General features: G+C 38.9%; 2 protein-coding genes across 2 annotated transcripts in view; both read right to left on the reverse strand.

The window, feature by feature from the left end:
- Window positions 1–10766: 10766 nt before the first annotated feature.
- Window positions 10767–36703, reverse strand: wnt10a (wingless-type MMTV integration site family, member 10a). Its single transcript, XM_063888630.1, has 4 exons — window positions 36274–36703; window positions 34375–34640; window positions 27925–28298; window positions 10767–12962 (listed from the first exon to the last, which is right to left on the reverse strand). Exons 1-4 carry the CDS (start codon window positions 36342–36344, stop codon window positions 12414–12416), a joined length of 1260 nt encoding a protein of 419 aa, XP_063744700.1. The 5' UTR covers window positions 36345–36703; the 3' UTR covers window positions 10767–12413.
- Window positions 36704–50443: 13740 nt separating this feature from the next.
- The window catches only part of wnt6b (wingless-type MMTV integration site family, member 6b), a 24777-nt gene continuing 3131 nt past the window's right edge, over window positions 50444–72089 (reverse strand). The window contains exons 2-4 of the mRNA XM_063888184.1: window positions 63430–63650; window positions 54984–55288; window positions 50444–53551 (exon numbers count right to left, since the gene is read on the reverse strand). Of these exons, the coding sequence (XP_063744254.1) occupies window positions 53090–53551; window positions 54984–55288; window positions 63430–63650 (988 nt within the window). The 3' untranslated portion in view covers window positions 50444–53089. The remainder of the gene's footprint in view (window positions 53552–54983; window positions 55289–63429; window positions 63651–72089) is intronic.

Genomic DNA, 72089 nt, shown 5'->3' on the forward strand with positions numbered 1-72089 from the left:
AGCGAAAAGGGAAAGTGATAGTAAGCATTTTTTCTACTAAGCCATATCAGTAAGATACAAAACCAGTTTATTACTAAGTGTAAATCAAATCATAGCAAAGAGATTGGGCTTTATAGTTATTTGGGACTCCAACGGTAGTTTCTTGCTTTGGACAGTAGCTTAGCCAGACTGCTAGTTGTCTCCACGTTGCTAATAATATGTAAGTAATAGACCTACCAAATAAACAGCGAGAACATAACTGGGCAGAACCAACATTACGATGACTTGGAAACCTTAAGGGGTAAAAGTATAAATGTTTTCTGTTTCCGCTTCAGCTTCTAGCTGCATTTAAGTTAAACTGGAACATCATTCACAGGTGTAGGTGGTGGGGGTTGTTGGTGTGGTGGTGACATGAAACAGAAGTAGTGAGGTCCAGACACACCTGTATGAAACAGAAGGTGAAAGTTTTTGGCTACATTCCTTTCACTCTTCCCTTTAGTTAAACACATGGAATGTACTGTATGCTGTATGTATGCAAACTAGTGTGTGTGTGTGTGTGTGTGTGTGTGTGTGTGTGTGTGTGTGTGTGTGTGTGTGTGTGTGTGTGTGTGTGTGTGTGTGTGTATGTGTGTGTGTGTGTGTGTGTGTGTGTGTGTGTGTGTGTGTGTGTGTGTGTGTGTGTGTGTGTGTGTGTGTGTGTGTGTGTGTGTGTGTGTGTGTGTGTGTGTGTGTGTTTTAAGCAGTTACATTTGGAGGATCAGACATGTACTGCACATTGCAGCTAAGAGATTGTGTCTGTTTTTGATGCAAATCAAAGTGCTAGCAAAAGTAAGTTTATTTAAATGAAAAGTTAGAAAAATATTGCAAATAAAAATGTCCTTGTGCATTTGGGAAATTCCATGATCGACTGCATCACATAGGTTGTAAGTGAGACAATATGCAGTATACACATTGTCTTGAGTAAGTACATCCAGTGTCTGTGTGAGAGAGACCACGACAAACCTAAAGGGTACAGTAAGCACAAGTAAATAAAATAATGCCAGAGGATCCAGTCTCTTCCCGGCATAACAGCCCACGTTGTACCACAGTCTGACAGGGTTGCCCTGCGGGATCATGGGAGAGAAAAAGGAGGGCTGGACAGGAGGGATCAGAGGAGGGAAGAATGTTCGGAATGAAGGGTGAGCTCAGCCGGCAGGTCTGTGCAGAGACAGCATGCGCAGTGAACTCTATGTAAGGTACTAGAAATGGCCTAAGGACACATCTTTGCCTCTGCACAAGGAACTTGCTACTGATTAACCCACATGTAATCAACTTTTACCCCCTGTATATGCCTGTCTCCATATAGAAGAAGAATCATTAGTCTGTTCTTCCAATTGTACAAATACTGCCTCCATCTTAAAAAATTCTCACAAACCTCAGTGCTGGTTTTAGTGCTAAAAAGTATGGCGAACTGGAGGAAGCCAAAGATTATCAAGCCCAAATATTCTTAAAATTTGTTGTGAATACAGCACCTGATATTTACCAACTATCAAGACTAGAAAAAACGTTTCAAGTTCTTATCAACGCTATGTATACTGCTGTGAACGGTTTTTGTCATGGCTATGTTTAACGCCATGATGACAAAGATTTTGATCTGCATTGCAAAGGACACTTGGAATTCCTCTGCTGTGTTGAATCAAACTGGTGCAAATCTGCACCATAATGTCTTAATGGCTGACCTGAAAGCAATCAGTTGGTATGATGGTGTTCATCTGAATGATAGCCTTACCCTTATTCGAAATTTGAGCCGGTGAAAATGAAAGTTTTCAATATGCTGAAATTATGGAAGGACCCACATGTATTTGTATTGTTTATAATGTCATGATAAAGGTATTCAGGGATTGATTTGCAAAAGCAGCTAATTTCCTGAAGTTATACATTACAAAAATGCAATTAATGCTGGATCAGCCAATCATGCAGGACCACCAACAGTTCCACTGAGTAGCTTTAACTCCTCTGTTGATCTTTTTGGAGTTCCTCTAATTTCCTTCGATGCACTACAGGTCACAGGAGAATATGTAAGGCCTGCCTTCAAACGAAAAATCAAGTCATTTGGCTAACCACTAGTTTTCAGATCTGTCTGTGGAACCATACACACCCTTTATCTGAGGCTTAAAGTCTGGTCCGCAGGAAGACAGTGGGCTGCAGTCTATCATGGGTCAGTAGAAGGTAGGAGGTGGAAAGGAGAAGGGCCATAAAAACATGCCTCTGAAAACCTTAAGATTAAAGGGTACCACTGCTTGTCCCTCATTGCGATATTAATGCAGAATTTAGTAATTATAGCGTCTCAGATGTTTTCAAGGCTTGGTTAATGATGAAGCAATTTAACTTGTTTGGGGCAGATAACTGATCAAAGCAGGAAACCAGCCAGGGTAGTAAAAGGGGAAGGAAGGCTGAGGTCCATCAACTACAGTATAAGCAAAAAAAGAGAAAAAAATAACGAAGGAGAGAAAGATATATGAAAGAGACATGCAAGAATTGTTTAAAAGTATGATTAGTAAAGGTTGAGCTACCTAAATCAAAAGCAAACAATCTGGGCATAAAGCCACATATAAACAGTTTGCCATTGCATCCCCTAGCTTAAAAGGCCAGTTCGTAGATAGTATTTACTGCGACGTATTGACAGAAATGTATTATACTATATATTTAATTTATTATATTTTTTACAAGTGTATACTCACCTGAAACAAAAAATAGCCATGTTTTCGTTAGCTGCCAATGACCCTATCATCCGATTAATGGGTAATGTATGAGTTTGCAGTTAGTAATAATCATCAAGAAAAGATTAGCATTAACTAAGACATGTATATTGTCTAGCTGTCAACAGTGGGTGGATAGAAGGCGCTTGGTCCTGCTGAGTCACAGTTTTTCTAAAACGTCAGCGATTCCCAATGGACAAACGTGAATAGCCTGAGATTAATACAAGTACGTCAATTCAGCCCTTTCATAAAAAATATAAAGAAAGAAAATGCAGCAGAAACATAAATAAAAAGTAAAAGGATGTTGATAAAGATATCCATGTGGGCTGTATTACTCTCACTATATGATCTGGGTGATGATAAAGGGTTTCCAGCAAATCAAAACAATACATGACAGATGGAAACAAGAATGCAGACATAAAAGACCAAACATTAATTAATTAAGTGGGCAACATTCCTGTATTTGAGGTCAATAAATAAGATATCAGCCCTCCCCAGATGTGTTCTAAATTCAGGCCAGTCCTCTGAGGTAAAAAGAACAAATCAACACTTTGTGAAATCTGTCTATTTTCTTTGTTGATGAAGTAAGATGAGAAGATAACAAAATAAGCCTAGCAGCACCTCTAAAGCTAACCAATTATCATATTGTATATCATTTTTTAATCTGGACAGAAAAACATGTCCAACTATTCTTTTGAGATGTGACTAAATGGAAAATACTTTTGGTAGAAGTATAGTTTGCAATAATGTTATTGCATTTTAACTACAACTAATGTTGATGGCAATCTAAGCGATATGTTTCTATGATCATGTCAATTCAATTATTCATGAACTTCTTCATTGGATTATCAATGGAAAGCTTGGCACCAGACTTTTTTTTTTTGCTAGCTACATACAAATGTTTGAAATGCTGAAAGAGTCTTTATACTTTTCTGTATTTGTATTTTTTTATATATACGATATGAAACTTCAAAATGTATTGCCAAAGTGCTGTCCAATTCCATATCCGCATTTACCCAAGTATGTCCCAAATACCTGGGACATTTGGCTGTCTTCTACCTGGTTAAGCTCAAAGTGCAGTTCTAGATGAATCAGTGAAGCCGAAGGTTTCTCCTGGGGAAAACCCCTGGACCAAAGGGGTTGGCCTTCTTCCATATATAGCTGTTCTTGTGAGGAAATGGTTAACCCTCTGATCAATATTTTAGGAAATTGCTCCTTGTGTCACTCTCCATCTCCCAAGATGAAAGGGTTGTGATTGCAATATGTGTGTGTATGACGCTTGAGTTAAAGTGAATAAGTCAGCAGGCCCATACCATTTCTTCCCACCATCTCATTCCCTGTCAGGCTTCAAGAAAGTGGAACTCAAATCCAGTGGAGCAAGTGTGAGCTTAGGTCGAGTGGAACATGTTGCAAATGGTGTTAAAAGCATGTACTCGTTGGCCTCAGCACTCAATAAATAATGAGAGAAGGCCCACAAAAAATGATCCCTGTTTCCTCTTCGATCCTTCCCTGGTGGAAGAGGGCATGAATTAGTAACGCAGATCAAACTGCAGTGTTAGCGCAGATCAAGTATTTGTAAAGAAGCTGAAAGGACTATTATACAAGAGAGCTCCTATGAGATAATGTGGATGTGCCTAGATGTTCCTTGTTCCTGTCACATTGAATTTTAATTTGGAGTGGAGCAATTTTACGAAGTATAAGAATGATGAATAAATAATCAAACCACAAGACCTATCTTTAGATAGGAGATGTCTTTCGAAAAGGTTTTTAAAAAGCTGTTTTATATAAAGTTTAGAGTGAATGATCTTAAAACGGTAAAAAGTAACACCATAAAGTCATCTGTATTTTGAAGAATTGGTTATCAAATAACTGGATAGCAGATATAGTAACTTCAAACAAGCTCATAGGTTCGTTCTGCTTCAGCTAATTGGATTAAACTGTCCAATTGTGTGGTCCTCTCTGATCTAAGTCCATGTATGCTGATGTGGTATGTCTAAAATGACAGTAAGGGATTCCAATGCTTCTAAACTTGTCTGTAACGTGCCATCCCAGCAATCTTTACTGAATTTGTAATGACAATTACAAGTCAATAGCAATCTCCCACTATTACTGAACAGCACTCTGGCAGCTCGGTCAGAATATCTTTCTTGAAAGATTTTGGTGATCCACCAACTGACAGCTATATGGAAAAAATACAGAACCTAGAAACAACCAAGTTGTGCAACCCATTTGCATGATGATACAAATCGTAACCCAGCGCAGAACATCCACAGAGCACTATTAAAAACACTGAATTCATTCATTACGTGTACATCAATGGCCAGCTGGTTTCAAAGGAAAGATTAGTCACACATTCAAGTTGTCTATAAATTAATACAATCTGATCATACAGGAAGTACTGCTTTTGTTTAATTTTGCATGACTTGCTATTTACATGTGGTATGTGCCCACAGCATATGCAGATTACTGTTACAATTCAGTATTCAATGTTTCTCTTCCTGTGTTTACTTGTAAGGACTGGTTCCTCACATTAGTTCTTGTCAATCCACCCTTGAGGGAAAAAAGGCAAAGAGAACTGTTATTCTCGATCACGCTTGTAGCAGCTAGGTTGACTCCTTTTTTCAACTTCCCACATGTCTTTCTATCAATCTGTGCACTGCCTTGCCAACTCTCTGTCTCTGTATGTGTTTTATAGTTGTTGTCTTTTTTAATCCAATTTTCTATTTGCATCTTTATGATATAACTAGCAAACCAACCTGTGTTTTGCCATGTTCCTCAAACAAAGTGTTGTATGAATTGAAATCGTCCCGAAAGCACATTTGTTGTGGTTTTTTGCTTTCCCCATACATTTCCAGCAATACAAGCGATCAATATTCTACCACAAGTTTATTTTTTGTTTCTTATTTGGGATGAGTTTGGAAGAGATAAGTTTAATTGTCACTTTTATCTCAGCTCTCACATCTGCTGTGCACTCAACAAAAGTGATGATTGCATCTGTTAGCTTGCTAGCTAGCAAGTAACTTTAGATTTTGCAGCAGCAAATCAATATAAACTGCTCAATTAAGTTCCTAAAGTTTATTTTCGACAACAGTACAGCGGTATTTTTACTCAATTGTGTCAAAAACCCACATTTATAACACTTAATCTGTATGGTGCTGCTTTTAATGGAGCAAATGCAATTGGGGCTAGCGGCGCTACTTCCTCGACGTATCCAAGATGGTGATTGTTGAGGGTGAGAAGGGTCCAGCATTCAACACTCAGCTTTTAATCATTATGAGCAGCCGCGGCTCGCCCATAGAGGGTGCTGGGGCGCTGACCTCCCGCCGACCTGCCTGCATGTTTTCATTATTATTATTATTTTAATTACATTTTTAAAATGTAATATATATAAATATTTTTTTTATAATCTTTCTCATTTTGAAAACTAATCTGTGTTAATTACTTGCTAATAATGATTTTATTTTAGAATGTGTTTAGAACTCTCCAGAATGATATTTGCATTCACTTTCACGTTCAACGTTTATCATTTTGGTAGCCAATAGGCTGTCTTCCCTGGACTCCAGTTCGCTCAGCACTACCAGTGCCGGAATTTAAGCCAATGGTTCCCCGGTTTCTACGCAAAAAAGTACATATTTTGCCAATCAGCGTCGTCAAATTTTATGGTTTGGGGGCTCTGAAAATATCGCCCGTAGTACCAAGATTAGAGCAGTGCACCACTGCACATTACGGACATTTACCTCAGAGAGGAGCAGCATGGTTATGTGGAGTAGCACTAATGTAGTTCAGCTAGCCCCAAATTCAGTTAAATCTCTACACCTGTATAAGATAAGATAAGATAAGATAAGATAGTGCAGGTTCAGGTCAAAGTTATTGTGCAAAAGTGCAAGAGTGAAGGCTTTATTTGCAGTCCGGGTTATTGTCAGTGAGTCACATGGTTAACCCCTTGTTGTGCAGCCTGATGGCTACAGGCACGAAGGAGTTTCCCTGGCGCTTAGTGCTGTGCCGAGGTGGGATGAGTCTGTGGCTGAACATACTCCTCATCTTCACTAGCTCTGCATGGAGGGGGTGGGAGGGGTTATCCAGGATACTGTCCAGTTTCCTCCTCATCCTCCCCTCAGCCACCTCCTCCAGATTGTCCAGTTTAACTCCAACAACAGAGCTTACCTTCCTCACGAGCTTTTTCAGCCTGTCAGCATCCCTTTTGTTGGTGTTTCCCCCCCAGCCCACCATGGCAAAGAAGAGCACACCGGCCACCACAGACTGGTAGAATGTCTGCAGCAACCTCGTGCACACGTTGAGGGACCTGAGCCTCCTCAGGCAGAATAGCTTGCTCTGTCCCTTTCTGAAGAGAGCATCAGTGTTGTTACTCCAGTCCAGTTTATTGTATCCCTTCGAAAGAAGAACATTAGCGGAAAAAATAATTTTAAAATAATTTGGGCCAGAGAATACAAAATAAGCTTTGCGAGAGGTTGGTCTGATCGAAAGGCTTGACTAAGTAGCTGCGGGTACGCCAATGCAATCTTTTGCTTCCCTTGCTTACTTTTTAAAACAAGTGCTTGTGATAGTTTGTGGACATAGACAGGGGTGACATACCTGAAACATATGTCAGAACGCATTAAGAAACATGAGCGGGCAAGAGTGCATATAGACAACTGTGTGAAGCTAGCCATGCTAGGCCGAATTAGCATAGCCACACAGCTAGACCAGACCAGAATGCAGGAAATCACATCTACGAATATTGTAGATGGGGCCGTTAAACAGCTCCACCTACAATATTTTTCACCAGTCACCACTGATTATGAGTGCACTGTCTGTGTGATGGGTAACTACGCAAGTGATCTTAACCTAAGTATGGAAGTTACATAACAAATAGATCAAAGTTTAACTGTGGTTTTATATGGGACACAAACAGCGGTATTCCGCAAACACGTTTAAATTAGGATCTTAAGGTTTGAACCCCAAGACGGACTACTGAACTGTTCGTGTACTATCTTTGTGTCCCATGTTTAACCTCAAGAATGACCTCCGTATCACTAGGCATACACTCAATCTGACCCTATCCTTAAAACATGCACAAATGCCCATACATAACAGGAGGTATGAGGAACTTGAGGTATGCTCTCTCCTGCTATCTCTTGCACACATATTTTACATACATGCCCGGAAGTTACAAAATCACTGATTACAGCTTGCACACTGTGGTCTTCTTGCTTGTAGGAATATGCAAAAATTATGACTTTAATTAGTTTGTTTGAGGGAAATGGAGTAATTAAATCATACTTTACTAGTAATCTCGGAAAACAACAATATCAATTAAGCAATTGGGGTTAGGATTAATGAATATACCTGTTGACAGTTTTGCAATGCGGTGCCAAAGAAGCATACCTGTCAATGTCCTTTGAAAACCTTTTTTATTAAAGTTTAACAGCTGGGAGAAACCGATGAATTGAAAAGCTACATTTCAATTTACAGATGTTGATTTACAGGGAATTGCATTGATTTGACAAGCCATTTTGCTATGCACGGTAAAGACGCACATGTCACAACTTGTTATTTACAAGCATAGTGAGTGTCCATTTAGGCGTCATTGCATAACAACCTGACCCTGGCCTTGAAAAACATTAAAATGTGTCTTACATGTGATGCAGACCTGCTAGTTCATGCTAAGGGATCATAACATAATAAATCTCGTTCACCAGCATAATGTTGTTTCAGCTCAAATCTGCAGTCACTTTGGGACCTGCTCTCTATCAAAATAACAGCCACTGTTCAAATAAACTCAACACACAAGTTTGGGCCTGCTGTTCCTTCCACTGGCAGGAGCTATTCTCATGAAGATTAATGTTTGTTTTCTTCTATCGAGTAATCTGATATTAAACAAGTATTTATCATGGATTATCATTTCTGTCCAGGTTTCGGAATAGTGACATGATCATTTGGCATTTGTTTCTTTCCTTGCAAGATGAAATCATTAACCGCAGAAAAAAAGAAGGGTTTGTTTTTGATTGAAGTTTGCACAACAACTTTTATGCCCCATTATATGCTTTTTGGGGTTTTCCATTTCCTTCAGTGTGTTATATAGCATTTTGTGCATGTAAAGGATTTGCAAAGGCTAAAATCCCTACTTTCATGCCAAGAGAACCCCCCGCCACCACCACCACTTCAAATGCCTCGATTGCACTCCTTTGTTTACTTCCGGAACATAGTGACATCACTACATAGCAATAAGGGTTGTATTGGCTGGTACACATTAAACGTGACAGCCTAACAGGCGGGACATCTCTTAGCGGTTGGCCAATCACAACAGAGCCAACCACCTAACCAATCAGAGCAGACTTGGTCTTTGTTTCAAACAGAGGGTGAAAAGAGATGCTGCAGCACAGGCAATGTGAGAAAAATAAAGCAATTTCTGAACATTAAAGCAAATAAACATATCACACAAGAGGCATGGAGAATATAGCATAATTAATCCTCTTTAAAAGATCACGTGATTTGTCAGCCTTTGAAGCCTGTATCTCAGCCGGTTTCTCAACCTTGACATGAGGTTGTTGTCAATAACATTATACAGGCGCGCATGCACACACCGTGTCACCTAAATGCATGTGTCCACGAAAAGAAACACACTTGCTTGCATAAACAAACACACACGCAATAGTGTTGTCACCCACGGGAACATATCCACACATAAACTATTCATGCACATAGAGAGGGAGATGAAAAACATGTTCACTTAAATCAATGCACTAAAAGATGCACTATGCATGCGAAAGTCAACATACAGACGGTGCACCAGGGAGGAGAGGTGGGAGCGCCAGGCGAAACTTTTTTTTTTTTCTCCCTGAATGCGAGCAGTATGTTTGGATAAGAATAGAACCCCATGTCTCTGAAATAGCACCTTTTTACTGCACATCTGTTTATTTTGAAAGTGTATCTCTTGCATTCTTACACTTGACTTGGTGACTTCATCACTTCCCTCCGGGCACAAAATATATATATATGAGTCAGGATGCTCAACAGGATTTCTCTCTGCACGCAAGCAGCAACTGGTAAGGGAGGGTCTTCACTCGACCACAGACTTGTGGTCTTATCTGGTTTGAGTGTTGAGATCTTCCTAACACAACATTCAGACTATGTATTCAAAAGTAATCACTGTACTCACTCTTAATTAGAATATGAAGTCCAAGTGCTCCAATGATAGGTCTGTATTAGTTGATGTTTCAGTCAGTGTGGAAAGAATAAACCTTCTGCACACTTCTTTCACACCAGATTTGACATTTTATTGCATATTTTTCTGTCAAAGACCTTTTAAAGCATTAGAAACTGTTGTTACCAGACAAATCCTCCTAGTGTTTACATTATACCCAAATACAGTATATCCTTCAAATAAAAAGTCAACCTGTTGACATATCTTGAATAAAGGATCGGTTTTCCTCCCTTGACATTTTTTTGCATCCAACTTGTGTTGAAAGGTAATAAAAGTAATACAAATAGCTGTATATTGTCTGCTGTTGCTTTGGAGGAACTTTCAGCATTCTTAAAAAAGACAAACTGAGATTACCCTGATTATGTCATTGGATTTTTCTTGTTTCTTCATGTATTGGTGAAGATGTTTGTTAATTTTCCTCTGATTTGGCTTATGTGTGTTTTTAGCTTACATTTTTGGAACAGTGCAGCATGTTTCTCCAAATGTGTGCTTTTTTTTGCCATTGTAGCACATTCACAGACTGTAGAAACAACAAGACAGTCATTCTTCAAAGATATCCATTGTTACACCATTCCATACCTGTATCTAATGCTTAGGTTGGTTCTTTACGACAACTTTTCCTGATTCCTTTACAGCTAAAGTATTTGCTAATAAACGCCTGATATAATGAAGCTGTTATACTTTAACCTAGATAAACTAATGATCATTAATCCAATTCAGATGGAAACTTGAAGAAACACCTTTAAAGTAACCCTTACATTCTGTAGCATATTAAATTAGGGATTAATCATCATTAGTATGCTGATTTGTGACAAAATAAACACAAAACGGTTCTCTTACCAAATACACTGCTCTTGTGTATTTTATTATTCATCACATTAAAGCCCCTCAATATTATGGTCTTTATTGTCTTACAAATATTAAGTTATCCACAAAAATAAAATAACTTAGATAATAGCGATATTAAAACATAAAAATACATACATACATACTTTACACTTATGACATGAAAAAATGCATATTGCTGATATCTCCCAGAGTTTTCCTGGACACAGTTCTGTATGTGCAAACTACTCATGAAAATCAAAATAACACTGGAAATACAATTCCAGATTTTCTTTTTTTTACCCATCTGCTTTCAACACAGAAACACATTTGCTAAAATAAATTACACTGCCTGATAAGGAGCCTCACTCAAATACATTTAAAGAGACATTCATATCAACTTTGCTGTAAATATACTTTAAAAAGTTAACATGATAGTTTCTATTTTTGCACACATGGAAGAAGTGTGAAGAAGGTGAGTGTGGATATATCACAAGAAGCTTACAGTGTCGCACGCAGTAAATTGCATCACAAAACAGGAAACACTGATCGATGGCAGCTCAGGATGTTTATAGTGTTAGTAACCGAAGCCTGTTCACTTGCGCTCAGTTTCCCGAGGCACTTTACATTTATTGATGGTATTTGTGCAACATTATTCAATTTTATTTACAATTCTGTTCATATCATGCTGAAAATGAAAACTGCACTTAAATGAAGTTTTACTGTGCACTGTGTACTCACAGTCCTCTTACACACCACACACAACACATGGAACATTTTGGACAATCTGTGCTCTGAGTTAGGGTGGCTAACCTTAGCGTGTACAGGGCTAGTGCTCTATTGTAGCTGATTTGTAGTCTTTTGGTTGAATTTAGCTTCATTGTTGCTGTAATTGCTCCTTTAACTTATATAGTCCAGTCTTTTTTGGGGATTTGTGTGAACGTATCGTGGGTGTTATCACCATTAGCATGGTTACACATTATGCGTACAACATACTAAAATTGACATTTACATTAACATATCAGAGGAGCAAGAAAGTCTCCTGCTGTTATTTTTGGTGAAAATGTGATAGTTGTTAAAAACATTGATACTTCTGAACTGCCCTTGAACAAGGCACTAAATCCTTAAGTGCTCTGGGTGTGTTTTGGGCTGTGTCAAATCCTGTGAATGTGAATCCTGATGTGGGAAAAGGTCTTTATTTGTCTCAGACTTTCCATACTGCTGGTGCTATATAGAAATAGTATTTTATTTTTTGCATGCAATTTACTGCTTATTCTCAACTTCCTATTTGCACACCTGGATCTCATGCAGCTGGTATGTCAATCATCATCAGCCCAGATTTCTTAGCTTTCAGATTACTATCTGATAAAACTACGTTCCTTTGTCTCAAGAGGAAGGCAGTGAACATCCAAACTCTCCAAGTTGTGGCAGCTTTAGACATAATTTGCATATGCACGCTCTTTACCATCATGCACATCTATCTCTCTGCTTGATCAAGTGCTTAACACAAAGATCTCCCGCTTCTGGAAAACAGCAGTCCATCGCAAAAAGGTACGGGGCAAATATATAACAGTCATACACCCCTTTCAAATGAATATCCTTGGTTTTAAAAAAGTATATTTTTCTTTGTTTTCTTTATTGTGTACAGTCTTTTAGTGTGTGTTTCTTCATTTACAGACACTGACCCACTCTGTTATCCTGCACTCTTCGCACACCACATAGCAGCACCAGTGGAACTTGCAGTTGCAGCGTTCGCTCCGCGTCTGCTGCAGGATGTTGTGGCCTCTCCCACAGCACAGACTCTCACAGTTGTCCATGTCGGGGCTGGTCTTGTTGCAAATCCGGCCCTGCGTGCCTGTCGAGTCTGATCCTAGGTCCCTCTCACAGAAATCCGGCGACTTTTCGAAGTAGACCAGTTCGTTGACGTTCGGCCGCCGTCGATGATGGTGGTTATGGTGGTTGTTCTGATGATGGTGATGGTGGTGGTGGTTGTGATGGTTATGGTGATTGTGGTGGTTGTTGTTGTTGTGGTTGGAGTGGTCCAGTTGTCCGGTGTTTCGGTTGTGAGCTTTGATGAGGGTGGCGAGTTGGAAGCGCTCTTTGAGGATGGAGCCCACCACCCGGAACTCCGGGGTGACCTGCCAGCAGGTCTTTAGCTGGCAGCTCCCTGACGTCCCGTGGCACTTGCATTTCCTTCTCATGTGGTCAAGCACCACCTGGGAAAAACACAGATGGAGACAGACACAAAGAGAGAGTGGGATGGAGGGAGGAAGTGAGAGGAGGTGGAGGGGGGGAGGAAGAAATTGAGATGGATTAATGACTTTCTTGATTACTGGCTACATTTTAGGTTTAATGTACACAGGTACAGACTGCATGTCATATGGCAAAATAGATTTTTTGGGAATCAAAATGTGTTTGTTATTTCTTCTAAGTAGATCACTCTTCCACCGTATAGTGTGTGACAGATAGTGCCCTGAAGGAATATTGGTCCCGCATTTTACAAGCCAGGTGGTCTGACTCTGAGCCTGTTGTCAAACATACTGATATCAAATAACTCATACGGATACAGTCTTTACCCAAACAGACAGTAAAGTCATTATTCATAACTTGGCTTTAGGTAATGACTCCACGCAGGACAAACATACATGTAACTGCACATTAGATAATTATATTTAATAGTTTAATGTTCGCCAATGGAACTACTTAAATCTTATAAAAGGTTTTTAAGCACTGAAATAATGTTTCTGATGTCTGTTGAATATCTACATGTAAAAACAAGAATAAACACAAATGAGAGATTCACAATTGTATAATTGCGTTAGAGCATGATACTGCAACACTGCAAGACCTACCCAACTATTTCAGAAGCACACAAACACACACACACACACACACACACACACACACACACACACACACACACACACACACACACACACACACACACACACACACACACACACACACACACACACACACACACACACACACACACACACACACACACACACACACACACACACACACCAGATAAGTATATCCCACACAGCATAAATCTTGTCCATCCCAATATTATTCCCTGAAGGCTATGTGCATGTATCCAAGTGTGTGTGCGTGCTTAAATCAGTCATCACCTGCTCTAAACTTTAAGATCCAATTACCCAACAGGAACACCAGGCCACCCACCGTACTGACAGATGCTGCTGCTGTTGCCGCCCCTATCAACACACACACACACACACACACACACACACACACACACACACACACACACACACACACACACACACACACACACACACACACACACACACACATGCTGGACACTTGCACAGTTCAACACATTCCACACATGTGCTAGCAATAATGCTAATCTCAACACATACCCGCAGACACAAAACATGGCTGTCACCCACAACCCACTTAGTGTCCTCCAATGGAGATTAAGGCAAGGCTAAAAAGTAATTTAAAAAGACAAGTAGAGGAATTTATTGTTTGTATGTCTGGTATTTTGCTTTGCTTTAAAACATACACATCTTCCAAGTAGAGTATCACACGGATAATTGTGCAAAAATGTGTATTTTGTGACTCTTCTATGTCGTGTTAAGGTGCTTCAATGTTCAAAAAGTGCTTATTTTTTTCTCATACTGCCTGTGCTGCAGTACCTCTTTGCATCCTCTTTTCAGCCAAATTTGGTTAACTGGCTGTCTCTGTTGTGATTGGTCAACTCCTTAGAGATGTCCCGCCACTTACCCTTATGACAGCCAATGGAAGTACAAGTGTAACATAGTGATGTCATTATGTTACAAAAGTAAACAAAGGAGTCCAATCAAGTTGTTTGAGGCAGAAGGGGATTGTGTGGGAGGAAAACTTCCTCTTTGCAGATCATTTACATGCACAAAAACAATAAGCATACAATGGCCCCTTTAAGAAATTGCACATATCCAGTATCTCATCAATTAAAGAAGCAAATATAGGAATGCAGTTTATAAACAGTAAAATATAGAGATGGGAGAGATCTGAGATTTTTCTTGTATGTATTTCGTGGGTCAATCCAAAGCCCGAAAAATCTGATACATTAATTGACATTTTTCCTTTGTTGGATTAGGGTAAGGGTTGGGGTTATGTCAGAGGGAGTTGACATTTTTTTGACGACTTGGTTTGCATGCTGTAAAAAAAATTCTTGTATCTTTACTCTGGAGCTTGAATGAGCGGAATTGTGGATAAGAAACTGAAATACTGATCAATAAAGCTTGACTCATCTGTTCACTCATCTGGAATGAACAAAGAATGAAAAAAGGGTAACAAAAGAAAAACACAGTTGTTTGACACAAAGCTAAAGTTAGTAGGTTCTGGTGATCGGTCACCATCCAAAAAGTAGTATGCTATCAATAAAATAGAATAATAATGAAGTAAATTAACATACGTTTGTGTAACTATCACTTGTCAAATCCACCAAGTGTTAATAGAAAATGTAACGTTAGTTACAGTGTTGCATAACATTTGAATGTTTTTAATGGTTACAACAACTAAACAAATTAACACAAAATCTGTTCATTCTTTTCCTGCATGTTTTGTCCACTTGTCAAGGTAACATAAAGTGAGTAAGAAGTATGCATTTTGGATAAACACGGCTCTACTGTTAATTAGAGTGTTGAAAACAAGGTTTAAGGAAGCTGTGATCTGGTGAGGAGAGGCTGTAAGACTTTATAGTAAACAACATTATAATAGCTCAAACAGCACTTGCACTGAGTTCAGATTGCAACGTTCGGTTCAGTTTTTACATCAGGGGAAAGGCAACCCCAGAATCACAAACGTGCTGGCCTTAAACACACAGCAAGGTCTGTAATCATAAAACTCTCCAACCCACTTAAACCTTAAAGGGACAAACTGACCCAGGAGTCATAATTGCATCCACATTGCTGCTGTTTGAAGGTACATTCACAGCAGGATCGGGGCTTCAAAGGACGGTAAACAACTAAAACGCTGAAAAGTGTTAAGCCTAATGACATTTTGTCATATTACTTAAGGAGGGGGTCGGGGGATAAAAAAGCCTAATTGTTTTTTCAGCATGAATCATCAATTCTGAGCCAAATGCTTCTTTAACTAAAATCGTGATGTTTAAATGAGACAGCATGTCTTGACCATTCACAATACCCCTACGCCTAATATTGTTTGACCATGTTGGCAACCATAACTTTGTAATTATCCTAATGTCGAATCAATGTATACATAGCTGTATAAAAAAATCATCAACATGTTTGTTTTGGGCTTTTTTGTTACCGAGAGCGTTAAATCTAATCTAAACTGCTTACTTGGCTCACTAATATCCTACAGTAGAAACAGAATTCTTGGCTACATTTGCAAAGGAGTGCAATAAATGGGGCTACAATTTATGTTAAAAAGTATTACTATAAATGGATTATTCAGCTTCATAGGAATTTGATTTGTTCTGTCAGAAAACACCAGTTATGGTGAGGGTCATGGTGTTTACAACATGTTACTTAATTAAAGTCCAAGTTGTTACCATTGGTAAGGCCAGCAATGGTTTGATTATAACGTTCATTACATAAATTCAATGTAAAATGATAAAAAACATGTTTGTTTTTTTAACACATATAGCTTAACAAAGTATTAGGAACAATACTGTAATTTGTGGCCATGGAGCACACTATTCACTTAATAAATTCCTTGGAAATGCAGGCTATGTTAAAGAAAAAAACGTGTAACTATAAATGGATAACTCAGCTTCCAATGAGCTTGATTTATTCTCTCAAAGTCGGTGAGGGTTAGGAGGTTTACAAAATGTGAGTCAGCTAAAGTCCAACCTGTTACCGTTGATAAAGCAAGCAATTGAAAAATTAAAAAGTGCTATACATTACCTCAATATAAATCAGTAACGAACACACTTTTGAACATATTAATCCTAACAAAGTAAAGCAGTTGGTCATGGTTTACATTCAATTTGGGAAGGTTGAATGGTGTTTCAGGACTGTTTGTAGACAGTTCTGGGACAATGGTGGAATCTTCATATAATGCCCTTCCTGAAAATCAGACACACCTGGTGAAGATCTGCCCTCTACTGAGTGCAGTTTAGAGATAGAGATTTATTTTACATCAAAGGAATAGCATCTGTCAGTTCTGTTTCAGGGTGGATTTATCCGCATGGTGCACACCCTGTTCTCTTACTGCGCACAGCTTAATAAAAGTTTTGCCAGCTTCCTAAAACCCCAACAAAAGAAAATCACTCCGGGTGACAAGAACGATGGGGAAATGTCAAATAGTCTTTTCACGTGTAGTCGAAAGGCAAAGAGGTTCAATCCAAACTGTTAATGGGAGATATATGGAATCTGCTCATGCTATATTAAAAGTGGTCTGTCAGTATGACATGGGGAGTGCTGATCCATCTTACAAAAGAGAACACTGGGGAACACAGGTACATTTTGTACGAGAGGAGAAAGAAACAAAACAAACGAAGACCTAGTTTTACCTTATCTAAATTCTGTTACATTTTAAATGTAATTTTAAAGTATCTGGCAAAGTAAAAGAGTAACATATTTACCAATTTAGGTGCAGGTAATCTTTTGTCTTCCAATAACTAGGTAACAATTCAAACAATGAGCTCACATCATTCCCTTGTTGACTTTTGGAAGTCAGTGTGGGTTTAGGGATATTTTAGTCTTTATTGATCCAAAAAAATGAACTTCATTTCTCTCCCTGGTTATTAATGCTCAGATAATAGGTTTAAGATTGTGTGGTTTCTTCCTGTTTCTTCTCATCAACACCTAGGGCTATGTTGGGTGTCTGTCTCTTTGTCTGTGTTTACAATTCTAACTTGGCTACTATACTAAATTGATGCAGTGATTTATTGTTGCCCTGTTGTAATTAGCCCTGAGGTCTCTTAGGGTCGGTGGAGGAGGAACTGGGTGAATGAGGTAAAGAGGGGTGTAGTGTAAATGTGCAGGTTAAGGGGGGTGGGGGGGAGATAGGAGATAGGAAGGGTTACAGTAGGGGGAGATGGTTTTGGGATTATCTGTTGATATCAAAACTTGATGTGTGTGTGTGTGTGTGTGTGTGTGTGTGTGTGTGTGTGTGTGTGTGTGTGTGTGTGTGTGTGTGTGTGTGTGTGTGTGTGTGTGTGTGTGTGTGTGTGTGTGTGTGTGTGTGTGTGTGTGTGTGTGTGTGTGTGTGTGTGTGTGTGTGTGTGTGTGTGCATTTTAGAATCATCAGTCTAGCTGACATTGTTTTGAGGCTCAGTCATCATGTCCTGCTGCTATTAGCTATAGATTAGATTGTAATCAGCAATCCAATCCAACCTCTCATCAGCTGTGATTATTTTGACAATGTTCAAATATGGTACACCTAACAAAGCTTGAATCACTTTATTTAAGCTATCGAAAGCTTATTTGGTGACAAATTAACTGTTATCTGTGGTGCATGTTAATGTGAACGGTGATGGCCTGAAGCCTTGATTGAGAAAATACAATAGGATACCGTGTTAAGCAAAGAAAATAACTCCTGTTATATGTAGATAACGACAGCGGCCAAAGTTCAACAAACGTTTGCATTATTATAATAGATGAGACTATTAAAAAGTAGAAGATTACTTGAATAGGGCAGACTTTCACAATAATTTTAAAATAATATGCATCACGCCAAATTGTAAAGAGATCTTTCATGGCCCGTGATACAACCTACCATTAAAAATAAAAAATGTCATTTCTGGGAATGAAAACCTGCTAATACGTGCTCCTCCATTGCTTACACATTGGCTTACATTGCACTTACAATGAGCGGGGTAATTGCTTCAAAGTCATTGGCGGACCACAGTTAGAAAACAAACATCTGGCAAGTTTTAATTGGCTTAGAGAGTAAGACAGAGGCGTCTATAAAACAACCCCAGACAGAGATCAAATACAACATGTTGGTGGCAGATTAGGACTGCAGGCTACATGCTACAGTAGACTGGGGAAAAGTACAGCGTAATGGAGTTGAGCACTGCAGACTACCATGCAATGAAGGAGTGGACAAAGTAAATTAAAGATCAGAGCTGGTGTCTGGACTCAGTACCGCAATCTGATGCTTTTGCTTAACTTGGAAGCAAAAAGCAGGCAGAATCTAAAGCCAGAAAACAAAGGCAGAGAAAGAACATTCACCATTGGACTAAAAATGTTCTGTTGATAAAAAAGTACACGTGTCAACGATCAGTTTTGAAACAGGTTGCTCATGTTCCCTATGGCAATAGATAATAATTATAGCAACCCTTTTTCTAGAACATACAAACTTAATGAGCCTACTTTTCCCTTTCACAACATGCATGTGCCTGCTGCAGCCCTAATACTTAAGACTACAATCCTGCAGTATGCCAAAGATGAAAGTGTTACCACACTCCTTTTAGACCTGATTTGTCATATAGTCCTGATTTTGTCATCAAGCTGAATATAAAGAGTTAGTTGACTCAACTCTGACTCATTGGTAATGAATAAGCAGGATATAATTTACAGCATAGATTATTTTTAGAGGGAAAAGTCCTGCTTGACACACATAACACATTACACATTACACATTCTCTGATGGAGACAAGCAACTGAAATTGAACAATTGCTGTCTATTCTTGTCACAACTTTAATGACGATTCCACACCAGAAATAGTCATATTTGCCAAATTTGTGATCAAACATCTATCTGTTTGTCTATGGATTACCAAACAACTACAGGCCTGATTTTATAAAACTTGGTGGAATGGTGTTAACATTGTTGTTAATTACAAGAAAGGGCATTGCCTTTGGATAAGATCGGATTTATTGGACTAAAGGTTTAGTATAAAATGCTTTAATTTCATCTTGATTCTATTACAAATTAAATATCAAAACTTTCAATACAAGACTGTAACAATCTATTGCTTTATTCCTAGCAAACAAGCTGCGCAGACCTGAACCAATAGGCATAAATGTGTATTTTATTCCCTGTTCTGTTAGGCACAATGAACTTAATCATTGGCCAATCCCTGTGTCATCACCACTAACCGCTTTTGGGAAAATCCTAATCTAATTTCTGTGTCCTATAATCGACCCTTCTCGTTGATAAACAACAGACTAGACTGCATGCTGCCTTGCGTTTGTCAGTTCAAAGACAATCTACTAAACGACCTTTAAAGCCAAGCAGAAAGCCAAGGCGATATCAAAGCACACAAACAAATCCCACAGCAGCACATTAAGCCCAGACATCACTTTAAACAAATCAAACGCCTCACTTCAAAAGAACAGTTAAGCGTACACAGACAAATGCAGACGCACACATGCAAACACAATGATATGCAATTACTGAGAAAAGCATTTCTACAGTTTACAGTGAGAACTACATTAGAGTGTGTTTGTGTGTACTTGTCTGTGCAGTATTTACTCACTGTTAATTGCACACAATGTCCACAGTTCTTATTTAGAGACTAATAAAATGTTATTAGCAGCGTAAGCACTTCCACCTGCTGAGCTTTTACTATCAAACCTTTGCCTCTGTGTATATTTACGTGTGTAAGTAAAGTAGAGGAGGGAACATATGCACATGCATGTGTGTGTGCATTTGTTGGTGTATGTGGTGGGTCAGATCAAACGCTCCGCCGCTGTACTGTCAGGACTGAGGAATGCTCTGCACACCACTGATGATATGAAATGGCCTCTGAGGAGCACAGGACTAACCCCGCACTAATGTTGCTATTTTCGATCAAACACACTTTACTTTTCCGTGGGTTCTGAGTCAATGAATTAACGTGAATAGGCCCTGCAGAGCAGTTTGTCATTGCTCAAAGGTTAAATCAGGCATGAAAGGATCCTATGAGTCCCACTATTGCTGGTTTGGATCAAGCTTGAAGGGGTGCTAGTCTAGATGTGTTACCCCAGACAAGGAGGTTATGTTTTTGGCTTGGTTTGTGTGTCTGTTTGTCTCATTGTCTGTCAGCAGTTATCCAGGAAAGAAACGACTTGCACGATTTCCCTGAAACCCTCTACACACAGAGTTTAAGCTTCTTCCTTCGGGCTGGAGGCCAGTTGTCCCAAAGCAGTATAAAAACAGCTATATGCCAGCAGTCATTGTGCAAATTAACAAGTTATTTCAGTGTCACACAGATACTATGGAAGCAATGCCTATTTATTAATGTAATGTTTATTAATAATTCACTTTGCGGATTGCTCATGTTTGTACTAGTGGTTTCAGTATCAGAATCAGAATACCTTATTAGTCCGACAGAGGGGAAATTTAAATTGTTACAGTAAAGAGACAAAGACTTTCTAATATCACTTGTTTAATGTTTTTAAATTTGACAGAGCAGGGGGTACTTCTTTTAGAGATGTGCCTGTTGTCTGTGTTGCTTTAGAATGTGTGTCATAATGGATCCCCTTTTCTTTTATCTGCAAACCATATCTACCTACAGTTACAAATAAATAACCTGAACCTGAAATGAACCAGTCATTCTTAAAAACAAACAAAGAAATGCTAACTCCTAGGCATGTTTTCATGTGATAAATATTAAATATACAATTTTTTATAAACATTTATTTTTTCTACCAGTAATATTCCAATATAGATTTTACTGTAGTCAAATTCGCAGCTAGCTAACCCCTATCATCATATACAACTGCTCTTTACCGTTTGTTGGTTGTAGTAGGTAGCATAGCAACATCATAGTAAATGATGGATGTTTGTGTTTTGATGTCAGTCCCTAAAACATTTGAGTACATTTCCCAAAGAGCAAGGTGTTTGTGTAATGCCTCTGTTTTAACAAAAGGTGGTATGGGTAGAGGCCAACTGTCACTTTTGAGTGATCCAATCAGAGCTGAGGGATTTAATTGTAATCCTTCTTACAACTTAATGCCCTCAATATGCACCTCCACTCATATACTGGTTCTATTGAAATGATCAAGAGTTTAAAATACCTAAAGATAGATACCTAAAAAACATGCCATCAATATCCTTGTGATTTCAAGAGTCAGGGCAAGGGTTTTACAAAGTTTCCAATAATCGAACCACAGGTTGAATCCATTGTTTACATGGGAAGGGGGTCAAAATAAGTTGAAATGCATAGTTTCCTTCCTGAAATGGGGGATACAACCTTTTATTACTTCCCTTAAGTCAGGCCCTGATGGTAAATTGTAATTATCACGTTTAACGCTTGCCAGTAACATAACAGACTGTTGCATAGCCAGCATTGTCACCACCTGCCTAATGAACAGACATGATTGAACAGAAACTCTGTATGGCTCTAAGCTGTGCAACATGAACACAGGAAAGCATGTCAGGGGTATGTTTTGAGGTGTGCTCTTCAACTAGGTTTACCACCTAGTAAGGCTTTTAAAACCCCTTTTATAAACTACTGAACAGAAGTGTAATCTGGTTCACTGCAACAACACAATGGAGGGCTGAACTGTGCATCTTCAGTTTAAAAAAATGCATAATTAGGACTTCCTGTCATTGAATTAATATATCCATATTCATCTGAAAAAAAATGTGTTGAATAGAAATAATGTTATCACCCTCGTCAAGCAACTTTCACATTAAGTAGAGCCATGAATATTAACTTAGAAAAAACACAACATACTTACAACTTTAACCCTGGAGGATATTTGTCTTACAATATTTGAAACGTTTACATCTATTTTCAGTACTTACTTACTTATTTTGTACTATTTCCTTTCAATAAGTAACTTAACGTTTGTATTACATTACATGTCTGACATCATATGTATATTGACCTTCCCTCCGCATTGACTTCTTGTGCCTCCTTAGTGTACAGTATTATTTCTGTAATCAGCCCTGCTGGAGAGAAGTTAGAGGAGGCAGAGCAGGAGAGGGGGAAAAGGGGAGGGAAGGAAGGGCGAATCTCTTTCTACTTTCCGCCCCGTTGTTTGAAGTCTAAAATCTTTTGCAGAGTTTTAAACATCTGTTTCCAAACTGCCAGCAGCCACTAATTAGGGCTAAAAACAAGACGGAACGTCGTGAGAACCCTGGGGTGGGCATGAGGCGACATGCACACCCCGCTGAAAAACCACCGCATTCCTCTTCCTAAAGACTACTTCTCTCAGAGGGGGGGTAGGGGTGTGTGGTGGGGAGGAGTGGGGTGGAGAGAGTTGAGTCGGCGGTAGTGGCGGGTCGGTGGGGAGGAAAGAGATACGGGAAGGGTAGGCATTATTTTGAGGCCCCACCTGTCAGTGTTTTCTGTTTGATTCTAGGGGCCGTATGAATGTGTGTGTGTGTGTGTGTGTGTGTGTGTGTGTGTGTGTGTATGTGTGTTTGTTTCAAGGTCTTGGAAGGGCTTTGTTGCGGCTTTCTATACCCTTGAAGTCATCAAGGTGCAAGGTATTTTACGGTTTAACAGCTCTTCGATGACTCACACAGTTTGTTCAGTCTCTCCCTTCTTTTCTCTGTCTTCCAGTACCTGCTCTTTTTTCTCTTCTCTCTTTCTCCATAGCCAGGAATAGCCTCTGTACATTACATTCATTTAATTGCTAATCTCCAGCCATTAGTTAGCTATAACAAGCAACCAACCCAACCCTAAACCTAACAAGTCAATCAGGCCCCTCTAAGCATCTCTATTGACATTGAACTGAAAGCTCATATTGTCCCCAATTTAATGTTTCATTTTCAGTGAAATACATAGATTAAGCTATTTTTTTTTTTATTTCACAGCGTAGTTGAGAAGTTCTCAACACATTTTTACCATTTATTCCCCCTTCTGTGCAACACAAATGTAAAAGATCTAACTCAAAACTGAAAGGTCTTCAGCTTTGAACTTTGATTAAAAAAGTCACCACGGATTGTGAAGACTGTGTGAATTTTTTTTTAAATGTCAGTAGCATTGGGCGTCATTTATTGCTCGCTGGATGATACTGGAATCTTTTCCAAAAAAGCAAGGTACAGCCTCTTTGATGTTGATGACTTTGAGTCAAAGTTTCATTTGTTTGATTGATGCCTCCGCTCGCTCACCTGGAAATTCGCAGCTTGGCACTCAGCAAAACTCAATTTATTGTGAGTAATCTGAAAGCCAACATTTAGTTTTTAAATAACAGTCCGGAAAAATCTAACTGTAAATTAAATTGTGCCAGTTTCAGTTTGTTTTCTTTGAGTTACTATTTGTGTTTTTTAAAGTCTGAAGGATGTGATTACATATTCAGATTGTAAAAGATGTTCCTCAGGGCATTTGGATTTCTTTGATAAACTTATTGGTGAAATATGATGGACATTTGTCTAAATGTATTTGAATAATTTACTTTATAAACTTGGCCTTTAGATTACACATTGCCTTTGAGATATGGCTCCCATAAAACACCATATTAGCATCTTAATTATTGAAATTCATAACACATCCCACTCACTAATGCATTTTTTATCATGCCATTAAACTGCTATAAAAGAAATGAACCAGTAGCTTTATTTCAACTCTACAATTTAAGAAGTATTTCTGTCATTAAAGAAAAAAATGCAGTGATGTCTTTATTTGTAAGCTTTGGCAAACCACGTTTCTATAATAGTCATATATCTCATCTAATTGATGTTATGCCTATTGTATAATTTAAAAAAAAAGGCTTTTAAATGCTTGACTATTAGGCTAAATGTTGTGTGTCATCATACCTTAGTTAAAACATAGTATTAAAAGTTAGCGGTCAACTTAATATTTACATTTTTTTACATTTTAGAGACTCAATTTCACACCAACTCTCAATAACAGTGGGCTTCGTTTGTCTTGCTTAAGGGCCTTTGGACAGGATACACTGCTGCAAACTAACATGAAAGATACAGCAGGATTAGACCTGTTTTGAAAATGGGACCAAATACAAGTCTGCCATCCATAGGGCTTCAAGCATGCAGACTCCAGAGTAGGCAGAGTAAAGAGAACATACATGAGGCCAAAATGTGACTCTGCCTGTCACCAAAGAAAGACAAATTATTTTTACCTTGGATCATCAACCCTTTACTACCCATTACTACTCATGTCATATTGGCCGCCGCCAAATGTTTATTCTTCCAAGTCAGCACTGACTGGAACTTATGTCACCAGTTCTACCTCTTTGACTGTTTCTTCCAGTACAGCTATTGCAGGGAAACCAGCTGTTGTTGAGTTTGTCTGACGCACTGCACATTTGTGTTTTGTCTGCATAATCAAGGAAACCAGAAGTAAACTGATGGAGAGATACAGGCCCAAATTACTCAGGAGGAAATAGGGGAACAATGAGCGATTTACGGTCGCTTCATGTCTCTGTTCCACCACAGTACTGAGTGTTGTCAAGGGTTATCACTGTCATTTACATCTCTTGACTTCCACTGCCTCAGGCAAAAACCCTGTAGGAGCGTGTTGTCGTAGGGATATTCGGTCCTTAAATAGTTAAAGTGGTTAATTACTTCAGTAAATTAGATTTAGATTAGTTGTTAAACCTAAAATTAATTGTTTGGCTTGGTCAAAAATAAAAGTAAAACCAGAGCAACAATGATGCCAAATATGGTTATTGATTATGTCATAGCATGTCTTAGTTACAATATATTGATTACTACAAGAGAACTATTTGTATTGGTATAAGTGAGAAAAAGAGTTTTCTTGGCCTGAAAGACACATTTAAAGATAAAAAATCTCAGCATTGAGAACCGTAACTTTTTTTAGACATCATGACTGAGCTCACACTATAATAAGCTGACACGACCACCATGATATCAAACAAAGTTACTCCAAACTGGCAGCTTCCCTGAGCTGTCAAAAAGAGATTGGTTAATCTTTTAATGCTTTGTAAAAGTCCTTACAAATGAAAGAAACTAAATATTGGAGTTTTCCTGAAGTAACAACAAGATGAAGGCATGAAACAACCAATCAAAAAAGTGAAAGCACAAGCTAGGGTAAATTTGTACAGGCCTTGTAGCTCCCAAACTGGTAGGTTATGTAACTTTGCAACTATGCAAAATAACAAAATAAAGCCATGAAAATAATCATTTGCTGATTTCTTCTTTTGACTTTAACAGCATCAAGTATTTGAGAATTTCTTTTGAAATATCACTCAATCATTACAATAACTTTAAATTATGCATAAAGTTACCTCAGACATCGGTATTGGGTAATGCAATCTTCAAAGGCGTATATTTATGCAATTCCTAATACTTAAAAGAACATTGATATTTGGAATTCCCATTGTGGCCACATTAACAAACAGGCTCAGTTACCTCCCTTTGGTTTACACTGAGAAAGGGTAAAAGGGCAAAGAAGATGGGAGCTATGCAAGATGATTAGTTGAACTCAAAGTTCATAATGATATATACCCCCCTGTATATCATGCAACCTATCAATGTTCTTCTTTGCGTATTAAAACTAAACAAAACTCCTGTGGTGTGAACTTTGGGAGTTTAGCCTTTGAAGACCATTTATGCATAAAAACCTATATAACACTTCACATGAAAGTAAAAAACCAAACAGCATAATAGGTCCATGAAGGTTTAAATATATACAGTTTTTCTATATAAAAACACTAATTTCGCTGCCTTTGTGGTGCCACAAATGGTGTTGGATTGGGACCTCTAGTAGTAGTTATGGCATGTTTCGACAGGACACAACTGTAGTTGTGATAAGGTCTAATTCCTGTTTGAAACATATTTCATCAAATTTGTTCCAATAAATATAAAATGTTATAATGAAAGTCCAATTTGGTTGATTGAAATTATTTTCAAAGAACGTATTCACTGTTATTATTCTTGCAGGTCTTGAACTGGCGAGTAAAAACACACACACACACACACACACACACACACACACACACACACACACACACACACACACACACACACACACACACACACACACACACACACACACACACACACACACACACACACACACATACAGTCTCTGCTAGCAGAAATAAACAGTAATGTAATAATAAGACAAGCTAATGTTGACCTAACAACAAAATCAGATTGTGTTGTACTCCGTAGCGTTATCATTGGCCCGGTAGCACTCGGCCCACCCATTCTCCACCTGTTTTATTGGGTAATGTGTTTTGTTATATAAATCATATCTAAGTGTAATATTTACACTGATAGCAGAGGGAGATAATGTCCCAAACTGTGTTTTCCTTCACAGGTGTGTAGAGACATAGAGCACTGCTGGCTGTGAGTGAACGTTTAACTAGGACAAATATTAACCTCTTCCGTATTTCATTTGTGGTTATATATTGTTAATAACAGTGTATTCCTTTTGCACTTACAGCTTCTGTTTTCTTCTAAATCGTCTCAAATACAGAAGCACAGGCCTGACATTAGTTACGTATGGGTCAAGCTCAAAAAAACACTTGAGCCTGCCTTTCCCAAAATGCAGCTGGAAAGACTATTTCTTTAGACCTTCCCTCACTGAAAAATGCAAAATGTCTTAAAGGGTTCCTAATATGCTTATTTCAGGTTTCATATTTGCACTTTGTTGTTCTGTGCCAAGTTTAGATGCTTTAATGTTTAAAGAGTGCTTTATTTTGCTCATACTGCCTGTGCTGCAGCATGTATCTATACCCCTCTGTCTGAAACATTCTACCCGGATCAATTAGTCAGCCGGCTTATTTATGATTAAGCCTAGACATGCACCGCCACCGCCTATCACGTACAATGTGTTAGAGCACTAGTCAATAACAGCGCAAGGGTTACAAAGTGATGTCACGCTGTCGCTGAAGTAAACAAAGAAGTCCAATCAAGGCTTTGTGTGGGAGAAACTCCCTCTTAAGGGAACTTTGGGATTTTAGACTTTGCATGCCATTTAAAGGGAAACCTGCATAACACACTACAGGAAAGGGAAACCCCTTTAAAAGTCTCCAAGTTGTCTTAAAAAGCGTGCAAAGCTCAAAACCCAAGTTGAGAAAACCTTATTTATAAACGTTAATTTTGAACATTAGAAAACTAGTTTAGAGCTACAAAACATGGCACTGGCTTAGTGGCTTTCTTTGAGCCATGTTAACTGGACATCATGTGTACAATTGCTGGAGTGCCCCTTCAATATGAAGGAAAAAGCCACAAATTGCCAAGTTAATGATCTCAAGGTGATTAAATGCCATTCGACATGCTATCTGGAGTAATGAAATCCCAGCACAATATTTAAATGTACGATTTCGGCCATTGATGAACAGAGAACATGGAGAACACATACACTTAAACACCCTCATTCCTCACCTGTCTCCCAACTCTGTTATTATGCAGCCTCATCCGGGCGTGGATGTCCCTGTAGGTTTCACGAGCATCCAAGAAGTCCCTGGAGAACTTCTCACCGAACTCCACGTCTGGGCTGCAGCCGCCCCACTCCCAGGAGTCCTGGGGTCCAGGGAGGTCGGCAGGGAAGTGCTCCATTACCCCGTGGACCATACCCTTTCCCCGGTTGATGGCCTCCTGTTGCAAACGGTGCAGTTTAATGCGAAAAGCCTCCTGGTCACCACGTCGCTTCTCATCACAGCTGCAGGCCTTCAGTTTACCCATTGAGCAAGCATTTGCCACTGCGTGCACCACGCCTGCCGCTGCGATGGCATACGCAAAGGCACTCTCCCTGAATCCTGCAGTAAAAAGACAGGACAGTTTCTCTGTTATATAGCCTAAATTGGAATTATAACATTTCACAAACTGTCACAATCAGGAAACAAAGATTGGGAAATAAAGCACTGTTGTTTAAAAAGACATCTCATAACACACAGTTTTGAAGCTCAGTCAAAGACGTGTTTTCAGTAAAAATGGCCAAGAGGAAGATGGAGTTTAAACTCTCTAAACTGACACTCTACTTCACTTGGAAAGAAAAGTCGCTGAAAGCTGACACGTGTCAAAATTCAGCAATGTGACATGTTTTGTTTAAGAAGAGGCTAGAGAGGCCCTTTTACGAAAATAAAAGATCAATTTAATTTTAAGTGCCAACAAATGTCCAATAACCTGCAGGCAGAACATACCAGTGTGCATGTGTCATTTACCTGTCAGGTGGAATGAAAGGATTAGGAGAATGGAGGATATTTGAATGCAGACCCAATTCAGATTACTATGACTTGTTTACAAGTTTAGTTGGGCTATAATTTTTAAGGCGGTTGTGGCGATGTCCATAGGGACTTGGATGGGAAACAGAAGTTCACCAGTTCAGGTTCCCGAAAAACCAAGTGCTACTGAAATGTCCCTGAGCAGGGCACCGTTCCCTTCACTGCTCCCTGGGCCCTGTACATAATGGCAGCCCACTGCTCCTCACACTAGGATGGGTCAAATGTGGAATGTATATTTCCCCTCTAAGGGTATATTCTAAAACAGTATGAGGAACAGTAACACAATGTTTACATTACCCTCATTAAAGTTTTGCTGCGAAGCTGCGTGATACAAATTTAAGATGCCAAATGATTTTCTGATCCCTAAAACTCAGTTTTGTACTTGCTCTATTTGGATAAAGATACACAAAACAGTTTATTCACACGTTACATGCCAAGACTCATAAAAACATCTGGGACAATAACGATTAAGTGTTCGAAAAAACACTTGCGTACTTCGTCCCTGTGGGCCATGTGAACATGAACAGACCCCCACCACTCCCATCAGAGCACTCTCAGAGGACTCCCACACTGAGCAGGGCTGTGTCTCCTTCTTTTTATACAGGACATTTGGCAATACCTTCCTCATACTGCTCAATTATGGGAAAAAAAAACTATTATCAGGAGTATTTTGGTCTCAAATAAATAAGTTAATGAATTATACATAATAATTAGAAATAAAATAAACAAATACAATTAGAAAACAATCAAGTGTTTGTGCATTGCATGTTTTCAACATTTTGTAAATTATATTAAGCATCGATAACTCAGTTAAAATGAGCCAAGTCAGACCAATGTTAAGTAAAGTGGTGCGCCTTTACTCAAGACAACATTAGATCATCATTACCATTACATCCTCATTATCTTGTTTCCATATTACTTATTTCCCAGCCTTACCATTTCTGCCAATCTTTTATCCAATTATCAGTTTTTGACAGTTTTCGATTCATGCTAATAAAGGTCAAACTTTTACTGTACTTTCATATATCTAGGTTAGATTGTGCTGATTAGGCCACACCAGAGCTTGTTGCCTTGTTATCACTTCCTATTGGCTTAAAGGACGTTGTGTGCATGTAATCTCTCTACAGGATTTGCCTTTATACCTAAACACATCATTTTCTCGATTCAATAGCTACTTACACGCGGCACATGTAATGAGGAAAACTCAGCCATGTTGATCTTCATTTACACAATTGCACTGGCAATATACAGTACAAATACATCCACATTAGCGCTGTCAGCGTAGATTTATTTCTGGGACAAAAAATAATCCATTTTAATTTGTGGAATCCTTGAATATTGAAAGAGGAAGTGATAGCGCTTGCTCGTACCCTCTACAGCGTTTTTAGTTGGATCACAGCCGACTGTTTCTGAGCATGGTGCCGTCAGGTTCTATAAAAGCAGTCCCTCTTGCAGTCACTTACTGGTGCAGAGAACAGTGAAGATTAAAATGAAAACTTGTAAAGAAAACATGAAAAGAAACCACTTAGGAGTTTATAGCACGCTGCTTGAAGGGGAAATGATTCAGGCTGCTTGTTGCTGTTGAATAAAAGGCTATTAACTGGAACTGCCCTGTTTGATGTTACTTCCTTATTTGTATATTTAAGTAATCTTCATGTTATTTAGTTGTTTTGTATGACACATATGCTGTCATTCTGGACTTTTGTTTACTTGACACTGAACACATAACAAGGCGAAGGCAGTGCAATTACCAGTAATTGAGAAATTAATCCATTAGGCAGTGACAAGTCTGTGGTTCTCCCATGCAACCATACTGCTTTTTTAAAAGTATTTCCAAGTCAATGTGCAGAAATAAAAAACCCAAAACACAACTTTTGTATGGCCAATTGTCTCTAGATCATCTGGAAGGGAAAAACCTTGCCGGGTTGTCTGTCAAAAAAACATTAACCTTAAACAGGCCTTAAAAAAGCCCCCCTCTAAGGCATCCACTGCATTGTTTTAATGCAGGGCTGTTTTATTGCAAGGCTGTTTTCAGTCCGACCAAATGAGCCGACCAGACGCAAGTTGATTTTTCGGGAGTTTTAATTCCAACAAGCTGCCGACATTGCCCAGAGTGTGTCAAAATGCTCAAACCCTTACCCTCAAAACTGCATTACACAGTTTAGTATGAACACATAACATGGGCATATCAACAGTTTTAGGTTGATATGACGACTTGCTAGCAAGTTGCTTATGAACACATCTAGCAGATATAGAGCAACATTACAGTTAACATTGAATCATATGACATCATAAAAAATCTTAAACAATGGTTAGGAGAACTTACCAAAAGTTACTTTGAATGCTTTTACGAATTCTTCTACAAATGTCAAATAACATCAGTGGTAATCATGCTTGTGCAGGAAAATATCATGGTATAGGTTAGAATAACTATCAAGTTATTTAAGTAAAGAACTTAAATACCAAAAAATGCACGTTGACTTGTGGTCTTTACGAACACAAGCAGGAGTCTCCTGTGTGGAATTCCATTGTTTTGATTGATACATCTACCCTGATGTCCACCCTAGACCTTGTACAGTTGGTCTTTATTGCGTCACCTGTCCTGGCTTATGATTTAATGTTTTATATATACGTTATAGCACATTACTTTTCGTCTGTACATTAAACAGAAAGAAAAGTTAATTAGAAAAGGTTGCATATTTATATGCGCCTGATGAATGCAAGTCTGATAATCATTCATCTTGTTTGCTCTGTTTTGGTCTCCACCATGTCTTGATGGAAATATATGGCTCTTTAAAATGTGGATGCTCCACTATTTTCACAAACTTCACTTTTTCTGCAGTTTGGTGCAGAATATTTGCACCAAGATAATATATCACAGCAAATGTTCTGAAAATAGTTTAAATTCAACACCTGGAAACATGACAGCGATGAGACTCAACCAAAACATTAAAAATGATAGTCCAAAAAAACCAAACGATGACCTTAAAGACTGAAAGAAACTTTGTAAATCCGTTTAACACACAAACATAATAATATTTTTTTGCTCTTTATTCATAAAACTATTCTGATCAAAATGAACAAATATTTTAGAAGCTATAAAATTCAACATGTAATTTAGGTCAATTATGAATTTGGTTATAGACCAGAAAAAAATCAATAATAATAAGACCCTCACACACAAGGTAGCGGGGAGTAAAAGGGATTGCACTTAGGCATATCCTTAGACATAGAAAGCCTGTTTTAGCTCTTGGCCTGTTTTAAGCCAGGCTCTGCAAAGCAAGCCCCCGGTAGACCAGGAGCAAATCAATCTAACAAATAATTTACCAGCTGCGACACGCCCGGCTGAACTGATGGCAAAGGAAGTGACAAAATGAATTAAAGTTTCAAAGGAAACTGTCACTTTGTGTTACAGAAACCAACTAAACTGGTTTATGCCTTTGCCGCCGAGAGTTGGGAAAGTGCTGAGAGCAAATTCACAAGCACTTGCACTGGCAAGGGAAGTAAAAGCATTAGGAGCAGCCCAGTGAGGTGGGACACAGACACAGTGACAGAGAAAGAGAGGGAGATTCTCCTATTTCTGTCTATCCATGTCTTGCCTAACATCCTCTTTAGCCTAGTTTTTGATGCAAGCTAAACGGGGCCCATAAAAATTATCCAAATCCATCAGCAGAGAGATACGTGGCAGAGCCAGAGAGGATCAAAGCAGCGCTGATGTAGTAAAATAAGACACCAAACAAACATAGCAAAGCAGAGCCCCTGATATGCAACTCTAAAACTTTGTAGATTTGAGAAATCTCTGCATGAATATTTAAAATGGCATATTCCAAATAAGTATTTCATTTGTATCTAGCTCTAGTAGAATGGCTTTGTGTAAACATGGATTAAATGGCTAAAACCGGATATTATTTATAAAGCAAAAATACCAGTTAGGTATACATAAGCCTTGTGTGAGACTTGATGCTTTACTTTTCTATAGGCAGTTATATTGAAAATGTTTGTTAATCTCCACAATTCCACTTAATCCACATCTTTAAATCTGTCTCAATGAAAGCGCCTCCCTGATGCAGTAGCTGCACGCAACGATAACTGCGGCACGCTAACTTGTATCCATTTTTTAGCTTCTGTGGAGCTTCTGTGAACGTATCAACATGTAACAGATGAATCATCCAATTTTAAGAGGTTGTTTATGTCAGTGGTTTGGAGTTTCTGCACCCGAGGCAAACCAGGGATTCCAGAGAACCAGCAACTGCCTCTTCTAATAATGACAAACAGCCCATCATTGAGTCAGTGAGGAGTGAAAGTATGACCAGAGGTGTGTTAGTATACACAGTAGTTAATAGTTTTTTGTTTTTTTCTAAGATCCACAGAGGCAACAAGGTGTGAAGTCCTCAGTAAGGGTTGAAAAATGTGTGTCATATTGCATACAGCATGGAGAACCTCAATTATAGCAACACCCCTCCGGGAAAGATCTGACACATTTAATCAGGTGTTTGTGTTATGACGGGGGAATTCCATCAACAATTCAACAATACAGGCTTGGATAAAAGTCTTAAATACATTCAATACTTAAATGACAAATAGGTATTGTCATACACAAGCCAATACACTTCAATGCAAACGGAGCACTTTGATGTGCTTGAAATAATTTACTTCTCAACCAGTAAAGCCTCAACAGTCAATTGACGATAGATTCAGATGCAATTGGCATACTTATCGATTAATAATTCAGCTTCTAAGCACTTTGTTCTTTCCGATATGGTATAATTGCAAACTCATCTTAGAACATGAACTACCAACCACACTGGTCATCTATCCAGGCGCTGTCATTAAGAAACTGATGCCTCTTCGAGTCAATAACCTGGGATGAGTCTATCTAAAGGGCTTCTCAACTCCAAAGATCCTCTTTCATCCTTTGTGGCTTAGTTGCAAAGCTTCTAGCTCTACAAACCATCAGAGAAAACTGATCTGCATGAGGTCTGATAATCTTTAGGTGACTAAATGCTTTTGAAGTTACCTGCTCTTTTGTCCAGGCTATTAGGAGACACAGCGAGGGTTAGAAATATAAGTCTGCTTGTTACTAGAGGAAAAACTAACCACTTGGAGACTTTGCACCTGTAAGATAACATTCAAGAATGTCATCGTATGTGTGAAGGTAAACTATCCCAAACCAAGTGAATGTGTTAGGAGAACAATATTACATCAACGCTTGATTCGGACATGTTTCTTTGTGGCAACTACTCTTTCTAAGCCTTTCCTTTCAAGGTTTTGTATCAAAGTGTGTTTGAGGATGAAACCACAGCCTGTTTGAAGACCAAAACCTTTGAACTCCATGCTTGTACTTCCTTATTTTATTTCAGGTGTTTTGTGGTGACATCTCACCTCTGTAAACTACACCTCAAGGAGTCTTGTAAGAGATTCAAAATACCTTGTAAGGATTCTCTTAAGAGACTCTTATATTTTGATCAACTTTGAATAAACGTATTTGTGCTTTGACCACTATTTTTAATTCAAGACATCCAAAGTGCTTTCACAAAAAATCTATTCAATTAAAATTGTACAATAGGGTTAGGGTTGGCCGGTCGCTATGGTATTGTGATGGGAAACTGACCTCTTTTAAAGACTATGCTGTCGTAGGGTATTTTGTTCCTCGTCTCCAGGCTGGAGCAGTTCCAGCGGTGCCCTCTGAACTGGTGCTGGCACTCATGGATGGCAATCTGGATTCCCTGGATTGCTGAAGCAGTCACGTCTGGGTTGCGCATGCACACCTCCAGCTGGCGCCGCGTCAAACCCGGCAGCGTGAGACACACGGTGTTGGCATTCAGGATCGGGTCGATGTTGGGGAGCTTCAGGCCCAAGATTTCATTGGAGTCTACCCTGCATGGACCACATAGGTCAGGTTATTGACAGAGACGGAAACTCATAAATCTTTTGTCACTCACAAAAGTTCAATTAGAGTTCTGAAAAATGTTTGTTGGGTGCCACAACAGTGTTCAGTTCCCACAGTATAAAACATATCCTGACAAGTTGATCCAGTGTTGTACAAAAGCCACAATAATACACATACTGTGGGTCGATAGTTGCTAAACAGTTACCACATGCTTGTGGTTTAAAAGAGAAATGTGCACTATTTATTTGCTTTTAATTTTCAGCGTAATAATGCAAAGTGGTGCTCAATATGATAGATATTTAAGGCAATTGATTATGATATCAATAAATGTATTTGATCAAATGACATAGCCAAATATGACAAATAACTAATGTGCGGCTTTTTAAATCTGTAAAACCCTTCGTCCCTGGAAACATGTGGGTTAATACTATTTAAACCAATGTGCTAAAGCCTTCTACAAAGACATTCTGTTTCAGTTCGATTTTGTGTTTCACATTCGGTTTACTGATCTTCAATTTGATGCAATGTAATCGTTGTAAAGTGGGTAAGCTGAGGGGAGCAGAATTGACTTACTTACATATTAACTGTAGGCATGAATCAATTGTTCTAGAAAACGTTTTAGACACACAGTCACTTTTCACCTCAGTAAATCAGTTAGCATGTAAATCCAATGACTTTTCTCGCTGCAAGGTGTGTCCCTGTCTGCTGCCTCTGTTGCAGATCAATCATGTGAACAACAGTAATTCAACTGACAGCGGTCAAAGCCCTTTTTCTACTTCACAGAGAAACACTAACAGCAATAAGCAGGAAAACACATGCTGCACTGATGATGGAGCCGAGAGGTGCACAGTTTTTTCTTTCCAGTATAATTTCAAGTAAAACACAGGTTGTATGTCACACTGTGTGTATTACCAGACACACGAGTGAGGAGCATGTACTGTATGGCTGTGGGCAGACATACGCAACATCTCTATGCACTCTGACATGTACACAGGAATACCCAGGTGGAGGGAGGAGGGAACAGTAACACTCACAGACACTAATACAGCTGCAGAAACTTTACTTTCCTTAGCTTCCATCAACATGTAACATCTGCAGGTTTTTCTTGTGCACACATTTTTAAACAAACAAAAAAAAGTTGACTTCCTGAATAAAATAAAAAAATAGCTTTAACTGTCACCACATTCTAAAATAAAACATGCCGTGACACAAAATGATCTTATGCATATATTAAGGTGGCATTGCACGTACTGTAATACCAGTTTTTGTTGCTACCTGTTGTGTTTCCTGCTTTGACAGTAGACCTGTTTCAACAGATGTCTTTCCAAAGGGCAACTTTTTATTGATTGGCAACATTGTTTGGGAATGATGCATGGCAAGTACTAATTTGCAAAAGATTTTAAACGTTTTTTAAACGTTTAAAGGTTTCATTCTTTAATTTTTTTGTTCAATCCATCCTTTTAAGTTATCCTAAATTAGCTTTAAAGCAGAATTGTTTTAATAAAAAAAATGATGAGCAAAAATCAAAGTTTCATGTAATAAAAAACTGTTTTAGTTCATTTAACCAACATATGATACATTTTCCAAGTGGGATTTAACTGCATATTAAACTCAACTCACCTTTTATCCAAAAGACAGATAACCACCAAGACGCATGTTATTCTGAGGACCGAGTGTTCCATTTTGTGCATTGTAATTGTGGAAAAAAGTTACAAAAATAAAGAGACAAGAGTTTAAAGTCCAGTATTCCGCTTTAAAGTTTAAGGGAGCACTAAAGACAGGAAGGAGGTCAGCTCAGGTCCGGATAAACGTTGGCTCTGGACTTGACAGCTCCGACGACGTCCAGATGTGGCAGCCAGCGGCGCGATACTCATTCACAAAAAAAAAAGTTTCATCCACCTCTACTGAATGGAGGACGTTGCTAAAAGTTTGAGGAAAAGTCAGAGTTATCGCTCTCATACACATCCGTATACATCCCGGTGTTTTTTCCGATGTGTTTGCATTGGTATAACATCCGATGAGAGACGGCAGGAGCAGATAGGCGCACTGAATGAAGTCTGCCTGACTAGTGATGTTTCGGTGCACTCCGATAGTCCTAAACTACTGCACTTAGCGCTTCGCCTGCCCACTTTTTTTTGCGTCACCCAGGGAGAAGAGCAACGCCGAGGGAGGTCAAGTGCCTCGTTAAAGCAGGATAGAGATCCTTTTATATAAGGAAAGCAGAAACGCTTAGCCTGCGCCCTGTGTGTGTGAGGAAGAACATTTTCAGTCACTGGAGGAACGATGCTGAGGACGAGGAAGGTGGTGGACGACATACAGAGTAGTCTATTGCAAAAGTGAACTTCTGATGAGCAAACCAGGAGGATTTCTATGGAGAAGGGCAGGGGTCTGCCACCTGTACTACTATAAAAAGAGCCATTTTGCCCCTTTTAAAGTTTTAAATATATAAAAACTAGTTTGTTACATCTGTGAAGTTATAGATTGACTAGAAAGAAAAATTGTTGAAATTCTGTTGCTATTTCTACCTGTTTTAACACAAAAAGCTACAAATGATGTGTGCTTGTTCTGGAAATGTCTTTCAATATAAACATGTTGTGTTATTTGCTAATTTGCTAAAACAGGAAAAAGGAATCTATGCAGGCAGAATAAAACTCTCTATTTCATTTGTGATCTTTCATTTTTGGGGATTTGCTTGGTTTTCCAAGGCTAAGAAAAAGAGATAGAAGGATGTGACGTATATATTAGCTGACAAAATATTAATATTACTTCTGAGTCTCACTATCACCTCAAGCTCCGAAATAAAAGGCTTTCCCTTTCAATGAACTGTCCACTGTGCAACAAAAATAAAAGTAGCTGTTGCTTAGTGTGGCTCAAGAGCCGCGGGTTGCCCTTGATGTAAGGGAATAAAGGAGTATGATAAGAATGATCATGAAGGTGATTCTAAGTTGTTAGACTTGAAAGTTGAAGCCCATAGAAAAAAATCTTTTGAACAGAAAATGTGGAGATGTATGATGATTAGATGATGAGAACTTTAGATAATTCTTATCCTTAAATCACACCATGATTTCTTTTGAGACAGTGAATGGTAGGATCCATGTACATTGCCACACCTTTTCTGTATCCAGCAATCACAAAAAGACATGTTGGAAATGTAAGTGCTTACTTTTAAAAGTACTTAAATTATTTATTTTATTAAGATAATTGTTTTTAGGGTCAAGAATCAGCAATAGACGCTGGCACATCCTCACTTTAAATCCCCAGTTTGGGTCATGTTCCATAAGTTTCCTATAATGCAACAGCATATTTTCAGTACAGCCTCCCTGCCTGGTTATTTTCTCAGTCCCTTTTTCCAGAGTTATACAGAGGACTGTTTTCACAGGCTCCTAACAATGACAATAGGCTAAACTGATGGGATGGAAAATCAGTGGAATTGTCCTTTAATAACGGACATGTGTTCAAAAGCAATGATATTTGGTAGTGGGTTTGCAAAATTCCAATTATCTCAATGTAAATCCATCTTGTGAGTATTAAAAAGCATGAAATAAATGAGGGCTTGTTAAAAATTGTCGACTGAAGTTCACGTTGCGCTCTAACCTTGCCTGCGTGTCACAGCCTTTAATCTTTCAATTTAAATGGCTACAAAGTATAACAGAAAGCTCCCTTGTTGACGAGGACCACATGATATCACTCATCTCATTGCTTTATGAGTAGCCTAGAATAAAGATTCAGAAACCACTAATAAAAAGGTTTTCCCCAACCATTGGAGGGAAGCAAGCATTCTGCCAGCGTGGAGTCACCAAAGTAGTAAAACACTACACAAGTTTAGCATTCAGACACAATTAGGTTGCCACACACAAATGTTGGGAACAATCCCACATCAATTTTCTCTTTGGGGGATTTATCACCTGATCCGGAGGAGTTTGGCAATGACGGAAGCTTTGTTCTTAACTATTTCAAGGCTTGTTAGACTTAGTGGTTTTTGTGACTTTGGTTCTACAGCAGGATGTGTCGCACGCTGTCATCATGATTTTTCTGCCTCGCTCGCTCTCATCATGACTTACAGTTAAATTACTTTCTGAATCACAGCTTCTTGACTCATACAAACTCCATTGTATCCACTTGGAGAATCAAAAAAAGGGGACCTTTTATCTCTATTGTGATCTGGTGAGGCAGCCCTATAAAGGAAATCCTGATCATGTTTAATAGGTGGTACTTTTTATTGACTGTCTGGGTTGTATGGAAGCTTATAACTGACAGAAAAAAAACAAAAAAAACCATGAACAATATAGTTGGGATAAAAACTAAAATCCTGATTTTTTAAAACAATATTAAACATTAGTTTTTAAATAAGATAGATAAAAAATATTTAAATGAAAGCAATATGATGTAACTTTAATGTACCTCCTCACAGGTCGGATCCATAAGCAGTGAAACTTCAGGTCAAAGTGTTTGTTTTGCTGCAACAGCCTTATCTGGTGAACAGTAGATTAACGATTAACGTTGCTTATATTAGAAAACGCTATACCACAGCTAGGCATTGTTTTTTTTGTTTTTAACTGACATCAGTGTGATGAATCTTTTAAACCATATTTGTCACTTAAGTGAAGTGATCTGTATGTATTTGTGTTCAAAACAGGTCAAGACTAATTTTTGCTCAACAGCTGCTGCTGTGGCAACAAGATTAGTTAAATGGCCGCTATGAATGGCAAGTTTGCTAGCATGAGTAAATATTAGCTATCAGTCTTTACAAAATACAAGAAACTATTTATAAAAATTGTGTTTTCAACATACTTTTGAATGTCTTTTGAATCTATTGTTGTTGTTTTTTTTTAGATTTACAAAAACAATAACATAGGAGAGTTAGTCAAAATTAACAAGCATCAAGTAAAAATGACTTTTCCCATCAATATTATCTTCCTATCATTTTGTCTTTCATTTTCTTTGCAAATGTGTGCTGGATGCTCTTTTAATGGAAGTCAGTGATGTTCATTTTGTGTTCGGATCAGATGTCACTTCAAATTAATAACAGACCATTGACTCAATATGGATCAAGCAAAGGTCATTGGAAACTAAAAGCTCCTCCTGCTTTTTATTTAAACATCACAACTCTCCTAATTTGTCAGCAAAGATGAGTTTGGGGCCTTACTGTACTGTAAGGCCCCAACAGGCAACAGCTCTTTTTAAACACGTTACATATATATGCTGTGAACGTTTTAAACATTATTCATAATGGAAAGGATATTGTGCACACACACTCATGCAGATATATAATACATGACTCCCACATCTGGTCAGGAGTCCTCTGCCAAGGAGTTGCCGTCCATGCGTCCTTTTGTGTGTATTTCCTTTTCTCTCTCCCTGACACACACACACACACGCACACACACACACACACACACACACACACACACACACACACACACACACACACACACACACACACACACACACACACACACATACACACACACACACACACACACACACACACACCTTTAATTGTTTCCCACTCTTCACCGGAGAGTATGTTCCTGTTCAGTAACATTCATTAAAAATGATATGGGAAACATTTCACTGCTAGTCCCACTTCAACTCGACCGGTGGCTAGAGACATAAAGACTTTATTTTTATCAAATGCTCATGCCAGGTTCATTTCATAGTTCCTCCTTTTTTGTGCCTGAACATTTTAGTTTTAACATGATGTTCATGTATCCCTTGAAAACATTAATTCTTTTTTTATCTTCCAGTGCTCACTCTCACTCACTCTGCTGCATGAAATATGAACCTGCCGAACATTTAATTCAATAATAAAGGAAAACATAGAGGTTTCCCAACAGCGCTGTGTTTTTTTTTTTAGGAGTTGCAGTGTCTGGTTCAATTGAAACTTTATTGTCCTGCAGGGAGAGACACGGCGGAGCTAAGTTTTCACAGTCTGGTGGCGAGTGCCATGTAAACACATTAGGTCATACAGTATTTATGAATATATAGTTTCTGGTCTTGTGCAATCATACTGTTAGCTGTGGCAGTGTCACGCAAAAGTAGTGATTTACTTACTGACTGGTAAAACATGGAAACATAAGATTTTATCTTTATGTTACAGTCAGACAAATCCGATGACTTCATGTTGGGCTTGAGGCTTGAATACAGTAAGTGTTGAGACTGGATTCATCACGTGGCTTCTGCCTCAGGCTCAACAAAAAAATGTCTCATACCGAGACAGTGGTCACTTCTTTTCCAGTGATTCTCCTCTGTAATAAATACATCAAAAAATAATCGTATTAAACATATTTGAACATCAAGGCCTTTTCCACCCAAATAGTTTTTAATTTTCATAGCTACACATTTGGAGTTAATGTCCACTATACGGTAATGCCTTGACGTATTATGCCACCATTTAGCAAAAAAATGCAGTTAAAGGGGATATTGCAAAACAATTAACACTTTCTATCCAAATTGAACCAATAGTGTGACAATATTGACAGAAGTTAGATAAGAAGATCCATACCACTCTGTTTTCAGTATGTTATATATGAAGCTACTGTATCAACAGTGTTCAGTGTGTTTAGCATAAAGATAGTAAGGGGAAATAAATGGGCTAACTTCACTTTTTTTGTACAGATTAAACAATCAAGATAAAAACATATTCAATAATAGGGCTCGCGGATGGTGCAGACCTCCTGCAAGGCTGTATCCATTAGGGAAAGATAATTAGTGTTGCCGCCCGATGATTCAGATCTGCTCCAAAATGTTATAAATTGTTCCTGGCACAATCTCAAGCTTCCACAACGTCATGAAAATTGGGCCAGTAGTTTTCTTTTAAACTGCTTACCAACAAACTAACAAACCATGCCTCAAATAGGTAAGACATTGAGCTTTGCCAGCTATATACGCCTGTTTTCAAACATTTGCTAAAACAGACAACTTGTCAGGTGGCTATAGTTTAATGCTCAAATACAAATATAAGAGTGTTAACTAACTTTGAACTTGACTCTTGGCAAAAAGTGTAAATGCCAAACTATTGGCTGCTGTGGCTCAGGGGGAAATGGTGTCTACCAATCGGAGGGTGAGGAGTTTGATCCCCAGCCCCTGCAATCACTATTTTGAAATGTCCTTGAAGAAGATACTAAAAGATGCCCTATTGTGCTTTTGGGGGTTTCCCTAACTAACCCCTAGTGTGTTGTATAGGTTTTAGTGCATGTGAATGACCTGCAAAGGCTTAAATCCCAAAATTGCCAGAGGACACACCCACCCTGCCTGAAACGCCTCAAATTGACTCTGCTGTTTCCTTGTGGCTAGCGCTTCAACACATCGTGTGCGATATGCTAAGGGTCACGAGATTTCCGACACATCGGCTAACCAATCAGAGCAGACTGGGCAAAAACAGTGGGTGATAAGAGATGCTGCAGCACAGGCAGTATGTAATGTAATATCAAGCAGCCATTATATTTACTATTTTAACTACAAAGTTCAAGTGCATTTCTGCTTTCGCGCTTGGAAGAAATCCATGGTTATTTTGGCGGTATTACCCATGTCACTATTGTAAACTGAAAGGTGATATAAATGGTGATGAAGTATATTACTGCCATTTCCACTGTAAAGAGCTCCTATTGTGCTTTTACTTTGGTGCATTTTACACAGTGCGGTGTCGTGCATTCATTCGTTTGGAGCATCCCCCCACTTTACAGCCTGGAACTTTTTAAGATTGACTTCATTGTTGCAGAAATAGCAAAGCAGGTTGCATGGTTACCATGTCATGCATGCACACGGCGATGAATAACCTAAACCAAAGTTACTGTCACCAAGGGATCTGGTACATCCCAAATTAAGTAGAAGGTTCTCTGTCAGGATTTATGAACAAAGGTCAGGAATAATTACAACATATAGCAATTTAAAGATAGTTTTGGCTTTTTCGCTAAATCCCTCGTCTTCCATCTCTGGCTAGCGTTGGCCTTTCTCGACCTCTTTTTTCCCCACATAGACTATGACACTGTGCAGTATATTAACTGACAGAAGTTATGTTTGTCACACCGTTGCTCTCTGTGTTTCTCCGACAAGGGAGTTCAAGAGAAGTGCATGTTTCTTGGAGAGTTCTTTGGACCAGGCTAAAGAAAATGAGCAAAGCAGAGGAGAGAGCGGCGGACCAGAGGTTAGTCAATTACAAGGCTCAACTCTAGTAACAAACTTCTAACACAAAATCTTGGATCGGTGTGTGTGTGTGTGTGTGTGTGTGTGTGTGTGTGTGTGTGTGTGTGTGTGTGTGTGTGTGTGTGTGTGTGTGTGTGTGTGTGTGTGTGTGTGTGTGTGTGTGTGTGTGTGTGTGTGTGTGTGTGTGTGTTTACGTAGAAGAAAATAGAGCAGTTTGCACAAGGTTGTCAATAACCACAGGTGTGTGTCTGTTTTTTCGAGCAAATCTTTTGGGATTTTCTGTGAAATGTGGAGAGCAGGCAGGGCAAGATAAAACAGTGCAAAGGAAGGGACAGCTGTGCAATAACACCAGAGGCAACTGAGACAAATGACAGGGCTTCAAGTTATACAATCAGTATTCCAGATCAATGGTGCTGTGATTGAAGTGTTTGAGAAAGAGAAAGTTCAAAACAAAAATGAAAGCATGTTTTCTCTCCATTTCCTGTAGTGTTGGAGAAAAGCTAAGTACATTTACTCAGTTTTTTAGTATTTGTACTTTACATGTGTTTTTAAATGTTATGCTACTTCATGCTATTACTACACTACATTTAGTGTATGAGTAAATAAGTATGTATTGTACTTTTCAGTCACTTCATGAATTGCAAAAGATAAGTTTAAATTATTAATGCAAACAGTAAATCAAATAATGAATTTTGACCTAATATTATGGATCAATATAGATGGAAGTATTAAAGGTCATTAAAGTTAGCTTCACCTTTATTAGCTGCTAAATTTGAATTGTCTTTACATTAATGGTTCAATAATTATACAAATCCTGTGATCAAATATTTGAGTTATGAGTAATTTAATTTTGGTAATTTAAATATATTTTGATGGTAATACTTTTATGCTTTTACTTGGGTAAAATTTAAAATGCCAGACTTTTATTTTGTAACAGACTATTCTATCCTGTTGTATCACTTATTTGAATTAAAGAGGCCATTTACGAAAAGGGGCTTTTAACGGTTTTCCTTTGTGTTATATAGGTTTTTGTGCATGAAAATGGTCTGCTAAGGCTAAAACGTTCTCTCTAGAGGGAGTTTCTCTCCCACACACTCGGCCTCCTTACAGAAACACCTCCATTGTAGTCCTTTGTTTACTTCTGTGACATAATGATAACGTCACTATGTAACCACACGTTTCTATTGGCTAGCACTCCAACACATTGTACATGATAGGTGGGACATCTCTAAGCGGATGACCAATCACAACAGAGGGCTCTTGTTTCAGACAGAGGGTGAAAAGAGGTGCTGCAGCACAGGCAGTATGACCTAAATAGAGCACTTTTTGAACATTAAAGCATGTAAAGATGTCACAGTAGAGGCATTAAATAAAAAAATATTAACCTGAAAATGAGCAAAGTAGCACATGTTGAAGTAAAATATCTTAGTACTTCTTCCACCTCTGTACTTGGGACGCTTCGGCTAGAGCAACAATATTACACTTTTTGGAATCTTTGACAGGGGGACATTTTAATGGATCTCTTCCCTATGTTTGGCATATACTATTCTCTTATTTACAATCTTAATAATCTACAAACCACACTCTTGTGCCTGGGTTCTTCTAGGTTTGTTGTACCTTCCAGTGCCAGTAACACATGCAGGGTATTAGAGCAGTCACGTAGATGTTTCTTGCTGTTGTATCTGTGTTGCAATCCCCATGCCGAAACCCCAGTGTGGTTATTATCAATTAACCCGTCACCACGGGGAATGAAAATAACCCGGGGTTGTGCGAACTTGCTTTATTTTGGTTCATCCTGACGATTCACAGAATGTACAGAGAATGCATGCCTGAGGGGAGGTAAAACTTCACGGAGGATCTTTCAAAAAAACATGCTTAAAGTCTGTGATTTTTATTTTATTTCTCCTGGTGAATGGAAAATAAAACATTTCTTGGGTTGTATTTTTCAGGAAAGAGCAAAAGAGTCAGCTCATATCATCTTGGTAAAACCAAATGTACTGCAAACATTTAAAAACAGCTCACATGGTCAAAATAATTATTTGTTTATAATGGACTAAATGATCTCACTCACCTCTGGTTTTATATTCAATATTTTTGTAAGTCTTTCTAAGAATGGGCAGTGCAAATTATGAGTAGATATACAGGTAATTAATGTTGTTCAATGAATGGATTTTTGACCCTACCACATACAAATTAAGTGACTCACATTACTGTGTGCCTCAGTTCACTCTCTCTATTAAGTTCATCAACAGAACTTCAGCGTCTTGAATGATGTATTTTGTGCATGTAGCAATACATACATTCTAAGGTTTATTTCACTATTCCTTCAGTATTCACCATTTCTGGTCCTTGGAAGCAGGTGGTGAAATATTTTACTCACAAAAACGTTTATAAAGCAAATGTTTTCTTTCTCCACCATACACACACATTCTGCTCATTTTCAGGCTTCACAATTGTTTTTTTGTGCCTCTACTGTACAATGTTTATATGCTTTAATGTTCAAAAAGGTCTGTATTTGTACATACTGCCTGTGCTACAGCACCTCTTTTCACCCTATGTCTGAAACCAGAGCCCAGTCTGCTCTGATTCGTAGGGGAATGAATGAGACTGCCTAGTCTGAGAACTTGTTCAAAATGCTAAATAAGTATAGATTTGCACATAGATAAACACACAAACATATATAACTCACTCAATGTATTGGTTTAGCATAATCAGTAATGCATGTCTTTTCTTCATGCCTCACTAATCCTTAGATATCGCTAATTGGGGAAGATATACTGGTTTTGCATGGTATACTTTTCTTTCATGATGTTATTAGTTTCTTTATCTTTATTTGTTTTATGGTTTGTATGTGAGTCTATTCAAGTATGTCTTTTTTCTATAGAGGGATACAAAGCATAGCTGACACAACACTAAATTTAAATCTCTCTTTACTTTTTCTGGAATGTATAAAAAGGAATGCTAACTAACAAGCAACGAGACAAATAAAAGCACGCAAGGTCTGATCCTTGGATATACAGTATAGAGCATGTTGAAAGCATGGCAAAAGAATGTGATCTGCAAGTGCAAGTCATTTGAGCTTTATTGTAACGATTTTACTATGGTGTATTCCACCTGATTTCAATTCACTTTATTTTTCATTTGATACTCTGTTTTTGATCATGGTTATGATAACCAACATGTAGTTCTACAGTTCTGCTACAAGGATGCCATCTTGTGTTCACAATTAAGTATTTCAGTCAATTATGACATTTGTGTGTGTGTGTGTGTGTGTGTGTGTGTGTGTGTGTGTGTGTGTGTGTGTGTGTGTGTGTGTGTGTGTCAGACAGTATGCAGGTGCTGCCTGTTTTTCAGATTGACTACCTCCTGATTCCTGATTGGACCAGTGTGCTGATTGTTGCCTCCTGATTGGCCCACCTGATGACATTACTTCTTTTAAACTGCAGCATGTCAGACACTCTCTTATCTCTCCTGCTCCAGACAGAGAGACAGTATCTGGTGGTCTGTGTATTGGTGTGTGAGTTGTGATGGTATAAGCTCAGGTTAGAAGGTTGTCTTTTGTTTGGTTTGGTTTACCTTGTTAGCCAATAGAAGTGCAAGTGTTACGCAGTGATGTCACTATGTTCCTGAGGTAAACAAAGAACTCCATTGAAGGTTTCAGGCAGGGGGGCATTGTGAGATTTTAGCCTTTGCAGACAATGTACATGCACAAAAATGTATAAAGCACACTAAAAGAAAGGAAAACCCCAGGCAGCATAATAGGCCCCTTAACGCACTGCAGCAGCACACATGTTACTGAGGTCAAATGTCAATGAATGATGTCTTTATTGCTGTGTGTGTGTGTGTGTGTGTGTGTGTGTGTGTGTGTGTGTGTGTGTGTGTGTGTGTGTGTGTGTGTGTGTGTGTGTGTGTGTGTGTGTGTGTGTGTGTGTGTGTGTGTGTAGAGAAGTTATCTGCCACTCAATTTCCCCAAATGTCCTTGTACTGTAAGCTAATCACAAGTTGTCCCATGCACATCTGCACAGAATCCCCCAAACTGGTTTTCTGCTTCCCATCAAGGCATTCCACAACTGTTGTTACACAAAAAACATGTTTATTGTGTCTGTCCTAAAGAGAAGGAGACCTGCCCTGTCTCACACAGAAATGAGCCAAAGCAGCCACAATAGACAGCAGATTCCCCCCCATGCCCCGACCCACCAACCACCCTCATCTCCAACCAACCTCTGTCGGCCATGTTTTCACAACCCAAGATAACATAGGGAAGGGGAGGAGACAGTAACAGAGTTTGATAAATGACACAATACAGAGGAAGACGTGACGGAGAGAGATGTGGGACAGATGCGGGGAGTTTCGGGGAGGCGGGGGTGAAAGAGATGAGATGCATCGCGAGGTCATCTCAGTGTTTATCCTCCCACGACAACGATGGGGGTCAGCGAGTGTTTCTCAAGACAAGTGTTGTTTCAGGATGTTGCAATGATGACAGGTTTCCTCGAGGAAAGCGCTCATATTTTCTCTTACAGTATATTTCTCAAGGAGGAGGGTGATATTTGCCAAAATATTTTTTTTATCAACAGCTAACCGAGCTTTATCTGCAGGGCAATTTATCTGGCTTAATGCTCATATTTGGGGAACAACTTTTTGCGTGATAAGTCTTACTCCTGGTGTGTTTTGTTGTATAGTAAATGTCGTTTTAGGGTCCAGAGGCAAGCTGGGTCTAAAAGGCTGAGATGCAATGTCGTGCACATAATGGACTATTAAATCTCTTAGCACTGGCAGCCTAGTTGGGTGGCCCATGGAACTTGTGCAGCAGCTGAGCCATCACCTCCAGGGCCTGCATTAACTCATAAAGATCACTGTCTCTCCAAAACCACACCAAGCCAAAGCGGAGGTCATGCGTGCGCGGGTGTATTCATGCGGATGTGTGCAAATCTTAAAAGCATGACAAATTATACTTTTAGTGCATATTTCATGTCTAAAACAGGCAAGATTGCTTAATTTTGCTGTCTTTATTAAACCTATGTGTGTGTTTTTCCCACTCCTGTAATTACAGTCATTGCTCTCTGTTGAACACCCCATACCGAGTTGATCTCTAGATTTGCCCTTTGTGTAAGCAACATCTCACCACTAGATTGATGGAGAATTGGAGGAGTTCACACAAATGGAGGAGCATTATAGTGTCGGGTTACCTCTAAGTTCTCTCTCTGTCTCTTCCTCCCTCTTTATCTGTCTCCATGTTTCCCTCCTTTCCCTTTTCCTCTATGCATTAATAATTTCCCCTCCATTGTTGCTCATTTCCCTAAACACTCATTTCTTAGTTTTTCTATACATGTTTTTAGGGGAACACCCACAGAACACACACATATGTACAGGTAATGCATGGGGATTAAAAGCAGCAGACCACCTAGGACTCTAGCAGTACTCTGCTTATCTGACTGATCTACGGAAATGACTGTCTGCAGCATATCAGTATAGAACCATTTACTGTGGCAACCCTTCATTAATGCTTTGTGTGTGTGTGTGTGTGTGTGTGTGTGTGTGTGTGTGTGTGTGTGTGTGTGTGTGTGTGTGTGTGTGTGTGTGTGTGTGTGTGTGTGTGTGTGTCTGCAGATTAAACTGATCTCTAGTAGTGCTCTTGTTGTACTCTGTAGGCACGATTCCTTGGAAAATACAGCCATTCTAACCTGGCTGCACACACAGACATACACACTCATACACACTCATACACACACACACACACACACACACACACACACACACACACACACACACACACACACACACACACACACACACACACACACACACACACACACACACACACACACACACACACACACACACACACACACACACACGCACACTGACTGACAAAGACAGACACATGCAGCCACATGCACACAGATGTCGACAGACTACCATATTTATACCAATGCTGTAATAAATCTATCTGCTCACTTGTCTATTTTCTCTGGCTTTACCCATGTAGCAGTGAATGCCTGTAGAGCTTAAAGACAGAAGGAGAGGAGAGGACGGTAGTGGATAGGGGACAAACCAAGATAAGCAGAAGAGAGGAAAGGAAACTAAACAAGATGAGGAGATGAAAGATAAAGGACACAAAAAGAGAAAGGGAGGAGGAAAGAAAAGGATGGGACAGGAACCCTGAGGAGAATAAACACTGAAGTGAGAAGAAAGGAGAGTTGAAGAGAAGAAAAGAGAAAAGAGGAAAGGAAAGACAGTGTGCGAAAACAGGAAAGGAGAAGAAAGGAAAGGAAAGGAAGGGGGATGAGAGGAAACAAGATGAGAAGGGAAGAAGAAAGGACAGACAAGATGAGGGAAAAAGAGAAAAGTAGAGGTAATTGGGGAGGTTAAACAACAAGAAGAGGAGAGGAGATGAGAGGACTAAACAAGATGAGGAGGGAATGACAAAGAGAGTAAAACAGAGGTGAGACAAGGCTATGAGAGAAGAGGAGAGAGAAACGAAAATAACTGAAGAAAAGACGGGGGGAGGTAAGCAAAGGAGAGGAAAGGACCCAAGAGAGAATGATAGGAAGAAATGGAGGAAAGTAATAAAGGCATAGAAATAGGCAAGAGGAGAGGGCAAAGGATCTACAGAAGGGAAGATATGAGGAGACAAGTGTCCCATGGCATTTTTCCTCTTTGGCCCACCTCTCCATGTCTTAAAGTCAACCACTGGCCCAACTTTGCTACACACCACCGTGCAACAAATTCCAGGAAAATATGAACTTGTGTCAACTTGTACAGCTTAAACCAATTCAGGCAGACTTTTTTTCCTCCTTGCCTTTTATTTCTACAGTATAAATACCTCAAACAACACTTCTTTTTGCTGTGTGGCGAAAAAATATATTTTATCGAAGCGTAGTTAAAGATAGGGTCTAGTTTGGTGATTACCATCACTGAAGTTAAAATCTGACTCAGCCCTGTGCTTGTATAGCTTAAATGATACACTCACACTATGACTATGTCTCAGGAAGGTATAGTGATATAACATGTTTTTAGATAAGTCTGTAAATATTTAACGTAAACATACTGAAAAATGAATCACTATTAAATTAAGAAAAGGAGGGTCTCATAACGTCATATCTACGGTGGCTGACAGGATCAAATGTGATACAACATCCCAAAACACTTAGACCCAATTAGAAGAAACTTGCTGTAGTTTCAAAAATGTTGTAAATAAAAAACAGGAGCGCTTGTTGACATTTGGGGATTCTAAATTTGGTCATCCGTCACTCATTCATAATTGACAGTGTTAGCTATATAAGCTAAAGCTTACAGATCTGCATTAATATCGGAAAGGAATCATGCGATCATATTGTAAAAACAAGATTTTAGATACATTTCCAGGGACAGTGGGCCAACTTTATAATACCCGAATGTCAGCAACTGCTCCCATCCCAGCTGTGCATCACTTTTTAGTGTCCCCCTTTCCATTGTTTTATTTGCAGCGTTTTGTTTATGCAGTGCTTTTAGTAAAAATTGCGTAATTGCGTCAAGTTGGTGAATGGTTTCTAAATGTTGCGTATAAGTTGGTGAAGACTTAACAAGTGTTGTGGTCTGTTGTAGTGCATTTGCATAGGCTGCCCACCGTACACATCCCAGACAAAAAGAAAGATATGAAAGCAACAATGTTTTACTTTTTATTTGAATAGAGTATTGAATGTGAGTCACACGGTAGATTTATTCTAGACGAAAACATACAACACAACATCCAGATTGAAAATATTTCTGAACAATAACAACATGAAGAGCATAACAAAATGTAAACCAAACATGGACAAAAATAATCTTTAAATAGATGAAAAATAAAGGGGGAAGTTCTGTGACACAAACAAAAGCCAAGATGGGTTGAATTCTGTAGTTGACACGGAAAAGTTTTATTACATTATTTACATCATGGTGACAGTGCTTGTTGCACGTTGCTTTTCATCAATTGCTATACATGCTATAGTTTATTCCAAGCCTGGTTAGAATATCGTCTATAAGTACTTTGAATGTGCTAAACTTAAGACATGCAGATATTTTAATGGTCCTAGAATTACATCACTTGACCGGTCAGATGAAGAAGTGCACAGTACACTTACGGCACTATTAACGTGATTTTTTTCTCTTGAGTCATTCTTGTGTTCTAATAAAGTTATAAAAGTTAAAATTGTAAGTGTAACATCAGCCAGACATGCCATATTATGATTACTGTAGCTCCATTATTGCTAATATTTACCACCATCATGCTGCCTCATATTTCCAAAAAACAAAGTTACAGTAACAATCACTAGCAGAAAATCTTCAAGATTACCATGTACATATGTATATTACGTCCATGCCATTAACACTGTGTGAGAGTTTTTATTTTATGATCTCAATCTAATATTAAATACATGTGTGTATTTTCCGCAAAAAATACAAACAGCTGTTGTTGCAATAGTAATCATCCTAATAATTTAATAATATGCACGGATTCAATGTTCAAACAATTAATGTCATGAGTCAATGCGTTGACATGACATAGGGGCCTCATTCATGTGTGCAAATGGATTTAAGCTTGAAATGGACGAGTGAATACTTCTTAAAATGCTTTCACTGTGTCGATCTGTTTTATTTTGAAAAGTGATCATCCCGTGTTATGTCAGTTCCTGCCTGTTTGATTACCTTATTCAGTTCACCTGGTGCCTTTCTATTCCCCCCCCCAGCTGTGTCTTGTCCTTTTGATTGGTTCTGCAGGTATCTAAATCATACTGCCATCCTTACACTTGTCACTCATTGGTATTTTGTTTGGCTCTTGAAAAAGTCATACAGCAGAGAATAAAAGAAACAGTAACAGTCAGATTTGAATTATGATAGCTTCCTGAAACACATACATTAATATCAAAACAAGGTGATTTTCCTTAAGGGAACAACTGGAGACAATGTATTATTATAGCTCAGTATACTTACTGTACATTGTCTGGTAATAAAATCCATGTGTAAATGAGATGACAGGTTTATGTGGAACATACCTCCTCTGAAAAGGAACAAATAAAAGGTTTTGTCTGCCTCACACAGAGACTGAGAGTCAAAGAGCAGTGTGCTTTTAATAACCAACATGATGCAGTTTAACATCAGACAGCCACTTAAAGATATATAACAGGTACTGTCAACTGTAGGATACGGTGATAACTGGCCAAACTGCACAAACACATAATTAAACACTTCCTCTCTCACACACTCACACACATATGCAAATACAATATCAAACGAAAGCTAACATCCAAAGTGCATTATTACAATAGCCCTGTATATCATAACAGATCAACAAAATACATTATATACATTTTCTCCATACTGAACAATCTCGTGTGAATAAAGCTTTTTCTTTTGGTTTAATAGAAATGGGCAACCACAAAAGGATTTAGGTTATCGAAGGAGTCCATTAAGTCCAAAGTGCTTCTGAGAGAGATGGAAGTGAGTAGTCTTGTCATCATATCTTTATATAAATAACAGTCTTTGCCGCCAGGCCAGATCCACACCTTCAAAACATGGTATTGACAGAATTCTTCAAATATGATACTATGATGCCCTTTCCCTTTTTGTTATATGTTTTTGATGCAGTAGCAAGTAGCAAGCAAGTAGTAGAAAGAAAAAAGTAAAGACAAACATGTTTTTGTATGTTTACTCTTCTTTTAAACTGTGAACAGTATGTACCATGTGAAAAGGGAAGCTTGACAAGGGTTTAGAGGAAGATTTAACGAAGGTCTAAGTTTTGCAAACCTCTGATATTTTTTGCTTTAGATAGCAGTCAATATTAAGGTCTGCTGTTGAACTATTAGTGGAAGTGATACTAAAAAAAAACCTCCTTGCAAAAGTCCTCCTCTTCCATTGATATGTAAAATACACATTCTTTGGTCCTTTTTCATATAAAAGAAAAAAATAGGTAGTTTGCAAAGAACAATATCAGTAAGGAGCAAGAAGAACCATTTCTCTGTTGAATTTCTACTACTTCTTTTGAGTATCACTTCCTATTGTTTCCATGTGGCTGCATTTACTTTCTGTATCTTTTAAACCTTTTGCCAGCACTGTTTATGTTTCTTGAAATTCCTGGGAACCAAATAGCCAGTACTGGGAAATATACATATTGTGGAGCATTATGAAAAAGTGACTTTTATGTGCCATAAAAATCCAAACCCTATCATTCTTTAACAGAAACCAAACTAATGCAAAAACCTCCAAATGTAATAGAAGTAATTATAATCAACCAAGTCATATTGACTGCTGTCCACCTCTGTTCATGAGTTCATCAGTGACAGAGACTAAGCTCTTTTTGGACCAAGCATTTCTTGCACTGGACCACACAACACCAGTGGAAACGACATAGACAGTTCTCCTCAATCACCACTGATTCCTCCCGGTAGCCACGCTCGCAGCACAGCAGGTCGCAGCCGCTGATGTCCATGGCTGTGCTGTTGCACATGCGCCCTCGTGTCCCCAGTGAACCAGTTTTCCGATTTGCAAGGCAGAAATCGGGAGACTCGTCAGAGTAGATCAGATCCTGCTTATCTGGTGGCTTTATGTTCTGGCCGACAGGGATCAGGGTCTTTCCGTCGTTGCCTCCCATCACCTTTGAAGCTCCGTTGAAACGCTCCAATAGGCGGTCGCCCACCTCACGGAAATGAGGCATCTTTTTCCAGCATGTGCGCAAGGTGCATGATCCCGACAGGCCGTGGCACTTGCACTCTGTCCGCATGTAGAGCTTCACAGCCTGCAGAGGAGAAAAAGGAATGGGTGGGTTTTGCATGGCAGGGGTAAGGAGAGAGGTGACGGAGGGCAAATGGATGATAAATATGGAGAAATAAACAAAGTTGTTCAAACAGGAAAAAATGGGACAAAAGGAACTTAAAAACCTTTAAACCAAAGTGAAACAGGACAGCTTTTGTCAAATGACGAGTTCTCTGAAGAAAGTCATTTATTATTGTGTTTTTATGTTAAATCACAGACAAAGCCACTAGAACACACACACACACACACACACACACACACACACACACACACACACACACACACACAAATGCACACACTGATAGATAGGTAAGATAAAAGCCGACGCTATTCAGAAGGAATTTAACTCCCCACCCCCCTTCCCCCTCCATGTTGCCTCTGGCCTTCCTACATCTAACAAGCCTTGACAACAGATCATTCACTTATACTGCACATAATTAACCCATCACACACACACACACACACACACACACACACACACACACACACACACACACACACACACACACACACACACACGCATACACACACACACACACACACACACACACACACACACACACACACACCTGCTGTTTCAGACACACATGCATGCAAAACGTGTATACAAGTATACATGCATGCTTGCACATAAACAGACAATTGCACGCATCACAGCACGCTTATTTCTCAACCTCTGGGCATTTGTGTGCAGTTCTCTCCTTTTGTTAAAATGGTTTGTTTTCGCTAATGCTACAATTGGACTAGGTCCCAAAATCCTCCCCGCTTCTCTCTACCTGCCTTTGACCCCTGCTAAGTGAACTTTGTGACTCTCTGTTTTTCTCGTGCATGTGTCAACATTTTCTAAAAGTGGGTTTAACAAACGGAGGCGAAACACTGACAGCTAAAAGTAAATGGGAAAATTTACCGAGCTGTATTTCAAATGAACGTAATTAGCTACTCTCAATAGCTGCTACTTTATCTCCAGTTTTTCCGTAGCATGTTGACTTATCAAGGCCATACTTCACTCTGCATTCATACAGGCAACAAAGAAGAACTTTAAACTTATACAAGGGCTGTGGAAACGTTAGAAGCTACCTGCCTCGGAGGCTTGAAAACAAAATGTGTGGCACGCTCTAGTTTTTGTGTTTCAGAAACCTGATTCTTGTTAGAATATCAGCTTTCTCCACTACACAAATATGGCTGGGGGCGATGTCTTTCTTGTTGCATGTTCATGGAATGATGGAACATTCCACAGCATAAGCAACACCTTTGCTGCTTAAATGTTTGAGAGTATCTTGAAATGTCACATTAGTGTTTAATACAGCACAGTAGTAGCAGTTCAAATACAGCTTATTGGACACACTACACATTCAAACTAATTCTACCAATTCAATTTTAACAAAGAAACTGCTAATTCTGAAACACTTGCTTACCAGTCGCCCAGCTTCGTTGTTGTGCAGGTCAATGAGTGTCCTAATATCACTCTTGCCCTTTCTCCTCTTAGCGTCCATGAACTGTTTGGACTTCTCATAACCAAACTCCACATCGTCCCCACAGCCCCCCCACTCCCACTTGACTCCGTCCCCAGGGGGAGAAGATGAGGATGGCTTTGGAGGTGCTCTGTTCCTGGTCGCTTCACAGCCACATTGCAGTAGGTCGCCCATACTGCAGGCCTGGGTCACGGCATGGGTCACACCGGCCGCTGTGATGGCATAAACAAATGCTGTCTCCCGGATATCTACAGTACAATGGACAAAAAGAACAGTGGTTTTAAGGTATTAATTGGTTCCCAAGTTGTGGTTGGCACATAGGTCACTAAAATGCAGTATACTGATATTTTGTAGTGTTCAGGACACTTTTGGGCATAATAACAAATTTGCAATCTAGCACTAATAGTTGACCAGCAGGAAGTTACAAAAATGGCAGATTCACGTCCAAAAAAGCACAAATATTGTAGGGCAAGATGCCATACTGGCTCCAAAATGATTATTTTTGGCTTTAACAAAAAGGCTGGTCATTTGCTGTATGTGCCCAAGGCTGTGGAAGATCATTGAAGGATTTCAGTAATTCTATACGCAGAAGTCAAAGTTGTTTTCCTTCATGCGCACTGAGCAACTTTCGTAGGAATGAACCTTGACCACAGTGTCTAGTTCTCTTTCTAAATCCATGACGTTAAACCCAAGACAACTCAGCTGTTTCTCTAAGCAAAACGTAGCAAATATGCATATTCCCAAAATCCCTTAATGTAATAGGATACTATATGTTAAAAACAATATGTAAACAGGAGGTTGGAAACAGGGCAATTCATTTTAACTGATGTGTTTTGGAAATTAGATAAATCAATCCAAATGTGCTAATACTCAACAGCACAAACTTCTTCTTATGCTTGTGTCAAAAGCACACACAAGTACTTTTTATACCCACGCAATTACATACACATGATAAACACCTACAAATTACACCAAACCACATTCAGACATTTGTTGATCATACTCAATATCAATCACAGGACAACAACTGGAGAAAAGAGACAGACAACTACAAGTGAAGGAGCTTGTTTCCATCCATCCATTCATCGAGGCATCTGTCTTTCCTTCCAGTCAGTCAATATTGCAGCTACATGGAACCGGATGAAAGCATCTTTCTCTCACTCCGGGTCCATTACTACAATCTCAGGCGTCATTGGATTTGTGGTGCTGAGAGCATGGCTATCTCTCACTCTCTCATGCACACTCATACACACCACAGCTGCTGGTTTATTTCTGGTGGAGAGCTTTACACTCCCTGCTAAAGGCATGTCCAACCACAACTGCAAATTGATCATCTGTTCTCGCCGGTGGCTACAGCATCATTCTGACCCCTCAGCTCAACACGTCTTTATCCCCAGTTATTGCAGCTATGAACGAGTGACCTACTGGGCTGAAATAAGAGAATGCATATTCATGAATATCTAATGCATTCTTTATGGTCTTTGTCGGGTGAATTTATATTAGTCTATTTTTTTTTCCACTGTTTTATCACTGGCTTTAAAAACAACTATATTCCAAAAACTGTTAAAAACCTGGTTTGAATTATACCTTGCTTGGCAAAAAAATGTTTAAAATACAAGAATAAAAAGAATAAAGCCTACAATATTAAGCCTTTTTTTTTTTTCTTGTTGTTGTTGTTGATAGCAATTTGTGTCTATGGTGGCCGACTGGGGGCAAATGCGCGAATCAAGAAATATCTTTACCGAATTCACAACACATGAGTATAATTTACAAAAACATTCACCAACTTTACGAAGCATGCTGCAAATAAAAAAAATGAGCAAGAAGCTCAAAACACAACAAAAATGGGGACAATTAAAAGTGATGCACACAGCTGGGACCAGATTGCTTGTTTAGGTTTTGGAATGATAAGGTTGGTCTACTGTCACTGTTGGCTGAGTTTGTCCGTTATATAATTGTAAGTGTTTTATCCAAATATTTGAAAGGACTATTATATCTACGTTAGTGAGCTAGCTTACAGCATATCTGCAATTATACCAGAAGGAATCATGTGATCACATTGTTAAAATAAGCCAATAAACCTTATAGCGATAAAGATGGAACCTATAATATTTTGAGTCAATCTTGCATTCGCTGTGCTTCTGCCATCAACGCTCAGACGACTAAATGTGTATTCATCTAATGTTGAAAAAAGCGAATGGCCAGAACTGGGAAACAAATGCAAATGCATTACTTCCTCCAGTTTGAGTAACTTTCGCTAAAACCTACATTGCCCAAATGTTTCATGGAGTCAATTAGCCTTTTTAAAATGATGATACATGTACCTGTTATTCATTTATATTTTTACTATAACCAAATCTGCTTTGGACTGAGTACCACTGAAACGACAGACGGATTAATGCTTGGCTGTATTTCGTTGTGTTCACAGGATGTAAAACAAAATAAATGTATGTAAAAAATTAGCCTAGAAACAAGAAAGCAATTGAAATGGCTCAGAACATAATGTTTCTAAATGGCAAAACTCTTGATACATGAGAAACAAGGGACCGAGAAAATGTATGTGTGTATTAAAAAGAATGAGAGTGGGAAAAAAAGAATACCACTTAGTGGACCATTGTATGTGTGCGGAGACTAAGTGAAGGGCTTTTATTTCTGAGAGCAGGGAAGCAGGGAAGCAGGGAGCGTGCAGTCACCACGTCAACACTGCCAACTCCATATCGCATGATTCAGTGAATGGGATTCATTAGAATTGGTAACACACACACACACATGAAATGGGTGGCGTGCGACGAGACATGCACACCCAAGCACGCCATAATATCAATACCAGCTGTACCCAGAAAAGTTTTGAAAGTTTATATTTAAGTGTTAATGTGCATGTGAATTGCTTTATGTAGATTTATGCACTTCAAATCCTCACATATTTTGGGTTAGGGGTCATTTTGATGTTGAATGAACAAGCAGTCCTGCAGTTTTTATTTTAGTTTGAGATTTGCGTTGGGATAGGGCAGATTAAATAAATCTCTTAATATTTTTTGTGTGTGTCTTTAAATGTGCACGGTGGAGCGTGTGTGTGTATGTGTGTGTGTTTGTGTGTGTGTGTGTGTGTGTGTGTGTGTGTGTGTGTGTGTGTGTGTGTGTGTGTGTGTGTGTGTGTGTGTGTGTGTGTGTGTGTGTGTGTGTGTGCTGTTTAACCTCCTTGCAGAGGGGTTAGGACCACACCTTGCTGTTCCTGCTGTTCAGCAGAATATGGCTAAGATTATCAGGAGCAGCAACATACTCAAATCAAGATGTGTCCTCTCAAAAACTTCTTTATTAAGAGACAGATGAGTAAAACAGCACACAACTCAACATAATTACAATATGGTGTTAGCAACATGAGGTGTGTGCAGACAAGCTGAGAGCCTGACCAGATGTCCTCAGATGCACTGGGAAGACTGCATTTAGTACAGGAAATCTGCATGAGGAAGTTATCATGTCAATAGACATTTCATTCAAGTACAAGAGCAATTGACTTGATTGTTTTTGAAGTGTCAGTAACCTAAAGCAAACAAATTAAACAGAGGGAGAATAAAGGGATTGAAAGAGAGATACAATGCAGAGAAAGGAGTATTGTTATGCGTAAAAGAAGCTATCAGAAATCGGATGATTTGAGGCACCCTGTTTCATATTGTCCTAGGAGACATGAATTCCAAACAAATTCTCTGCCACGGTGGGTGTCTGGGCCTGTCTACGTCTGCTTCTAATTCCAGAAGTCCTTTCTGCAGGAATTAGCACATATTCTTTTAATACCCTGACTTTAATGCATTGGGATGTTGGAGCTGAAAGTACGTCAAGTCAACTCACGGTTCAGATAAGCATAGTTTAATAAAACAGCTGTTGTTTTCTCATAGGAAGGGGTTAATTCTAAGGATTCTCTTTTTTAAGTGTTTTGTGACACCAATGTTGACTGGTGGTCACAAAGATCAGAATTCAGTCTTTCAGAAAGGCCACTAGGTAGTCTGGGTTATTCTACAATCAGTACAATGTAAATAAAACCATAAACTAAGTAAACAAATAGTTGAAAGAGATACAAGTGGAAATAAATTGATTAGTGTACAGTACAAGAAAACTCCCAAAAAGAAGAGTAAATAACACTAACCTTACCAATGGGAGCAATGTTAAGATTGCAAAACATGTGAGTTAATCTCTCAGGAAAACAAAACAACATATGTTTATGCTTAAGCAGCAAAGCCCTTTGGCGGCAGTGGTCAATGTTAATTGAACAAGGAAGACGTCCTTTGACATCATTAATGAGCGAAAAGATGCATGTAAAGAGGATGTTGCATGAATGGCAGGGCCAACAAAACTTTGGACTAAAACACAGGAGATTGTTTTAACCAGTTTCTAACTATTTTTTGGTTGTGAACAATCCTTGGAGAGATTTGAAAGAACAATCATGCAACGTGCACGACTAAACCACGTTAACGATATATTTATAATTGGAACCATTACGAAAAACTAATTTAACCCAAATCACCATCCGTTCCTGAACTTGTTATATGCTTAAAATTAACCAAACGTTAAGCATTGAATTGACAAAAAATAAATCAACTGAAAGGCTGGGTAATTTCCTCACTTCGACTTATTCACAATCGTGCAGCTATGGGAGTTGCCTCCAGCTGGTCACTTGAAAGGATGCAGGTTCAAGGCACTTACGCCTGACATGTAAACATTCATTCAAATACATCTAATCAGCCAAACACATGAATACAACTTTAAAGTGTGTTTTCATGTCCAGGTCTGAGGAAATCACTGTATCATACATGTAGTCTGCAAATCAACAAATCCACCTACTTTAAATAACAGTTCAATAAAAGAAAACACAATGTGTGTAAATGTGTAAACACATGTATGCCTGTGTCTATACCTTTGTGTCTAGCTGTTAAAATCATTAATAAGATAAGAATAACCCATTGTTGATGGATCTAATAACTAACAGCATTAAAACACACACATATACACATACACGTATACACAATCTACGGTATAATGATTGTCACTGAGCAATAACGTTCTTCCCTGTATGTGATCACCCCCATCACTGTGTGTTGGCCCACTCACTCTTTACACAGTATTAGATAGCAGTATACACTATACTAAGAATAACCATGAGGCTAATACGCTACAAAATGTTTGCTTAGACACTTTTTTCCACACCTGTTTGAGCACAGGACATCATCATTTTCTGGCACAAGATGATAGAAAAATATCAACACGTACAAAAAAAAGAGGATTAGAGCCACATAATTCTGACCTTTTCATCCATATGTGACTCAACCTTCTACAAGTTATATTTGCTTTAGTAAGAAACTGTTTTTCCTTTATATATTGCTGGGCCACAGACAGGTAAAACAAAAAGTGAATACAGGTGACACTATTCTACAGATAAGCAAGGATAGAAATCTGCAAGCAATTTTAAGGGGACGAAGACCTTAGGGGAATCAAGAAAGTGCAGACAACACCCCTGTCTAGAAAGAGATGAATGCACTGTAAGTTTTGCAAACTGCTCAAGCGTCACTGTCTAATGTATCAACAAAGAAAAAATAATGTGATTCAAATAATTTAAGAGTCTATTATCACATAAACCTAAATAGATGTCAGTGAGGTTATGTAAACCACTTATAGGGAGTGAACATAAAATACAAAGGCACTTTTATTTTGACATTTACTGCTACTAGTTCATGATAAACAGCCATTAAGAGCAGATCAAGGTAATTGCATACAGAGGCTTCAAAACAGAGGAGCACTTTGGACTCCCTCATAGACAGGTAGGAATTTATGATTAATTGTAAGACTGTCTTCTACCGGTAGATTCTTGTCCCCTTTTCCCTCTCTCTTCCCCTCTGTCTCAATATATCTTTGTGTCACCATCCTTTTTTCCTCAATCTTTCTATTCCTGTCAGACAGACTGGCAAGAGGCAAGGCAGTGTCAAAAAAGTGTGCTCTTTATCCATATAGTACAGTTCATGTACATGAGTTACTGACAAATAACGTAACCTGTTCTTATCTTCTGAGGCCAAGTTACGCTAATGTGAACAGCTGGTTATTACATTGATGTGAAGTATTGAAGATGAATGGTCCAGGACATTTTCTTAGTGAATATGAACCTTGTGTGATTTAAAAAGAGAATACTTTCAAGGAATATTTTAAAAACTGTATATCAAAGCAGACAGATATCAGCTTCCTGACTGCAACTTACATCAAAACTGAAAGGTCATCTATATGGTGGCCGACAGGTGCAAACATGCCACAACGGCCCGTACACTTGCATTAAGAGAAACACGCTGCACTTTCACAAACGAAGCAAATTTGAAAACACAAATGTGCCAAAACACATGTAAATGGAGAAACATTATCACACAACTTGACAACACATGTGTTGCATTTAGAGAACCTTCACCAACTTGACGAAACAAAACGCTCAAAATAAAATAAAGGTGAGGGGACCAGAGCAGTTGTTGCCATTTGGGGATTATAAAGTAAATAAACTTGGCCAACTAACTGTTTTTGTTAGTTTTCATTTGTGTTTTTATAATTGCATCGTTTCACCTTGTGCAAATGTTTTGGTTGTATCAAGCTTGCACCTGTCGGCCACCATACATCTGTTCTGAGATGCTCAAAAAAACTTTTTTTTAATCATCTAACTCCAATTAAAAATGTAATGTGTACACCTGCTTATCTTAATTGTTTACTTTTTCTTTCCACTCCAGGAAAATGTTAAAAGTTGAAAAAAAATATTTTAAAGTAAAATTGTTTTTTTTTTAAGAAAGCTTTGGTCAAGGTTTTCCAAAATGAGAAAGCTTTGATGTTATAAGGCCTCAAATAGCAATTCAGTATCGACTGTTATATGACATCATAGACTAATTTATAATACTGAGAAAATCTTTATGGTAAAGTAAGGTAAGCACAAATGTCACTATGCACTTCTTCCAGCAATGTGACCGCAAATGGATTTAATAACATGCTTGACACATTGTTGTTGTACTTTAATATTGGTTATTTCTTATTTGTTGACTAAACACAAAGAAAAAAGAGACAGGCAGCTCTCTATAAATCTAATCATACAGGAGAAAAACCAAAACAGTAATTGAAGAGGACCCAGCGCCGACCCGGCATTAGTTATATTACAGACTTCAAAGAGCCGTAGGAAGATGTTCAGAGATCTTAAGAGAGATGTTGGGAGAAAAAAGCAATTTTAGCTGATCATTTCAAGCTTGCCCAATCTGATGAAAAGCTGAGTCAGTCAAGTGTGAATATGTTTGGTCTGAAATACAACAGCAGCCCTTGTCTGTTGGTCTGCCATCAGACAGGGATCTGACCTCAAGTTGACGAAGGCAGCTGTGGTCGTGAGGTCGTTGGTTCAGATCCTAAGGTACTCACAGATGAAAAATGGGACTTGACAATATTTGTAATCAGTGAAAGGCCTTTGGAAGGACCAATGCCACAAAGATTTTATGGGAATTTCCCATCGTAGGTCTGGGTGATGGGTCAAAAATCCATAAAACTGAGTAACATACAAGTAGTGGTATTATAACCCAATTTGATGGATAAAGGAGTGGCATTGATCATCACATCCGAGCCAATAAGATAGTTTTCCATAAGGTTGAATCGTTTCTCTAAGTAGGTATGGATGAGAGCATCACTCCATCACTGCACAGCACGCCCCCCTTCTGGTGAAACCAAAACAGAAAAATAAAGTTTCATCATGCCCTAAAGCTGCTGTGTAGTGTTTTGCATGTTAATAAATAAAATAAAAGATCCAGAATTATGATTTTATTTCCTTCCACTTAAAAAAGGACAATAAAAAAAGAGATCTGTGGCTTCAGGCTATCCACCGAGAGGACATAAATTGTAAACAATTGGAGCCTGTCAGTTAATACTATATGTCTGTGGAAAACCACATCATGAACAGTTGTAATGTTAAAAGTCAAAGTAAAGAATGTAGATGTCACATTAAATTATAAAACCATGGAAACCTTCCACAATCTAATTTCACCAAACATTCACCATACATCAATGTGGATCGTCGATCTCCAATGACATTGTGTATGTGTTGACCTGGCTGACGATCTTATTTGGTCTCCATATAGATTAAAAAATGCAGGGTTTTTCTAAATATTTTGATAGGATAAGTAAAGACCTCAGAATTTGTATTTACCGGCAGTCTAAGGTCTGAAGATATCTTCACTCAAAAAGGGGCCATGACATAGAGGGAAAGTACCTAGATAGGTTGCCATCATGTACAAATTGCACTCCATACTAGATAATGGAGGGAGTATATAAGGGGGGGGAAAAAGAGACACAAAAGCATTTACCAACAAGCAAAACACATTCCTTCCTTACTTACCTTGCTGCAATATTTTGCCAAAGTACTTGTTGTGGCTAGTGCAGTTCCAGCGGCGGTATCTGAACTGGTACTGGCACTCCCTGACGCCCAGCCTTGCTCCTTTGGCCACCTCACTGACAATCTCTGGCTGAGTTTGACACAGCTCAGCCTGCTTCCCTGCCAGACGCTTTGCCTTCCTGCAAATGCTGTTGGGGTCCATCACCAGCGGACTGCCGACCGCCCTGGGAAAGATTAAAAATGTTTAGACAGAATAGACAATTATTCTTACAATATCATGAAAACAGGTTCACAGTTTTCTTGGAAAGCATCACCTGTTAACTTAGTCACTGACCCTGCAAGTTGTGTTGGGGTTAATCATCAGCTGCTTACCACCCTGAAAAACTTTAAACAGTGTAATACAGAATGTAATTATCCCACGGAATCATGATAACAAGTTACTACTTTTTCCTTGGTTCGCAACAGCTGTTAAATTATTCACTGACCCTAACCATACCCCTTATTCTGCAAATGTTGTTGGGTCCATCACCAGCTGCCTACCACTATTCTAAAGTTTAAGCAATGTTAGAAAGCATAGGTCAATCATGCTGTATCATGATAACAAGTTCCCACTTTTTTCTTGGTAAGCAACACCTGTTAACTTAGTCACAGAGTAAACAATGTGGCTGCACTCATCAACAGCCACAAACCAAATGCAAGCTAAGACCTTCCTGCGGCTGCTAAGCCTGCCAACTCCACCCACCACTTCTCGGCTGTGGCGACAATGTGCTTCTTGAACAGGCACGTGGGAGACAACAGAGCACAGATTTTCCCAAAGGCGTCTCAGCTCTGACGTCAGATTCACAAGTCTGTATTTTGCTGTTGGACGGAGCTTTGGATAACTGTGTGGTCCTCACAAAGTTGGAAGTGAAACAGTTGGAAGTTTCTTCACAGACAGGCAGTTGATCCTAAAGTTGATTTTGGTAAACCAGGAGATTTCCCTATGATACAGCCTCGCTTGAGTTTTAGTAACAGTTAAGAACTTCACAGCTTAAACCACACATATTTCTCAAATCAGTGCCGCTTAAATAATACACAGATTAAATCCAGCTGAATGAAAAATGTACATGTATTTAAAATATATATACATCTTGTATTTGATGAAAATGAACCCTGGACCTTAGTAGCTTTGATAGATGACTGTATAAAATAAAGATAAATAGTTTATTCTAACTCTTAATGGGAAAATGGACTTGGCTCTGCCACTTGGAAGCACTGCCAGCGTCTGTGGCCACTTCAGTGGAGTAACAGGAAAGTGGCTTTATGAGATGACTTTATTTCCATTCTATTTCTCCTCTCCTTGCCTTAACTGTTATCCACTTATCCCCTCTATCCCCCTATTCTGCTAACTTTATGTACATTTAATTCCTATTCTCACATCCTTTCAAACACTCCATATCTCTCCCTTGAATCTTCTCCACAGTGGATTGTAAGTACTGAATCTCAGCAGATGTGATCTTTAACTCCAAGTTTCAGTATGAAAAATAAGTCAGGAGGGTATGCATGACATTGAGTGGGAAAGCAAAAAGGACTACCTCATCGCCTTTCATTCAGCCTTGTCCCCGTTAATCGCACCGCCCGATATCATTCATTTGCTCAAAGAGTTTGTTTTAAGAAGTATATAATCTGTCAGTTATTTGGAGAATCATACAAAACAGAACAAACACTCTCGCCAACGCCCTCCCCTGACTGTCTAATGCTGAGCAAGACACACACACACACACACACACACACACACACACACACACACACACACACACACACACACACACACACACACACACACACACACACACACACACACACACCATGTATGTTGAGTTGTTGGAGGAGCACGCGACATAAGATTTTCATTGCCAACATATACGTTGTATATGCTGTGCATATGACCAATAAAGCCTTGAAACCTTGAAACCTTGAAACACACACACACACACACACACACACACACACACACACACACACACACACACACACACACACACACACACACACACACACACACACAGGCACATTCACCACAGTCTATCATTTTTTGAAGGTTTTTCACAACCTAACCATCTATATAATCTATATAATGTCATCAGGTGATTGACCTCAACCACCTTTCACATGGAATCTTGTTTCATCCTCTAAGCAAATAACATCGCAGAACAGAAGTATCCAGAGGAGATCCAAATACTGTTAACCACCAGGACATAAACATGTGATAAGAGCAGATAGAATGGATTTTAAGTCATGGTTTCCATGTAATCCATTCTGATAATTCAACTTTTCTGAAGATTAGTGGGCATACATTTTCCTAATCCTACAGCATGTGCCATAATATGTGGTGTTTAATGTGGAAATTATAGTAAAAGATAATAGTTGCATTCGCCCGTCTGCAAGCAACCACACACACACACACACACACACACACACACACACACACACACACACACACACACACACACACACACACACACACACACACACACACACACACACACACACACACACACACACTCCAGGGACACTGCTGCATTCTTTCTATGATAATGTGTTGGAAACATCACTATGGAAACAATGCTGTTTTTGCAATACAGGTGTTCTGTTGGTACACTGTGCATGAGTGTGTATTTATTTTTCAAATGTGTGTAGCAGTCACAAAGATAATGAAATGATACAGTCTGCATGTGTTAATTAGCGGGTACAGGTACAGTACTTAGCAACGCACACTCCCTCTCAACAACCACTCATTATTTACCCACTGATATCAGGCTGTGTGTTTATGTGTGTGTGGCAGAGAGAGAAAGAAAGAGACAAATGTTCTGTATTTTTTTTAAAGTATTTGTAGATTTTGATGGATGTGAGAAATAAAATACATTCAATTGTGGACGTGCCAGGGGCAGCTCTGAGGCCAGTTATGTCAGAAGCTTACAATAGCCAGCCTGATTTTTTACAATGGGAGGTGTAGAGTTGTAAAACTAGCGAATGTACTGGATGACATTTGGGTGGAGTCCTGGAAGCCAAAGACAGAAACAGTCAGAAGGCTTTGACAAGGGGAGGAAAGTGTCTTTTTGATCTCTGTTGGCAAAAAAGCAAATACTGCACAACCAGCTATCAAAACTGATTAGACATATAGCTTTTGGTGGAAGATTCGATGCATCAATATTTGGAATTGATATATTTCTGCGTATTCATTTTGTCAAGAAATGTGGTATTCAATCTATAACCTCTGCTAAGGAGCTTATGTTCAAGGTTCTGTTTGTTGGTTTGTTTGTCAGCAGGATTACAGAAAAAAATACCAGATCATCATTATTGTGGAAGGATGTAGAATGGGCCAAGGAAGAAGCGATTCAATTCTGGAGTGGATCAGAATCACAGGGTAGTTACAGGCATTACTTTTCTCTTTTGGAAACAGCTTTGTGAAGGTCTGCCCTTCTTGTTTTGTATCATTCTCCAAGTAAGTGACAGATTATATACATATATAAAAAAATATATTTCTCTTGGTTCAGTTTGAACGTTTGATTCGTCACTGGAGATTAGACTTGGACATTTCAAAGTGTATAGTATTGTAATATGTAGTAGGGAACTATATAATACATCATACATCTGTTTAGCAGCACCTTCTCTTTCTCTGTAAACACAAAACATGTAAAAAGAAATCAGTTACAACTTAAATATATAAAAAATAATCTTCGTTAAAATGCATGAGCAGCTGCAAAACAGTGGCAAAGTGATGAATAGCTGAACTTTTCTTAAGTATAACTACACGGTTTTCTCAGTACATACCTAAATCAAGAGTACTGATTTAGGTATTTACTTCAGAACAAAACTTGAAACCATTTTAACACAGTGGGATGAAATCATCCCTTTATTTCGGTTGAAGGCTATTTTGTTAATCCCTATTGGACTTTCTTTATTATAAGTTTAGAAACAGGGCATGATGGTAGTGGAATGGGAATGTAATCTGAATCGGAAACTGGAGTGAACTGAGGTGGAAAAGCGCATTGCCGGCACCATACCCAAAAATGGGGCGCAGTGATTGGATAATAGGATGACAGTAAGCGCCTAGCATTCTTGCCCTTGTTTGGAGATCTTTACATAAGAGTGTGCACCCCTGCGAGGTTAAAAAGGACATGGGAATACTTTGTTGTAGACTCCAAAAATGTACATGTGGCAGGTGCAAAGATGAGCAGAATTGTTTTTAGACATTGTCTTCACTTTTCCATGAAGCAGTAGTGGACAAAAAGCTGCTCTAAAGTAATATTGTCTTGTATTGTACTGTATATTTTATAACTGCTGGCTTGAAACCTATTAGAAAATAACAAAACAACACTATCTACCACATCTTATAACTCTGAAAGGGACTGTCCTTCAGCTAAAAAACACAGAATAGGATGCTTAAGTGGATGCTTACATGTGCACAAATGCAGGGTGCACACAAACTCCTACATATACAAAAACACATCTACATCCATCCAGGCCTTGGCTACTGTGCAGGCATGCAAAAAGATAAAAGCACACTTGGATAAGGAAGTACAAAGCCAGGCAGTAATCAGATCTTCTTCATGCAAAGTGCCAAAGTAATTTATGAAACATCTCTTGAACAGATAACCGTGCAACGCATTGATAGTATCAGGGGCTTTGAGGAAACATTGTCTTGCGTGAATAGCTCTTGATGATGATAAAGTCGCAAAACAGAGACATAGGGTCATACAGTGAGAGATAAAACAAGATAAAGTTACAAAAATACCCAAATCAATTGCTGCTTCCACCTGCGACAAGTTAACAATCCAATCCAAACCCTTTGGTTGCCTTGCTTGGATATTAATGAGATCATATCAGTGATATATTTTTACATTTCTGACGGCAAAAATAATGTACTTTCTTCTTCGAAATACATGCCTTTTTCAGTATTTTCTGAGCCAAGAGGTGGGTCAGAAAGAGATTAAACGTTGGTGCTCAGAATCACCTCAGGTTTTATTAACAATCTTAAGGCATCATAGATAAAGTTCTGTACTGTACGGGGCCTTCTTTTTTTTTCACACCACCCACGAATGAGTGAATTTCATCCCTCCTTAATCCCTAAAGTATGTGGAGATGAAGACAGTCACGACAAGCATTAGTCTTAGACGCCAGCGATAGAGAGAATGAGTAATAGTCAAAGAGGAGAAAGCTAAAGAGAGGGTGTCTAGAGACAGAAAGTGATGGTGGGGGGTCCACTGTAAGATAAGATACAAAGATATTAAGCAATGATAAAATGATAGAGATATTAAATTCCAAACAAAGGTTTGAGCTGTCTGGCGTCCTAAAACAAAGGGATGTGAACAAATTCACCATCTTGCCGGCGTCCCTGTGTTGATGAGAAAGTCTGTGTGCCTTCAATAATCAATTTCCTGTTTACTTGACCTGCAATCTGGAACACATCAGTCACTTTTAGACATGTCTGATGATGTTGTTTTTACTGATGTAGAACACTTCTGAAAACAATTAAGTTCTCAGAATTTACAAAACCAAAGTGTGACTAAGATGAAACCAACACCACCAAACCATTTCACTAAAGAAAAACAACTAGTTTGTTCTGTGTTAATAACTTGTTACAATGGCACACCCAAAATCCCTTACAGCTCAAGTGATCCAAGTATGGATCTGTTGAGGGAAAAAAAAGGGTCTGGAAAGGTGTGTAGTTGTTTTTAGGGCAATGAATGAGCAGACCTGGAATGACAACTTGATATGTAAGCTGGTTCTTTTGTTACCACATGGGAATCTAAATAGGTAGAGGAGTAGCGTAGAAATTCAGCTGGAAATAAGCATTAAGGGGCCTATATCAACACTGTCTGTCTTTTAGTGTGTTTTACATGATTTTCCAAGTGAATTTATGAGTAACGATAGCATGTGTTTCTGGTAAGCTAGTATGCTAGCTTCTGTATTAGAGACGCTACAGAGATCTTTCAGAAAATCAAGTGGGATGAATATTTGCCAGGTATGGGTAAACAAAACGTAGTGTCAGTGTTCATGTAAAGTGCACTGACATAGGTTATTTTGTGTATTACTAAGCTAATCACAGGTGGTTCACTTTTAGCTTTCTTACTCAAAGCTACATTAACTTGGAATAGCAAAGCTAAAGTTAATCGAAGCTACAAGTACCAATAATTCTACATTTACAGTCATATCATGGTCATTACAGTCTTCAAACATAATTATTTGAGACAATATTAAGCATTACATTTTCATTTTCACTTTCACTGAGGTCATATAGCTTTGTTTTCCAAAACGTATGGCATGAAGAACACTTTTTCTGATAAGTCCCACGCTGTTTCTCCCCAAAATGTGGTTGTTTTGTTCAATTGGAAGTTGTCATTGTGCTTGTTCACCATTTTAGGTAAGTATCACAATTGATAGCACACTGCAATAAAATGACATGTATCAATAAGAAAGAAACAGTAAGGACTTAAATCTCCACACAATAAGAGCTCCTACTTTAAACTGAATTCCGAAAGGCATCAAAACCCAGGCTAAGTTAACAGAGTCTTAACGTTAACTTACAAATTTTACATTTAGATTTCAAGCAGGCTCAGCCAACCCCAAAACTGTGAGTTTGGCAAAGTTTTTGCCCTTTTTCGTCAAATTATGGACATATTGACATTTCCTGGACCATTTTACCCTCTACTCTACTATATATAATTCTGACACTGGAACATATATAAAGTATGAAATCCCACAAAAACCAAAAAAGAGCAAACACACAAAGCCACACACACACATAAACATATTTAATTCACTTCTCTCCCTGATGCCAAACCCACATCATCAGTTAATCTTTATCTGTACCCATCTCTCTGGTCCTGATTAGACATCTAGCTTTTCAGACAAGATAAGATCTGTTACAATGAAACTCTCCTCTGGTAATGATGGTGGTTCTGACTATAGGCTATGTGCGCGTGAGTATGTGCATAATATATTTTCCCAAAACGGTAGGACTGAAAGAGTGCATTTGTTCATCTCTGAGTGCATGTTAAACTGATTAACCGGGTTTCGCTGTACGAAGATGTATTCTGATTGTCACTAACATAAACCAAATATAGACCATGTTGCAATAGGACAGAATAGCCATGACACCAATTCTATATCCCATTCCAAAGGCATCAAAACCTGGGCTCAGCTGACGGAGTCTTAAGGTTAGCTTAGAATTTACTGTTCAAGCTTGCTCAGTTAACCCCAAACAGTGAGAACCGCATTTGCCCTTCTTCGTCAAATTGTAAAATACTTTAATATTGTTGCCATAAATTGGGGGGTGGGGGGTTAATGGACGATGCCCGTTTAGCAAATAGATCTTCTTTCGTTAAATTGTTTGTAAAGTTTAGTGATTTCATTTTGAACAGTTGCAACACTGTCACGCTGACAAATTGTTTTCAAAGGCGGCAAACGGAGGGCGGACGGACAGACAGACACTGAAATATAAACATTCTTGTGTGGCAGTTCCCTCCACAGTAGGTGTCTCCGGTATGACTAGATAAAAGCAAAGCAGAAATTTGAAACACACACACACACACACACACACACACAGCAGTTTGTGTAAAGGTGTGTGTGTGTGTGTGTGTGTGTGTGTGTGTGTGTGTGTGTGTGTGTGTGTGTGTGTGTGTGTGTGTGTGTGTGTGTGTGTGTGTGTGTGTGTGTGTGTGCACCTGTAGACTTGTGGCACACTCCGGGCGGGCCGTTTGCCAAACTAGGTCTGTGTGACAGACGCACACACACAAACACACACACACTAGTTGGCCCTTCTAAGCACTGCGGTCAAAACCAGTATAAGAGAGCAAAGGCATTCCTCACTCCTCTGAGTCTCTGCTCTCAGGCCAAATGATTAGAGTGCTTCTAATCAGCAGAGGCTCTGAAAGGACAGCTATCTCCCCGCATTTCATCTGCCTCACTCTCCAGCTCTCACTGCAGCTCTCTCGCTTTTCCTTCAGCGACAACCTATCTGTATGATAGGTATTTTCCTTCAAAAGACAAGTACAGCTAAAGAGACATAAGGAGACATTGAAGGGGAGCGAGCATGAGACAGAGAAAGAGAGATGTATCGATGGTATGTCCAGCAGCTTTCAACAGAGAGCATCATTGTCCTGGCAGACCCCGGGAGCAATCCACAGGTGTATAGCTTCACCCTAGCTGCACCCCTTTGTAGGAGTGTATGTGTGTGTGTGTGTGTGTGTGTGTGTGTGTGTGTGTGTGTGTGTGTGTGTGTGTGTGTGTGTGTGTGTGTGTGTGTGTGTGTGTGTGTGTGTGTGTGTGTGTGTGTGTGTGTGTGTGAGTTTGTCTGTTCAACAAGTGAGTAGGTGAAAGAAGATGACAACGCATGTCAGTGGGGATAAAGAGGATGTCATTGATTTATTACTGTTGATTCCCTTAATACATCTTTATTTAAAATGAACCTCCTGCAGAACGTGCCGACCATAGAGAGCTATTAAAGGGATTAAATATATTTTAACACAGTGTCTGCTGAATCAGTTTCTTAAGAATTCAGTTTTATAAATTGAGATGTCTTTTTTTATTCTGTCTTACCCAAGCTTTTGAGTCTTCCAATTAATCCCACCATTGATTAGCAATGCTGTGTAAAAATGAATAATTCTTTTCTTGGTAGG

Source organism: Eleginops maclovinus, chromosome 7, assembly GCF_036324505.1.
Source record: "Eleginops maclovinus isolate JMC-PN-2008 ecotype Puerto Natales chromosome 7, JC_Emac_rtc_rv5, whole genome shotgun sequence".
In the NCBI taxonomy this organism is placed as follows: Eukaryota; Metazoa; Chordata; class Actinopteri; order Perciformes; family Eleginopidae; genus Eleginops; species Eleginops maclovinus.

Excerpts from the sequence above, each read along its gene's own strand:
- wnt10a (XM_063888630.1), bottom strand. The coding sequence starts at position 36,344 with ATGCACAAAATGGAACACTCGGTCCTCAGAATAACATGCGTCTTGGTG. Across the intron at positions 34,641-36,273 it reads ATCTGTCTTTTGGATAAAAG|GGTAGACTCCAATGAAATCT; the intron begins GTGAGTTGAGTT and ends TGGTCCATGCAG. Across the intron at positions 12,963-27,924 it reads ATAACAGAGTTGGGAGACAG|GTGGTGCTTGACCACATGAG; the intron begins GTGAGGAATGAG and ends TGTTTTTCCCAG.